Source organism: Mytilus galloprovincialis, chromosome 8 (assembly GCF_965363235.1).
Source record: "Mytilus galloprovincialis chromosome 8, xbMytGall1.hap1.1, whole genome shotgun sequence".
Lineage (NCBI taxonomy): Eukaryota > Metazoa > Mollusca > Bivalvia > Mytilida > Mytilidae > Mytilus > Mytilus galloprovincialis.
The window spans coordinates 18,218,118-18,277,680 of NC_134845.1; the positions used below are offsets into that span (position 1 = coordinate 18,218,118).

A 59,563-nucleotide genomic window follows, 5' to 3' on the forward strand; every position below is an offset into this window, starting at 1 on the left:
TATATGAAGGGGACAAATGTCAGGAAAATCATCCTTTATCTTTAATGCATCCAACCCCAAAATATATATTGATATATTTAAACTTATTTATGTTTGTAAGTTAATAGACGTATGGTTTTTTTTTTCTCGAATTGTTGATGATTTGATATGAGTAAAATGTTGTTAATTTTTTTTTTGGTTTTTTTTCCCATTAACCCGTGGTAGTTTTGTAAATTTGAATGTCTCTGGATTAAAGTAGAATGATAGAAATTAGATTTGCAAAATCAATTAACAGCACTAGATAACTGGTCTGTGAAATGGAGCTTGCAAGTGAACTGTGATAAAACGAAAGTTATGCACATCAGACAAAAGTCATATCCGTGCTCAGGCAGAGTATTTAAGATGGGGAACAAAACTGTCGAATACACACCAAGATATCGATACCTAGGACTTACAATATCTGAAACTCTTGAATACAACGAATGCGTGAACGAACTCATCACAGCTAATAGTAGATCACTTGGTGCCTTATCATTCAAATATTTTCTGGTGGATGGTTTTGATTACGAAACATACACAAAATTATTTACAAGCACCGTTATTCCAATCATGGACTATGCATCAGCTGTCTGGGGTTACAAGACTTACGACAATATTGAAATACTCCAAAACAGTGCAATCAGGACATTTATGGGAGTTGGGAAATGTAGTCCGATTCCGGCTTTTGTGTTGATATGGGTTGGACTCCCGCATATATCCGTCGCCAGTGTAACATGATTAGACTTTGACATTGAATAACAATTATGCACGTAGGTCGAATTCCAAATTGTATTTTCCAATTGGATTCAACTTTATTAGAAAAATATAAGAAAACATGGTACAACAAGCCAAAATCAGTCATGGAAAAATGTGAACTTTTGGAACTATTTAACAATAAATACACAAATGGACTAAGTGTAAAATTTATTACCAACTACTAAGAACTATTGCTTCGTCAAAATATCACCATAACGTAACGTCACGATAATAAGTCTGTAACAATGCATTAAAGGGACGTAACCCTTACAAAAGTAACGTCTTATCTGTTTAGGCTTGGTTTGTACTTTTGTATAAACATATTTTCTTTATTAATTCTCATTTCTTCGGTGAATTGGTCGTCACATTGGTAAAATGGGAAAACATAGTATTTGGGTGATTTGTTGCTAGCGCATAAATCCAGGTGTTTACTTACGTTAATCATCCTAATTTCTTTATGTCGGATTTGTTGACGGTGAACAGTAAATCTTTTCCGTAAAGTGTTTCCTGTTTGTCCAATATAATCTTTTTTACACCCATTACATTTGATGACATAAATTAAATTGCTCGATGCACACGTAAAAGAGTTTTTAATAGTGAAAGTCTCTCCTGATTTAAATTCATATGACTGTCCTTCCATAATGTTTTGACAAATACCGCAATTTGAACGTCCGCATTTTTTTACAGAAGGAATTGTATCATCTTTGCTTAATTTCGCGCTGGTGAGTAATTTCTTCAAGGATTTTGACTGTCTTTTACTCTTAAAAATTTTCTGTGTAGCAAGGGCTCTTTTCATTCTTTGATCTTTCATTAAAGTTGGTACATTTTGATATATTATGGTATACGCCTCTGTATTGCTTGGTATTTGTGCACCAAATTTGTTATGTTATTTCGAATAGACAGAAAAAATATTACAGTAACTCCTTAAGTAAATTTTTTTATTATATACTTAGTAGTAAATACAGATAAATTGTATGTGTAATACAATCATTGGCAAGCGTGCTGTGTCAGCCACCCGTGATGATATCGATATCAGCACGGTTGCAAAAGCTTTATCACACCTTTAATCTGTATGACGTCACGTCATCGATTGCAACCACTGTTGCAACGTCTTTATCAAATCCCTAATCTGTATGACGTCATGTCAAACCTATAATCTGTATGACGTCATTTCAAATCTCCTTATCTGTATGACGTCATGTCACATAAAAAAAACATCTACTTGAGGTATATAGAGAATAATACATGGCAAAATCCGTATCATATGTCGTATCATCCCGAGACATCAATATCAGCCCGAGGGCCTTTAGGCCCGAGGGATGATATTGGTCGAGGGTGATACGGCATGTGATACGGATTTTGCCATGTATTATACGCTTTATCATATATTTCAACAGAAGAGTATTATATTATATATGAACTGTTTTCTGATCCATAGCACTGGGTTACCTTCAGTTCTGCTTTTTTCTTGTTTCAAAGCCTTAAAAAAACTGCTCAATTATTTATACGAAGCACCTGGGTTACCTTACAATCTGTTGTTTTAAATATTTTGTTTATTATTCTATATATATTTATTTGAGTGTTTTGTATATTTTATAGTTGCATTTAGTGTGCCATAAATATGTTGTAAAAACGTAATATTCGTGACGTCACATAGAATATGAAAACTTAACGTTCGTGACGTTACATACCAAACAATGACGTCATTCAAAAAACTGACCTATTTTTTGGAAAAATTTTCTAAGCAAAAAAACCCCTAAAAAACTGACTTGATGTATAAAAAAAAAAAAAAAAAAAAAAAAGGTATGCGATACGGGTTTTACCATGCGATACGGGGTATGCGATACGAGTTTAGCCATGCGATACATGGTATGCGATACAGGGTAGGTGATACAGATTGGAAAAAAGAACCTTTATTAGATATACAAAATAGCTGTATTTTGTACTAAATATATGATAAATGTAGATAATAAAGTGTATATGATATGGCTTTTTCAATATCACATACCGTATCAACCCTCAACCAATATAATCCCTCGAGCAGAGCTCTTGGGATTATATATTGGTATCTCGGGTTGATACGGATGCGATATTGAAAAAGCCATATGATATTCTCTATATATTGGCACTTATTTACGTAGTCCACATTTGAAAATTTTATTATCCTTACCATGCTTATCATTAAGTTTCGGCATTTTCACCAACAAAAGTATAAAACATGTATTTGAAATTTTACCAATAATGAAAGTACAAAAAAGGGTAAAATTATAAGATAAATTAATAAACTATTTCAAGAGCACGAGTGTCAGTGCAATTCATTGAACCTGTATGACAATTGTTCTTGCTTTTGAATTCAATGAATTCTAGAGCGCATTTTTTTTAAAATTCTCTTCATTTGTTCGTGAAAAAATTAAAAGTGCGTCCTTTTCTCCTTAAATATGACATACCAGCTTTCTCGTCTTTTCAAGAAAAAAACTCAGCTGTAATGGTAGAAAAAGATTACTTAAATAAAACAAAATAATCATTTTTTTTAAAATACAAAAACTGAGAGAAATCAACAGGTATATAACCATCAACACTAACAAGTGTCTATAAAAGTTTTTCAAAGTCAGTATTTAAATTATTGCACGTTCTGTATATGTATAAGAACACATTCTTTTCTTATATTATCATATTATCAGATTTGTACATGGCATTTTTCATATCGCATGTCTTATCAGCCCTAGGTTCAATATCAGTCCAAGAGCCGCATGGCTCGAAGGCTGATAATACATGCGATATGAAAAATGTCGTGTTATGATCTTTTTATCATATGCTTCAACAATGGAGAAAAATCACAGATTCATATATTGATGCTTTTACGTGGTTCCCAAATAGAAGTTCATAGAGTGAAAAGTTCACGGACGTCGGATCCTAAATTTAGTACATTCGATATGAAATCTTTCTATCAGATGCCTCAACAGAATTTTTTTTTTAATATGGACGAAACGACAAAAGAAATGATTCAAAAATATACATAATGAACACTCTTTGAAAAATTAAACTTTTTAACGTAACTTTCTAAATTATGTTTGAAACTTTTAAAAAAACGCATTTATTTAATAATTTGATTTTTTTTTTTTTTTTTTTTTTTTATTATTTTACAAAATATACTTTCCAGTATCCAAATAATTGTTTCGTTAATAAAATTGAGATTGTAAACTACTTTGTAAGTTTTTTAGTGAAAATGTAGCATTGAGGTATATTTTCCGGAATTTGCCGAGTATCACCGGAATGCCATGCGATAACGTTACGGAAAGGCATGTGATAACACTCGAAGCATGTGATAAACTTTTCATATCAGCCCGCTAAGCACCAATTCGAAAAATATGTAATTTACGTTGATTTAATGATATTATCATACAGTAAAAATCATATGTTATTTAGTCTAAGTATATGATAAACTATTTTATTTTTAAAAAACTAAAATGCTTAGCGCATTCTTTCAAAATCATAGCTTATGTCGCTTTTACTTAGCCAATTATGTAATTGAAAAAAATATGGATAAGGAAAAATAGAATTGTATTTATTTTTCTAGTTTTCCTATAAATCATTAATGATACGCATATCATATTTCCCCCTAAATTTGTGAACGACTGTACATTACTTCATGTTGCTTTTAATGGAACACAATTATAGTCGCCGTCACGTAAAATTGGCACATTGTTTTTGGTTAAAAAACGTTAAACTAACAACTGCATTGATTCAAGATGACGTTTTTCATTTAGCGGAAAAAAATATCATTCCAAAAATCAACTACTGTCCTACCTTTTATTGTGTTTGCACTGTTTTATCCTGACCTTCACATAATCCAAGATAATTTTTTATGGTGGCAACCGTCATTGTTATTACCGGAAGTGTTGCCGTGGGGTTCCACGTGCTGTCTATTTTCTCGTGTCTCTCGGAGCTTTGCATTATCTTTATGCAAAAAAGCGCGGGAAATTGTATCATCAATGACAATGATATTACCGTAGAGTAACGAATATTATGTAAATCGGGGATCCTCATAGAAACCAAGATGGCGGTTTAACAATGTAAATCATCTTGAAAAATTTGAAGGTCAGGATTAAACAGTGCAAACACAATAAAAGGTAGGACAGTAGTGGATATTTGGACTGGATTTTTCTTCCGCTAATTGAAAAACATCATCGCGAGTGATGGCGGCTGATGTTTAACCAAATTTTGGCCAAAATCAATGTGCCAATTTTACGTGACTATACGCCAGAACACTGTCTACTCCTTCATGAAAATATAAATAACAGACGTTCAATGCACACATAAATGGGTAACATACGTTTATATTGCTACACTTACTGGCAAAAACACACAGTTATAAGGTTTCGAAATTATGTTAGAAAATAAATGAAAATTATATAACCAAATATCGTGTATGTTCTATTCATAATTTATAATGTAGTGTAATGCTTTTGGAGGTCGTATAACATCATTATAGAGAAATCTACCAATATTTAGCTGACAGATACGGGAGGTTTATGTCGCGTGTTCTTTAATTCGCTTGTAGATTGTTCTCAGATTGAGCCTTTTCAACCGGATCAAATTAATACTCAACCTTCAAGTTCTTGACCATATTGTACTATTAATAAAGAGATGACTGTATTGTATTTGAAGCTTTAAGGACGTCCATCGGTTGTTTTACTGTCGCAAATTTAGTTTACCTGGCGACGCGGAGCGGAGACAGGTAAACGGGTATTTGCGACAGTAAAACTACCGATGGACGTCCGCAAAGCTTCAAATACAATACAGTTATCTCTATTCTAATGCAAATCGAGTTCATAATTGAATTTCAATCATTATTTCAGTCTTAAACGTTCATTAAAGAAAATTATCTTCTTTGGTCCCTACACTAGGTGACGTCATAGGTATGCTTCCGGCGTCAAACATAAACACCGGGCGTTTTCTGGATTCTGTGCCGCTTCAGAATGTAATAAAATTTGATAAAAAGAAGATTTTTAGGTGCAACATGTGAGTTTTGTTTGGTTTATTATTGTAGAAACTACATGCCAATACATTCAGCAATTCAAAATGTCGGCTTCCTTAGTTACAGACAAGGAGATAGAGAATTTTACGCTTACTGTCATCCAATCAGAACCATGGATACAAAATAATTGCATTAGAATTACTTTTCCTTCCTAACCGCTTTTTATACTTTTATCATGAAACAATAAATTCGAAAGATAAATACTGTCCACACGTTATGCTATATATTTGACAACGAGAACCAAATGGCGAATATTATATGTGAGCCCAACTGTGCCGAGACCACTGTTGGTGCACTTTGTCTTTTAATTTTTCATTTATTAATGGATGATGCTCATACTCAAATATTACACAACAAGTCTTTTGTTTATAAGTCTGTTTAAGCTTTGTAATGCCGTATTTTTTATACCACTCAAACGTATGTTGTCTTTTCAATTGATTGGTCTCAAGTGTACCTGATCTCGGTTTCCAAAAAGAGAGAATACCTTATTAAATTCTATTTGCCACTATCAAAGTTTTCTTATCACATGTAGAATAGGATTTGCATAAAAAAATATATTTTAAAAGAGTACTATCCATGTTATTGGCAAGTATAACTTAATGAATACATCATTGTGTACGACACAAAAGTTGGAGACAATTGATATGAAAGAGATATAGCGTTGAAACTCATTTATATCTTGATTTCATATCTAGTCAAACGGGATCTCCTTACCCTTCTAGATCATCTAAGATCAACCACAATTTTTTGGGGGGTTGAAGGATGGGTTCGTTGAGCATAGTTTTCTATAGAGTGTTTCGTGATGATGTTTGTTTTGTCTTTGTCTTTCGTTTATGATCATGTTTAACCTAGTAAGTTTTGAACATGTTGAATGTCCCCGAGGTATCTACATCCCTCCTTTATCTATACATGAACAAACACGGAAGACGTCATAATAAAAGACTGTTTTTTGTTACAAACATGTCCATATAACAAAATTAATGTTAAAAGTACTGCAATAATAATTTTACAAGTAGCTGGTTTTTCAAATATTACAGAATGTTATTTCAAATAATCAGAGTATTGTCTTTTGCCAATTTTTTATTAGATAAATACATCATAGGGTAATACCAAGATCCTAGTAAAACTATAATATGAATATATTCCAACGAAAATGTACTATGAATTGTAATGTTTTCTTCAGTAATTACTGTTAATACAATGTAAGCAGTTAGCTCGTAAACAAAAAATCCACAAGCCCCAATTGCGCAAAATAGAAACATTGAAAGACATATGAGGCATATTTTAGAATTGCAACAGCATGAAAAAAGTTTTTTTAACCCTAAAACATGATTGTGTGATGTCTAAATATAAATCATCATGCTCTTGTCGTCTTCGGTTTTGCATCTCGCTGATACAAGAAAAAAGAGAATGATGTATATTATAAAGTTGATTGCCGTCTTTAACGTTAGTGACAAAAAGTTTTCTATCGTCACAATTTTCTAAAACTTTTTTTTTGAAATAGTCTGAAAGGCCATTAACATATTCTTCTTCACTAGAACCGTCAAGATCAAGTTTTTCCTTAAATGTGAAAACTACAATCAAATATTTCCACACTTCAATTCCAAAGATATGTATTAAATTTGAAAACGATTTATAATCTTCACGAAAGTCCCTTCCTACTTGGATAGTAAATATAATGGCATGGGGGCCAGGTGAAGTCATGTGCATTGCATTTATCAATTCTTTATAAATGTTAATATTCCATAACCGATTGTTATACATTCCAGGTGTATCAATAACCAGTAGTCTCCTCCCAGCAACTTCTGATCTGCCTTTCTCGCTTTTTGTAGTTTTTGAAGACATTGACATTGCACTTTCAAAAGCTGGCTTCCCTAAAATGTTGTTTGCAACACTACTAATTCCTGCTCCTGTTCGGCCAATAACTACCACTCGTAATTCATCAGCCAAGTTAATTGGTGCATCCTAAAATAAAGATGTTTTTTTTCAGAAAAAGCGTCATACACAGAATATTTGTTTTGGCTCTTTCGATATATATATCTATTGTACTATCTAAAGATATCAAGCTTATGAAACTTCTAAAATATTAGCACAACTGCGTAATTACCACCTGTTTTATACTGTAAGTCCCCGAGATTATTATCAGCGCAGTAGTTAGTGCACTTTGGTACTGACCAGATTTATAAAATATTTTTTTCGAAAATTCCATGTTGATACCTTTAGAAATAATACTTAAGAAAACAAGGTTTACACTCCCGTAGATGATCTCATTCGAATTGGGCAACTTTTTATGTGTTCCTTTTCTTTACGTTGTTCCTGACGTTTCTTTTAAATGTGTAGGATTGAGCATTTCTGGTGAAGCTAAATATAGGAAGGGGCTTCAGACGCACAAACATTATAAAGTGTTGTTTTTATTTACTAGGTCTTAGTCCTTATCACTATTGATGAAAAGTACTACTCCGAATGAATCGATAGCTCAGTAATCAGTGCTTCAGTACTGGCATAATGGATACCATATTTTTTCTAATATTTCTCAATACTGAATTACGATAGTATTAAGAAACCAAGAATCCAACTATTACCTATTAATACATCCCTGGCTGTCACATGGTTAAAGAGTAATTCATTAAAGCGCTGAGAACACAAGAAATTTGTTACCGTTGTTTTCGTTTATGAGTACCGTACTGTTGAGTCTTGCATAATGATAGTTGGATATATTTGGCTATTGCAATTTTAGTGTAGTAAAACATTCTAAAATTTTGAATATTGTTTAAATGTTACAGAAATATTGGAGTTGTTTCCACACGTTCGATATGTGTGAGCTTTTGATTTATACACTATTTGAGGGAACGTATATTCTCAGTCTGAATACTACGGTGGGAAGAAGAGGGACACCAAGTGCTTTTAATGCAACACAAAAGAAGACTTTGCCTACCAGTGTCCAAAGAAAGCCTCACAAACAAAGTAGTAAAAAGTAAAAAGTAATGTACTGACTTAATTTACAAGATTGGAATTATGAATCTATAATACTAAAATAACGAGGTTCAATTTGTCAACTACATATCAAAGAATTCAACATCATATATAGCTTATATAGGACAATGGTGTTGATTAAAAATTACACCACTCCGTACCCTTTTGTTTTCCCAATAATTAATATTGTCAATAATAAACAAGTTCCGGGTCGAATCCGATATCGATACCAATAGTATATTCACATGTTATCTATACCTTATCTGTACGTTTCGCATCTGACATGCGCACCCCCAAACGGTGTATTGAGGATTTGCTATATACACGGGTTATAATCACAGGTATGACATTACTAAATTCTATCATTGTCACAGTGTTTCCCAATCTAATTAAAAACCGATCTCTCATCGCTCCCGTTTTCTGATATGACGAAACCGGCTTTGAGGTCACATGTGAGTGAACTAAAAGTTATGAATTTATAAAGATATGCAAATGATTTGACGACCTATTAATAAGCCAATCAAAAAAGTTTATGAATTATTTTGACTGACGATTTCGTCGTAAATAAAATGAGTTACATCCCTTTGCCTTACGTTAAACTTACAAGATCGTGGAAGACTCAATTTCATTGGTCGAAAAAGACACACCAACGAGGTCACTCACATGTGACCTCAAAGCGGGTTTCGTTAGATCTCCCACGCAACATATCAGAAACAGGAGCGATGAGAGATCGGTTTTTAATTAGATTGAGTGTTTCCTATTGTAGTATTTGTATAAGTATGACTTTAAAAGATGACAATACGAATACTCAATATTTAGACTTAAACTAAGGCGTATAGGAACAGTTTCCAATTTGTTAGCCGGCATGACGCAAAACAGAGAAACAAAGAATTCAACTTTATTTATAACTTATATTGGACAATGCTATTGATTAAATATTACTCCATTCCAGGCCATATTGTTTTTTAAATAATTAATATTACCAATAATTGATAAGTTCAAAGTCGACGGTATCAAACAGAAAGATTTTGAAAGTAGAGAAAGCTGTGCGTCTTATAATCAGCATGACTTTATCAGATGAAAATATCAATACTAAATATCCAGGCTGAAATAAGGCATACACATCGTTACATACTTTAATTCAGTCACGGACCAGCGATTTCACGGGTTTGTTCTAGTATAAAAAAAAATTAACAGTTTACCAAGCACTGTTCGGGTCGAAAGTTGAAACTGTAACTTTGCAATTTGAAAAAAAAATCGTTTACAAGCAAATAACTTCGTTTTAAATGTTATTTCAGGTGGTTATTTATTTATTTTTTGAAAATCCATCTTCGGTTTATCCAAACTATATAGGATCAAGCATACTTGGTTTTTTTATTTGAAACAGCGATCAAGACATTACTGGACTATGAATCCGCATTTAAATGTAAGCATTGCATCCCTCACGCGGTTTATCGATTAACTGTGTCAATCAATGTAAAAGGAAAAGGAAGATTACCCTTCACGTACGTCGTCAATCAAAGAATAGAAAAACTCTTGAAGCTATTAATTGTGTTATTACAGACCGATTCATGAAAAAAATTTGATCTCACGATCTGGTATCATCATATTAAAATACATGGAAATTTACATTAACATTTCAAGATGGCATTTGATTTCTCATTTTTCCGCATAACCCTTTGACCTTTCTACAGCTGCTCCTTGTTTCAAAAGTTCTATAACGTCTTTGTTAAAGCATTGGATTTCACACGGCTTTAGAGTAGTACTGTCTTTGGACTACGAATGGGGGATAGTACATGATTTAGATTCTCGTAAATATTTTGCGAAAGAGATTGTAAAAGGTCTGAATTCTTTGTAAATGATGTCAGAGTATATGGAAACCAACCAAGAAGCTTATACAATAGGGCTTTGCATGTGAATTAAAAAATCCGTTTTAAAAGTCATAGCTTTTTGTTTCACCTAAAACTATTAAACACAAGTTTATTTTATTCTTGCAGGAAGCCCCCAAGAGTGACTGAAGAATCGAAATATGGTCAAATGGTCTTCTTCCGTCCGACAGTAAAACAGTCCCAAGAGAAGAAAACGAAATAGCAAAGCCTTTAAACTTTTTATTAACATGTTATATTAAATATACTCTAATTTCTCGATTTGAAAGCAACAAATTATTGTATACCCTAATGGTTTTTTGAAAACATTTATTTATTTTGATATTCTATTTGTTTATATTGAGTTTTGGCTTAATCTTTATGTTCAGTCATGTCATTCCTGTCTTTTTAATTTGGTCAAAACATGTTTAATATTTTCAGAGGTTGATATTGAAAGTGTACATTTACAAGCAATTCAAACCCCGGTATTACGTGACATTACTAATACACTTTCAAATATTGCAGAAGCAAGCAAAAGCAAACTAGAGGCTCTAAAGAGCCTGTGTCGCTCACCTTGGTCTTTATGCATATTAAACGAAGGACACAGATGGATTCATGACAAAATTGTGTTTTGGTAATGGTGATGTGTTTCAAGTTTTTACTTTAATGAACGTTCTTGCTACTAACAATTATCTCTATCTATAATGAACTTGGCCTATTAGCAACAGAGGAAGATATTTTGTAAAAATTTACAAAAATTTACAAAATTTACAAATATTTACAAAATTTACAAAAATTTACAAAATTTACAAAAATTTACAAAATTTATAAAAATTGTTAAAAATTGACTATAAACATGATAAAAGGCAATAACTCCTGAAGGGGTCAACTGACCATTTTGATCATGTTGACTAATTTGTAGATTTTACTTTGCTGAACATTATTGCTGTTTACAGTTTATCTCTATCTCAAATGCTTTGGTTTCAGAGTTATAAGCCAAAATCTATATTTTACCCCTATGTTCTATTTTTAGCCATGGCGGCCATCTTGGTTGGTTGGCCGGGTCACGCCACACATTTTTTAAACAAGATACCCCAATGATGATTGTGGCCAAGTTTCATTTGATTTTGCTCAGTAGTTTCAGAGGAGAAGATTTTTGTAAAAGTTAACGACGACGGACGACGGGCTAGGTGAGCTAAAAAACACAGTGAAAAATTTGTTTTATGCTTTTGAAAGATTAAGTGTTCGTATGACGACTAATGTCCACAACCAGCTGATGTTTGGGACTATAAATAATTTGTTATCAACGCTATGTTGCAATACTTTACATACTAACCAACGTTTATTTATCAAAACTGCTTTGGTGCTTAATCAATTCATACTTGTCGTCAGTTGTTCTATTTTCACTGGTGGTAAGCGGATGGTCGTAACTAAAAAAACAAAAATGTGCAGGATGGTCGTAACTCTTTATTAAATAGGACCTAATAAGACAAGTCAATAGTTTTAAACGTGTCTTTTGTTATATGAATATATTATATGATATATTTGTGAAGTTGATTTCACTAAATGATAAAAACTAAAAGAGGTGAAGAGAGGGATACCTGTAAAATGCGAAAGGAAAGAAAATTGGAACGAATCGAAAAAAAAAACCAATACAAAATGAAATGACCAGTCACTGTTACTTAAAATATAATGTATAAAATCAACCAGGAGTCAACTAATTATAAGCTGTGAAGTTTAATAACAATATAAATTCTCAAAAGTGGAGAATTCATTTTAACACACAGCTCTGGTTATGATCATTCTTAGTTACGAATTAAGAAAAGGCGATTTTAACAAATTTGACATCACATGAAATAACAGTATCCTAATTTATTTTCTTTATATTTTGCATGTATTGAAAAGATAAACTTTTTAAAAACTAGTATGTACCTACTAGGTGGAATTTAAAAGAAAAATCTACAATTTAAAATTGATACTTTAAGTCGAAAGAGCATATTAAGTAAGGAGTCAAAATAATGTTATGGGGATCGTTATCGAGACAAGACCATATCCTCGAATTCGCAGGTCCGTAATCGAATTAAACAACATACATGTACATCTTATTCTTAGCCTGGATTTTGAGAAGTCGTATTGTCATTTGGTATATAGTCAAGCTGATTATAAGGTGCAAATTCGAAGTTCAGGTATAATTATTACCCGTGGTTTTAGAAAATTTTGAATACGCCTATTGGTACCATACTATCCGTTAAACATCTTTGTCTTTCTTATGGAAAATACCATGAACCCTGGACCACACATTTTTTATTCCCAATTCATAAAGGGAATGATGCATCCGATCTTAATAACTATCGAGGAATTACAATTACTGATTCATTGGGGAAGCCTTTTTTAATAAGATACTTGATACACGTCTTTGTAAATCCTTAGATAAATATCATATCATTGATGAGAGCCAAATGTGATTTACAAAAAAAAAACAAAAAAAAAAAACACGACCATCTGACCATATGTTCATTCTTAAAACTATTATAAATAAGTATTGTAATACAAAAGAAGGTAGAATGTTTGCCTGCTTTGTTGATTTCCAGAAGGCTTTTGATACTGTCATGCCCCAGAGATAAAACTTAAGCTATAGAATATAGTTAGAGAGTATGGTAAGAGATCTCTTTGGAACTAAAGTAAAACAGGGAAACAATTTGAGTCCAAATTTGTTTAAAATTTTTATAAATGAACTTCCTGATTGTGTTAAAAGTTCCCCTGATCCAGCTGTTGTTTATTCACGACCAGCCTATTCTTTACTATACATATGCTGATGATCTTGCCATTTTTTCAACTTCAGCAAAAAAATGTAGATCAGGCTTATCCTAAGATTCTTTCAGAAAGACTACGCATTGAATTTTGTAAACATTTACTTGGTGTTACCAAAAGAGAAACACATTTTGCCAATCTTTCTTAACTCGGTAGATTCACTCTGTATTTTGTCATTGCAAAGTCTATGATCAGATACTGGAAAAGGCTTGACAATTTGGGATCATCTTTCCACTACTAGAGGAGGCATATTTAGAGTCAAAATTACTACACGAGTTAAAAAAATTCCTTCACAGTATGGATCCTTCAACTTCTTTTTAAAGAATATGGGGGTCAGCAATTCACATTGTTTACTATATGCTGATGATAATGTATTTTTTTTTAAATTTCAGCAAAAGGACATCAGCAAACAGTATTCATACATAGCTTGTAGCCAGGATAATATTTAAAAGATAGATCTTTATACTTCAACTCAGCGTGCTGGTCTTTTAAATCTGAGTACATTCATACAATATAAACATATAACATAAATATTATTTTCAACCTGCATAAAAATATTATGTATTTGATAGTTGCCGCAGTACATTAAGTTCTACCTTGTAATATTATCTTAGCTACAAGGCTGGCTATAAACTACTAATATTTGATCTTACTCTTAAATTCAAAGCGTGTATCATTGTAAAATATATACCTGCATATATGTATGTAATATTTGCCGCAGTTCATTTAGTTCTACCTTGTAATATTATCCTGGCTACACGCCTGTCTACAAACTACTAATATTTAATCTTACTCTTAAATTCAACGCGTGTAGCATTGTAAAATATCTCAACCTTATTCATACTTTCTAGGTTAACACAATGTTCATTGCGACACCATGGATTAAGTTTTTATTCTGAACCAATACTAAGAACAATTATCAATGATATACCGCAAGATCATCATGCAATCGATAACAAATAAAGACAACACGATAAGAACACCAGGCATTTGTGGATTTTCATTTTATCATGATTCACCAAAAGCCGAATATTTGAAAGCCAATGGTTTATAAAAACTGCAATAGCTGATTAAAAATTAAAGAAGATTGTTCAAAATTGTACGTTCAATAATTTCATCTGCCGACATGATTGTAGGAAATAAAAAGTCGTAAATAAAAAAAAATCTGAAAGCAAATATTCAACAATTTTATGCCTTAACGTACAGTAAAAATATATTAATACTCAACCCTAACATCTATTTGGATTAATGCGAGTTGATTAGTTTTCACTGTTTCTCCTAAATGATGGTCGTTTGGAACAACTGAGTTTATTAACATGGTTATACATGTGCACAGTACTTTTACAATAGCTTGATAAAAGTTCGTCTAAATACTTGAGTTACGGTCATCTTTCAAAGTTACGACCATCTTGTGTCGGTTACGACCATCATCCAAAATACTATAGTTGACATTACGACCATCACAAGTTAAAGTTACGACCATCATGCTCGAATTTTTGAATGACTATTTTACGAAAATTGGAATGATTTTATGTGTCAAATTTTGTTTCAATAAGAATGCACTCACGATATATGTATATGAGACAAGCGGTTTGACTCAAATGAACCTTTTACTGCACGAAAATCGGAAAAGAAAACTTATCCCTAGAGTTGTCTCCCATATTCAGATGGTCGTAACTTTTAGTTACGACCATCCGCTTACCACCAGTGTATTTTGAAGTAATCAGAAAAGTTGTAATGTTCGGATAAGAAATGGGAAGAAGAACATAATTATATTTCGTTCCGTTTGACTTGAGGGATTTCCCCTGAATTTTATATTATTAAAAATATTCAAAACTGGTAGGAAAAGTTATGAAAATGGATATTATTATTTTGGATTTACATATATAATTTTATTTTTTTCGCGGTTTAAATGCCGAAATAGTCGAGCAGATAGGGGAACAATTGTGCACTTTGTGTTTAAAGCAAAATTTAGTAGAAACATAAATTGAACCATTCTGAACAAAATTAGACCGAGGCAAACTTAATCTTAATCAACTTCTGGTTTCGTCATCAAGACAGGTATTTAATAACTGGATATGGCTATTTATTTCTCTCAATTGGTAGCCAACGTCTTCTCGGTATACCTCAATATTATTATGTTTTGACATAAAGTATCATGTCTTTGAAAAATGTACAAAATTCTACATTTTTATTAGAATTTTGTCATTTCCGGTCAGAAATAATACAAAAAAACATTATCTAGGAACAAAAAACATATGATAAAAATATGTTGTTCAATATTGTACACCTATCGACTGAGTGTGAGGGTAATTGCAAGTCTGTTGTCCCTGAGGTACCAACTATTGCTCGAGGCAAAGCCGAGAGCAATAGTTGGTATGCGAAGGGACTACACACTTGCTATTACCCGCGCAACCAGTCCTTAAGCGTTTTATTGTACCAAACAACACAATCATTAAGTGTTTTTATATACCAAATTAACTAATTTTCTAAAAGTCTACATATATCGTCTGAAAGAAAAGAAAAAACTGTCACATTACTTGACATGCACAAGATGAATTATACGGTTTTTTTTTTGTTCTTCTTGTATTTGTAAATATTTCATTAATTGCAATCAAGACTAGACATACTTGTGTTAATTTTTCCGTGCATATGATACATTTAAGCTAAAGTACACCAAACGCCAATTCACTTTTAGAATACGACGACCGAACCCATATTATGAATCAGGTACTATATTTTAGATCTTAAAAAAATGAGCACAAAGATTTTCTCTCTTTTATATTTGCTTCTTGTAAGTTAAATTACAATCGACACAAACAGATTATACCGTTTACAATATAAGAGTTTGATTTATGCAGAAAATGGTGATTTAAATCCGTTATTAAAGCTAGCTAAACCTCTCACTTGTATGACAGTCGAATAATTTTAGCTTTTCTTTTAGGTTTCTTTTGCCATATTGGTGCTTATATATACACGTATTTAAACATACTTTCATATTTTGCATTTTTGTGTGTCAGCAAGAGTAAATGTAGAAATTCGCTTAGGAAAAACGATATTAATAAAACTTGATTTTAACTTAAAAATTGTAATATCAAAGCTTGTCATGTTTCTTTTCTTTTCTTTATGTTTCATTAACTAAAAATGTATAATTGTGATTAATATCACTTTAATAAATTGTTTATTATTTTGATTGGTTAATTTCTATCTTAATGTATAATGTTCACTATTTCTTTTTATTCGTCAATATCAATATAGTGGAATGTCAACACAAAGGACAGTTGATATAACAAATTTATAGCTAGATAGTCCTCAGAAAATTCATACGAATATCATAAGATTCACACACGCCCTACATAATAGAGACTAATTATCTAAAGAGGAGGAACAGTAACCAGATTTATCATTGAACACCTGAAAACAAAAACAAATAAGGAAAAATACTTACTATTAATATTGTCTTCTTAGTGCCATCATCTACAAAATGCATTAGTTCTGCAACCTTGAAATCATTTTTTATTTTGAAACACAAACGAAATCTTTCAAAATTTAAAACATTTAGATTGTCACTACACATCCGTTTCAATACAGTTAACAAATATAGCTTGAAAGAGATTCTAGTATATTTTTGTAGAATTTAACAGGATTACTTACTATTAAAAGTTTTAAAAAGTGATCGGTCGTAAATGTTTTTATTATCAGTGATTATTCTCGTCGTACAGGTTCTTCAAAGTAGACTTTGTTTTCCAAAGTCTGAAATGATGCATAATACTTCTTAAAAGGAATAAAATCAAAACACACGAGACAAGTTTTCATAAAATTGTCTACCATTGAACAAAAAAACAAGGGTTACTTGAGGAATAGTAATTAAACACGGTCATCTTTTGGACTTCTCCCGTTCAGGCGTAAAAAACCAAATCAGCTACGTCCTATTGAATTGAATGCAGTACCTCGTATGAAGGCTACTCTATCTTTTGCACATTAAGAACCTTTTGAAAAGTATATGAGAAGATCATTAAATAGCCTAATACAATGGTAATGGCTATCCCTATCAATTATACAATAATTTTCCAGTGGAGTTGTTCAAAATTACCTTCTGTCATCCTGGTCGACATCTACCTTGTAGAACTTGCATTATTTATTGATAATCTGGTTCTCGTCCTAAACATGCATGAAGTATATTAATGAAAGGTAATGTAAACAAGAATCACGTATCTAAAAATAATAAGAAACAGATACCAGGCATAACTGTAATTAGATTTACATTTTAGATACAAATCCATCATAATTTCCTCTCCCTTAAAGTTAAATGATTGTCCCTAAGTTACTACAGGTCTGACTAAAGAATAAAAATAATATTTATGCCATTTGTATTGGCTTCGATAGCTTAAAATCGAGAATTTAAAGCACACATACTCTTTCTAGCTTTCTTTAATGCTAGAATCACGAAAGCCATTCCTATTAAAAACAGACATTTTGCAATGTTGTCAATAAATTGAGTGTTATATATCTAGTATAGGAGTTTCTACTTTGTTATTTATTTCCCCTGAAATATCATAGATTTTGTCTCATAATGTTAAGTGTCATTTATCGTTTTTATCAAAGAACTAGTAAAATTTATTCACTTTAGTCCATCTATAGTTTTTGAATGTAAGATCACGTCAAAGACAATACTATTTATATCTGAATCAACTAGTTAAAGTAGTCAACATTTTTCATCTAAACATATTTCACATTTATATCATCAATAAAAATATCAAATAATGTAGGACTGAGTGTTTCGCCTTGACGTACTACAAAACATAAGCTAAGACATTATTGAATTTAAATGAAGAGTCAATAACTGAAAACAGTTTTCTTTTTATTACTTGGTTTATACTTTTGCACACCAAATTTAACAATTTTGAAAAGATAAAAGTCTCACCAAACAGTCAAAAGCTCCTATAAAGTCCACAAAACATGCATGTATCTTTTTATTATTGTAATGCTAATATTTATTAATCAACGTTTTAACATAAATAAACTGTCAGATGTCCTCTGGTTTTCCCTGAGAATAAATTGAATCTTGTTTCAACTGTTAAAAAGGGGGTGAATCAGGAATTGATCTATAAATCTGTCTCAATGGCTTTAAAGATTTATCATCAATTGAAAAAAAGCGTTGTATTTGACAGTTTGGTCGTTGTTTCCTACAAGCTTAACATTCGTTCAGTACGTCAATCGACTAGGTTTTATTTACAATCAACATGAAACATAATTATGTTACTAATAACCGATTATAACGCCTATAAAGTTAGAAAAATAGGTAATATGATCAAGACAGGAGCCCAACTCTTGACTTATCACATCGGTTAAAGTCATTTTATTAATGGATTTTGTGGAGCAATAAACACAACAGCATCTACAGAATCATGTGAGCCCTTAGACAGTTTATGACCACTAAAACGTAATAATTGCAATGTGAAATAACCTGCAAACTATATTTAAAAGACTTATAAAAAATAATTGTCATTTAACTTTGCCATGTGATTAGGGACTTTCCGATTTGATTTTCCTCTGAGTTCAGTATTTTTGTGATTTTGCTTTTTAACTCATCAAATTTTTTTCTGGGTGGCTTCACGCGACTACTAGCGCTAATTTGTCTAGCGAAATATTGCGTGAATATATAAAATTCAACAACTATTTTTATTACACTCATGTTTGTGCTTTAGTAACAATCTTATGCATTTATATTTTCAATATAGCAACTACACAAATTTATTTTCAAATTGATCAACGCCTAGATAGATAGATTAATATTCTTTGCTGCTTTTTTAACCATATATATATATATATATATATATATGGCCCCGCTCGGTGGGAAGTTACAAATCAAAATTACTCTAACATCGTTAGGTTGATTTTCTAGGCACTTTATATATATAACCTATAACTCGTCTAAACATCAACCCAACAATGTTAGATCTGTAAATTTGCTTTAGCAAACTTTTTGTTCTTTCCTCGCCAGGATTCGAACTCATGCTACTGAGATATCGTGACACGTCGTAATAAAGTACATGATATATAAGGCATGAAGATGGAACAACAACAGATTTATCCATCGGATCACCAGTAGTGATGGTGATACAGGGCTGACAATACATTCTGTATATCCTGAGATACCATCTTTATTACTACTCATTGGTAGCAGAGAGGTTTTGTCGATGTGTTCGATATTAATTATATACATAATATACTTCAAGGAGGGAGTTCGATTCTGAGTGGAGACAAAACAAATATGCAAATTCAAACGTAATGAAAGCATGTTCACAAAGAAAATACTTGAATATAATTTGTTGAGTATACTTAAGCGAAAAATTTAGGCAACGTTCATTATCGAAAAAGAAACCACGGAAGATGAATCTGCGGCTGACGTCACTTCAATGTTTTTAATACTTTGCATTCCCTTCTTTTATGTTTTGTTGAACTGAATTCAACAATAGACGAATTATGCAGAAACATAAAGACTCTTAACATCGAACATTAAGTACAGGCGGTTTTTGGCAGAAATTTCAAATTTTGGACAGACGCACAGTGCAAAAAGTTCGATACAGGTACGTAAATATACCGAAATACTACTGATCATCTGTCCGGCAATATCCTATCGGAATTTAAACTCGTATGGGTTGATTTTCAATGAATAGGGTTTTTAAGAAAAGTAGTTCAATAATTAAAATTTAATTCCAATATAAAAATATTTCAAACAGTTTACTCTTAGACATAGATGACCTAAGTTAAATAAATCCAGAATATTTGGTATTAATCATCCCAAATGTTCTTTAGCGTAATGATTGTTCTGGCTTTTCAACTGTTTTGTTTAGCTGCACCGATGACTTATATACAATCAAATCTCGCGTTTTATATTTGATATTATAGTTGATGTTTGACCCATTTGTGTGGTCGTGATCGTGGGTTTAGTTTTCTGTGTAGTATTTTGTGGACATTTTTCTTGTCCGTTTTTTCTGCTTATGGTGTGTTATATGGGTATGCGAATGTGGTTGTCTCTAATGAATATAAATCGTTTGTATTAACAAAAGGTTACTTTCAAAATTCTTATGGTTATCCATACCCGTATTCGGATTATCTGTTACATTTTCTGCATTTGATGTTGCACCAGAGGGTCCAGCTAAAAAAAATAAAAAATAAAAAAATAAAAAAGTTAATATCATAACATCAAAATTATAATGACCAGTATTGAGATGCAATTATTTCAATAAGAAAAATGTTGCAACCGCATTGTACAGTTATTATAGAGAAACGACAATTGTTTATTGAAATGATATTTGTCTCACTTCTCCTTCTCTTATGAAAAGTCCTTCATAATTTGCATCAGAAAGGAAGACAGCAAGATATTTTTTGTTAAATCATTATCATATTTATGTTGTCTACACTCTCTAACAAAACAGTCATCACATAGAAAAAACAATCTTAGATGTCGTGTTTCAAAAAAGAGGCGAAAGATTTACGAAGGTGTTAAAATATTTAAATTTGAGAGTTCCTGATGAAGGTACTTTAGAAAAGTGCTTTAGGCTCATCAGAATTTATAAAGTTTGCTATCTGAACATGAAATATATTAAGAGATATGTCCTCCATTTATTAAATAAAATTCATGTGATTATTGTGTTTTCTTTTAGCGGTTTTGCAAAATCGTGTTTGGGAAGTTAAAACATTTTGTATCATAGAACAAAATTGGTCTATGAATCATCAGATCTATCGTCTTCTTGGATTAATGACATCGTATTTACCCGACTATCAATCAAAGAAGAGAGTATAATGCGTAAATGATAATACAAACGGAACCTATGGTGTGTGCCATTTGTTACAATATAGAGATATAAACAATAGAAATACCTACGACATGGGCACAACAGTATTAGACACTTTTGAAATTTTGGAAATATATGAAAAACTATATATTTCAAAAATCAGCTTTGAAAGACAAATAGTAACTTTATTCACAGTGTAGATACTATTCTGTACGCTACCCGGAAGTCGCGATTTTCGAAGCGATCATTTCCAACTGGCTAACAGGACGGTTTTGCCTACGGTGACTTTTCTCATCATTTGTTTACTCCTATATCTATAAAGCACTTTGAACATCTTCAAGGTATGTATAACATCATAAATATGAGTAACTGTAACAAAAACATGCATTAGAATATAAAATATACGTGTGCATCACACCAACTTGAAATCGATGGACAATTTTGCTCTCGTAGTGCAAAGCAAATAATCTTTTATTGCAAATATTTGCATCAGTTTACAGTTAAATAAATACTGTTTCAATATTCTTTTCATATTTAAGTAGAATATTCGTATTCCCCATAAAAAATATGTTTCTTTTGAGGATCCCAAAATAAATAACTGTACGATCAGTCTAGAACTGACTGTATTCTAGAAGTGATTTCAGATTTTTTGACTGTATGATCAGTCGTGATTTTGAAGAAAAAAGCAACGGCCATTTAAATGTATATACGTGTCTATGTGATATTATGAACTGTCCAGGGAGCTATAAAGTGTAATTTCTTTCATCAGACAATACACATATATTTCTGATGATTTTTGTAGACCGCAAAATAATTTTAGGATTTTTGTTCCGTTAGTCTTATCTAAAATCAAATGCCTAAAAAGCAATACATGATTCGCTTGTGGACTTTGTAATAGTGTATCGTTGCAGTTATCTGATTAGCTATTACATTTTTAAAGACTATTACACCGTCCGCCGTCGACCAATTGACGATAACATAAATCAAGCTTGTCTCTTTTAAAATTACAAAAAATAGATAAAGAAAGCTTTGCGTAGGGTGATAATTAATGTGATATAATTTGGGCAAGTTTACAGAAATCATTACCTGCATCAATAACGAATGAATTTAAAATGAAATGGTGCTTATCAGTTTACTTAAAGCGATTTCTGGGTTAATCCATATATGTCATTGTGCTGATTGCATTTGTTAATTGCGTGAATTGCGTGGCAACTTGTGAAAATGATCATAATTTGCTTATGTACGTTCACCTTTTTTAACAGGATTTTCCACAGAAAAATCGGTTGGAAGGTTAAAGGTTGGTGCGACCATTTAAAAGTGTATACCCACTGCACTAAAATTTTTAAATAAATTTGGACTTGGATTGAGAGTTGTCTCATGGGCACTCATACCACATCTTCTTATTTATATTATTGATGTTAGAATGCTGCCAAACATTGTCCATGCCCTTTACTCATGAACCGTTCAATTAAAGCTTTTAAAATTTTAATTTGTCGTAACTGATGCCAAAATGGAGGTCAAGCTTGATATTGACGATTTTTACTATTTCTGATCATGAGGTATGCTTCTTGAAAGATTTAACAATTGTGTTTCCAGTCGTGTCCCTGCGTTAACCCCATAACATTTTTTTTTACTAAAATTCGAAGTAGACGGTGCACAATACAGTCATTATCATTTATGATAAGGAATCCGAGAAAGATTAATTAATATTTATATCAGTGACAGATAAAAAAAAAGGGGGGGATCCGGCGGTCTGAAACCCTGTTTTAACTATCAATGCATTTGTATGGGAACATACATTCTGAATCCCCTTTTCTCCTGGATTTGACCCCCTCTCCATTTAAAAATGACTGGAAACCCCAATGTATATTAATTGGTTTGTGAGGAGATTCGCTTACAAAACCGGCGAAACATATTGTACCGGTACAACGGACGGACGGAAAAACGGACTTCATTATCACTATACACATCGAGTGTCAAAGAGACAGCTCTGCATCCAAAACAAAGTGAAGGAACTGTGATCAATTAGAAAAATATGTTTCTAGTAAAGCTACATTGGAAAAAATCTAATTTTTATTAATCTGTTCATATTCTTTCATTCAAAACCAGTCAGAGAGGTCTTCTTATCCTAAAAATAAAAATAAACATTTTTTACCATGTATGTGTATAAATATTGTTCTTTTTTTCAAATTGATTTGCATATGTATTTCAATATGAAACACATAAATAATTGTACTTATTTTTGTTAACAAACATTGAGTGTGCTAAATTTAAGAGGCACATGTCAATGTCTGTTTTTGAAGTCACATGGATGACCCAAACAATAGATATTATTTATCTATGAATGTATATGTAACTTGTTATTGTATGATAGGAGGAGATCATAATGAAATGTATCTCAAATTGATTCGAAAAGTAAAACTAAACAACAAAAAAATAGGAAAAAAGTTCACAACTCAAATAAACTTATAAAGTCCCTAAAACTCAATGATGTGTGGAGAACCAAAAATCCAACTAAAGTTCAATTAACATGGAGCAGAAAAGATAGGTCAGAGTCAACACGAATAGATTATTTTTTAATAGCTCCAGAAGTATTCAAAAATTGTGTTTCATGTGACATTATACCAATAGTATTACAATACACAGACAACAACTGTGTTTCTTTAAAAATAAATCTAAACAGAGGCAAAAAAAAGGGTACTGGAAATTGAACAGCAGTGTACTTCAAAATGAAGACTATGCTGAAATAATTAGGAAAATAATTTAAAAATTTAAAAACAAAGCTAAAACAAGAACAGATCTTGACATACTGTGGGACAATTTCAAAATATAAATTAGAGACCAGACAATAAGCTATTGCAAAACAAAAGCTAAGAATAAAAAAAACCTAATCACCAAATTGGAAAAAAATTTAACAACATTAAATAATATTATTGACACATGCAATAATAAAAACAATAATAACATATAAAAAGAAATTGATAATATTGAAAATGAAATAGGAAAACTCTATAACGATAAAATAAAAGGGAATCAAATAAGAGTAAGGGTAAAATGGGTTGAAGAAGGAAAGAAAAATGCCGCATATTTTCTAGGGATGGTAAAATCAAGACAGAGTAGAAAAACAATAACCAAATTATATGATGATGAAGGTCAAATTACAAGAGATCAAGACAAAAGATTAAAATTAGAAGCAAATTATTATAAAAATTTATATTCTACAAAAAAACCTGAAATAGAAGCAACTAAAAAGTATTTAGATTCTCTCAAGGAATATAAGAAATTAACTGACTATGAAAGTAATGCATGTGAAGGGGAAATAACTGTTGATGAATGTACTGATGCAATTTTTAAAATGAAACTTAATAAAGCGCCCGGGATTGACGGACTAAATGTGGAATTTTACAGAACATTCTGGGATGAACTTAAATCTTTCAGTCTCCACTTTTAATCACTGCTACAAAAAAAGAGAACTATCTAACACTCAGAAAATTGGCTTAAAATCTTTAATTTATAAAAAGAATGATCCCTTTTCTCTAGACAATTATAGACCTATTACTCTTTTAAACTATGATGCTAAATTACTTGCTTATGCCTTAGCACAAAGATTAAAACTCCTGCTACCAAAGATAATACATACTGATCAAAAAGGATATGTCAAAAATAGGTATATTGGTTTCAACATTAGACAAATACAAGATGTCATAGACTATTCTGAAACCTTCAAAATTGATGGGGCAAATTTATTTCTTGATTTTACAAAAGCATCTGATTCATTAGAATGGGACTTCATGTTTGAGACTTTAATAAAAATTGGATTTAAAGATAATTTTATAAGGTGGGTTCAGACAATGTACTCTGATATTAAAGGATGCATTATTAATAATGGATGGGTTTCCTCCCGTTTTAGGGCATCTCGTGGATCGACAAGGATGTCCGTTATCATCGTTACTATTTGTTCTAGTTGTAGAAGTTATGGCAATAAATATAAGGGAAAATAAAAACTTAAAAGGACTAGAAATAAAATTAGACGGTAAGAGTAATACCCTGAAAATCTGTCAATTAGCTGACGACACTACTCTATTTCTTCAATCAAAAAACGATGTATCTCTAGCAATTAATTTAATAGAAATACTTGGTACTCTCTCAGGTTTGAAATTGAATAAAACAAAAACTGAAGGAATATGGCTTGGTCGATTAAAACACAGTCGGGAAAAATTTGAAAATATAAATTGGTGTACTGCACCAATCAAAAGCCTCGGAATTTACTTTGGTTACAATAAACAAGAATGTCAAAGACTTAACTTTGAAAAACAACTGTTAAAAAGTAAAAAAAATAATATCTGATTTGAGTAAAAGAAATCTTACTATCATAGGAAAAATAGTTGTCATCAAATCTTTGGTTTTACCAAACCTAACATATGTTGCATCATACAGTATTATTCCTAAGTAAATGTTGCAAGACTTTATAAAACTTTAATATACAATTTTATTTGGAAAGGCAAAAGAGATATAATAAAAAGATCAACACTTTCAAATGATTTTTTGGAAGGTGGACTTAAGATGACAGACATTGATGCTTATTTAAAATCACTGCATATCAACTGGATTCCTAAATTAAGTGAAAATAAAAATGACAACTGGACAATTATTCCCAAATTTTACTTTAACAAATTAGGAAGAAATCTTCTTATATTTAAAATGAATTTAAAGAATATAAATGACATTGATAAAAGTAAGTTACAATATTTACCGGACTTCTACAAACAACTGATTAAAGATTTGATAAGTGTAAAGAGAGGTAATACAAAATATCCCAAAAATTTTCTTGAAATTAGAAGACAAGTTTTGTGGGGTAATGATAATATCCGGTTTAATGGACAATGTTTAAACTTTGAAGATTGGATAAAAAGTGACATTATCAACATAAATGATGTAATTGATGAACAGGGCAATATCTCTGAAACTATCATTTTAACTAAATTAAAATATAAACAAAATTGGATACGGCAAATATATATGTTAAAAAAAGCAATACCAATTGATTGGAAAACAATTCTTTGCACTGATGATTCATTCAAAACTAAAGAGAAAGTTATAAATGACTTAAAAATTATGCACAGGACAATTACTCCCTTAATGAGTACAAATGAATTCTATAAAATATTCACACTGAAAGATAGTTGTGATAAACCAAATGGTTTTCTTATGTGGGAAAAAATATTTGAGAAACACTTAAATTCTAAATTGAAAAATATTTTATTTTTTATTTTTCAATATCTCCCTGATAATAGATTGAAAATATTTAGATGGAAACTTATTCACTACATACTGCCAAGTAATGAACTTTTAAAAAAGTGGAAGATTACTGACGACAACTTATGTAAGCATTGTAAAAAAAAAGGAAGACTATGAACATTTTTTTGTCAATTGCTGTTATAATAATGACTTTCTAAAAATAGTAATGAAATTAATGAAATCCCTAGGTATTGAAAAAGATATTATAAGCCTTGAAAATTTAGTAACAGGGTACAAAATTAAGATTTAGCATACTTTGAAATTAACTACATATTAACTATAATATCCTTCTCAATATACAAATCCCATTTTGTCTCAAAAAAGAAAACAAAAAAAATAAACATTTTAAAAACATTTCAGAAAGAAATTTCAGAAATTATTGTAATCAACAATTTTAATAACAAAAAAACTAATCAGATAAGTCTAAAGACAAATAGATTCATTGCAAAGATTCAATTGAATCAGGACTAATCTTTGTACGAAGCACACCACATTGTGTACAAAATTGTTTATTGTACACAAGCCAAATATGGTAATATTTATGATCAAGTTCAACCATGCACGTTCAATGTTTGTAAGCATGTTCAGCCATGCATGAGTCACCGTATGTAAATTATACTGCATTTTTTTTAAATGTGTATTTGGATGGAGAGTTGTCTCATTGGCACTCACACCACATCTGCCTTTATCTATTTACAAAAGATAAAAATAATTGTTATGGTATAAATGTATCTGTACGTTTATTAATTAATGTGGAAAAATAATGTATCCAACTTGTTAAACTTTAATTATTTGTGCATTACACATATACATTTCGACGAAAAAAGATCAGTAGATAACTAAAGAAAACTTGAATAGTAAACTCACCATATATAATCGTTAAATCCAGTGGATAATATTTATATTTAGACGACACACATCAAAACTATACCCGATAACGCACATGCGAAAAACAACACTGTGCCCAATATTAATGGAAACGCGGATCATACCGATAACGGAGTTGATTCCAGAAAAAATAAATACTATGAAAAAGAGAAAAAGAAACAAAATGTAATGTATGTGTATAATCACAATAATTTATCAAATACATTTTGTGAAATGTCTTATGTTATGAATACTAATATTATGAATAAATAATATCTTGCCAAATAGTGCTTCCCTTAACTATTAGGTAAGCTAACATGAGGGATACAAAGTTAAAGCTGTAAACTAAGTAAATTGTTACAGCAAATATGCAATAAAGATATTGTTACGTTGGGGGAAAAAAATATTTAGAAAAATGCCACCTGCTAATGCATCGTAAATAACTTTGAAATCACCACTAGAATACAGTGAAATAAGACTGATCATACAGTTTCAAAATATACAAGCGAGACTGATCGTACAGTGAGAAATTCAAACAAGTGTAATTTTCTTATTTCTGGCTTCACATATCTGATTGAAACTTTTACCAGCACTTGAAATATACTTCATTTAGTTAATTAAGTCTGGTTTTTACGTTAATTTGTACACTAAGGGGGTAAAAAGATTGTTTTGAGGTTCACCGACTGATTTACCTTATTGATGCACTTGAAAATGTCTTGATTAAGGCAAAGATACGAATAATGAATATGCGGAATATAATTCTAAACCATTTGAGAATATCGAGGTCAGCTGAATTAAGCATTAAGCAATGTACAGATAATCAACTTACCGTTTAATTCAGTATATCCATCAAATTCAAAATGTCATCCAAAAAGTTCTCGCTTCGAAGATTGCGACTCCCGGACAGTGTACAGATTATTATCTACACTGTGTTATTGGGAGATTAAAGGATAAAAAAACTTGATTTAAAAAAGAAAAATACAAAGCTTTAGGGGTGCACCCTGGATATAACATTAATAAAAAGTAGAAATAGGATACCATAATTAACAAGATAAAACACTGTGTTTACGTTTGAAAAAATCCAATTGAATTCCGGAGGTAAACTATGTAAATAAACTTAAAGTTATTATCAACTATTTAGTACCTGATAAATCATCTGCATTTGATCCTAGATCAGAATGTCCAGCTGAAATACCATAAAAAAAGAAATAATTACGATTAACTCATGTCGAAAATAAAATGAAAACGTCATGACTAAGAAATAAAACGACAATAAGTCAAACAGCAGTACATGAAACATAGCATAGCATAGAAACTAAAAACGGAGCAACATGAATCCCTCCAAACATCGGGTGTTATATCAGGTTCTTTGGAAGGGCGAATAGATCCTGCTTCACGTGTTTCACCTGTCGTGTTGCTCATGTAATTACCTAAAACACTCATCCTAGATATTAGGATTAAAATTGTGTACGCCATACTCGCAGGTTGTCTACAAAAGACTCGGCAGTAAGGCTCAACCCCAAAAAGTGAATAAGGCAAATGCAGAACGTAGTTGAAGAGGATTGAGGACCTAATATTCCTGAACGATCGGCTAAAATAGCAAAGGTATTCTTGGAAAAATATCCTTAGACTTTTGACAAATGAAAATTCATAATTATGACTATATCAATGATAATTAATATAAACACGGGAATGGTAAGTGCATGACAGTGATGACCTTGGGAAAAGCACTCCACAATTAGTGCCATTGCCTCAGAGGTGTTGAAAAAAACCTTATCAAAGTTTCCAGAATTAAAATTTCGTTTACAAAAGATTTACTGGTGGCGCTTAAATTGAAAAACATCGAAGGGCAAAACAAAACACGAAGTTAAAGAACATTAAGGAATAAAAAAAAACTTCAAAATTTTGCCAAAAGCAGCTACGGTACAGCTTGTGTAGAAATTCAGCAGGTCATATTCGGGGGAAAAGAGATTGGAATGTAGGTTCGATTAATAGAACATATACATGATATATACGTCATCTGTGGATCAAATAGTCATTACTATTCAACCATATGATGGCGTCAGTCAAATTCACGAAGGGATCATTTCAACAGGGCGATGAAAAGTTCAAAACTATAATGCTGAAATCATTCTGGTGTCAAAATTTTTGTATTCAACCGACCCTCATGGTTAATTCCTAGATGAAGATCAAGAATACGAGGCAGATTTTACTGTGTCCCTTCAATGAGATAGATGTGTGCAATATGATCACAAAATCACAAAATTTGCAAAGTGAATAGACCACACTCGAATTTGCCCTTCACCGGAAATAGCTCTTAAATTATGCACGCCTTTATTAAGTTATTGACCAGATGGAGCAGATCGCTTGTATTCCGAACCATAAACGTTCATCTAGTGTCTTATTGATCGTCATTGTGTAGGATAAACTAGAAATTATGTCTGTTGTGTAGGTCCTTAATCACAATCCCCTTATTACAACAGTGCTGATTATCAATCATGAGAATTCAATTTGCCAAAAAAATTGTCGGACATGCATCGAACTCTTCAAGTTGTCTATTGAGAGAGCGTCGTTTATAAAGCAAAACGTGAAGTAAATGATACTACTAACTTCTTTTCTTTCTTCTTTAGATGTTTATGTATAAAGTCAGCTTCATAGAAATAAAAGAACAAGTCGATGAGTATAAGGGCACAGCAGGTTCCAATGAGAATGCACATTGATTGTTGAACAAACACATCTTCCAAACGTAATTAATATTCTGTCAATTAAGAAATCAAGCATTTCGATAATGTCAAATCAGAGGATGTTTTGTCTAAACTTGCGATTAAAGGAAACTGAAAACGTATTATTAACCTAGATTAGCAAAAATATGTATTTGAATGATCTTATCAAATTCTAATCGCCAACATATGGAGAACGCCACAACTGTCTTATGTGGAACTCTGATATTACTGATGTTGTTTTATAATTACTTGCTGATAGTTTGTCTTTAATATTTACTAGTAAAATGATTTTGACATTACGAAATTGTGTTTGGATATAACTCATATGGAATAGTCATTACATAATGGTTTTGACATTACACGATATGGTTTCGTATTGACTTGATATAGTTTTGTCATTACTCAGTATGGTTTTGTCATTATGCAATGTGGTTGTGTCATAAGTCAGTGTGGTTTTAACATTATTTGATTTGAATGTGACTTAAGGATGTACTTAGGTGAGGTAAGGTAAAAATTAAGAAATTAAGAAATAAAAATTGATACTTTCAGCTGGTAGAGCATACATTAAGGATAAAGATTAGCTAAAAGTATTGATAGGTCATGGACCTCCTTTTCAAGATATTTTAGATTTAAAATATGGCGGGAAAAGGACTCGGACTCGGACTTTTACCTTATATTGCATTGGCATCATTTGGGTCTCAAAACAAAAGAAAGAAAACCAAGAATCTTCTAACATTTTGGTAAATGTCATTTCATGAGCTATTAAGTCTTATTTGAAAAAATAAATAGGTGTTATGGGGCAAAATATTTTACATTGCAGTCATGCAGTTACCGAACATTTAACACAAATTCCAAAACCTCAACTAAGTACATCCTTAACGTTATGAAATTGTTTCATAACGTGGCTTTGTTATTTTGTAATGATTATTTGCCTATTCTTTATATGGTTTTAACATTACATAATGATGTTTAAAAATTTGACGATTTTACACTACATGACGTATTTGTCTCATTCATTTGATGTGGCCCTGTCATTCGTTGATATGGTTATCCCATTATAATAAGCTTTCAAAATAAGTTCGGGTTACTGTTCAATTAAAACTTTCAGTTAGTCTTCAATTTCGAATTCAAGCCATTATTAGAATCAAAGTTCTAGTTAGCATTACGTTTCGAGTTGAAAGTTGGAGTCACATTTAAAGGTAAAATTCTAGTTACAACTTTCAATTTGAGTCTGAGTAAAGCCTCGGTCACACCTTACCGGGTAGCTCGAACGGACGACTAACGGATAACTTTTTTTTCAATCCGTTCATGTCCGTTAGACGTCCGGCCTTATCCGTTAGACGTCTGTCCATATCCGTTGCATGTCCGTTAAGCGTACGTTTTATCCGTCGACGTCCGTTCTGTCCGGTGGTAACTTTTGAGCTAATAAATTGTCCGTTGAAAATTTCGCGTCAGAAAAGCCAATTATTGTTATGCCAGATTTCTTAAGGTTCATGAATTCTTATATTATTCATAACCGATCTTAGACTAAAGCCACGTCTTCACAATCATGCAGCTCTTATTCAGGCCAGACACTGCCCTTTGGCATCATTTTGAAAAACAAACCCAAACCAGTTACACAGTAACATTTTGAATATTTATGCGATTTACATGTATTATAATGTCGCCTTTAATTTTTCTGTAGAACTTGTTCATCCGTTTTATCCAGTACGCTTCCGTTAAGTGTCCGTTCTATGCGTTATTCGTCCGTTGGATGTACGTTCGACATCTGTTCTGTCCGGTACGTTTCCGTTTCTCGTACGCTGCATATCCGGTGTGTGTCCGTTATGTATTCGTTACACGTCCGTTTTATTCGGTCAGTACATCAACGGACTCTCAACAGATAATTTTTTAACGGACAACTTTTATTTTCATCCGTTAGCCGTCCATTTGTGCTATCTGGTAAGGTGTGACCGAGGCTTAACTTTCAAATTGAAGTCTCATTAAGATTAAGATTTCGAGTTGAAATTCTCTATAGCGGACCAAGGGCTGCTTTTGCTCGGGCTTCCGAAAAGAGGGCTCCGGAGAATGTGTACAAAAGATAAACAATGTACAACTTTGTCCTTGTTTGGCTTTATAAAAAATTTCATATGAGAGTCACTGATGAGTCTTATGTAGACGAAACGCGCGTCTGGCGTGCTAAATTATAATCCTTGTACTTTTGATAACTATTTACACCACTGGGTCGATGCCACTGCTGGTGGACGTTTCGTCCCCGAGGTTATCACCAGCCCAGTAGTCAACACTTCGGTGTTGACATGAATATCAATAATGTGGTCATTTTTTTTAAATTTCCTGTTTACAAAATGTTGAATTTTTCGAAACACTAAGGATTTTCTTATCCCAGGCATAGATCACATAAGCCGTATTTGACACAACTTTGTCCTTGTTTGGCTATATAAATATTTTGATATGAGCGTCAATGATGAGTCTTATGTAGATGAAACGCGCGCATCGCGTACTAGATTATAATCCTGGTACTTTGAATAACTATTTACAATAGTGGGTCGATGCCACTGCTGGTGGACGTTTCGTCCACGAGGGTATCAACAGCCTAGTAGTCAACATGTTAACATGTCGGTGTTAACATGAGTATCAACGTCAACGTGGGCCTTTCTTTGAGATATGTAAGTAGTTATGCGGAATAACTGTCTGCCTATAATGCGACGGACAGACGTACAGTGGTGAAACAATATGCCCCCTTTCAGTTGTGGGGGCATAAAAAACAGTTTCAATTAGCTGACTCGATTGATCGGTACGCTTGGGTAATATAAATCCATCTGGGTGATCTCATGTGCCCCAGAAAGGTAAAGAGATTCTGCTCAACGTTCGGCACCCGTCGTTTTATTCGGGAAAGTACAAACCCAGTGATTTGGTTTTATTTGGCAGTTAACTTAGAGGAAAAGATGAGGGTATTATGGTTACGACAACTTGAACATATCCGTCGTCACATGTGAAAAAGATATTCAAAAAGAAATCTCAATTAGTACGAGGTAGATGAGATAATTCAATTGATAAAAATAAAAGATTGATATTCGAATTTGCTGAAATGAACATGGGCTTTGCTCATTGTTGAAGGCCGTACGGTGACCTATAGTTGTTAATGTCTGTGTCATTTTGGTCTTTTGTGGATAGTTGTCTCATTGGCAATCATACCACATCTTCTTTTTTTATATTCACGCTAAAAATATTGGATAATTCTTATTTTATAGTATTGATGTTTTGTCGGTTTGTCCGAGCTTTCAACTCCCCGCACCCAATTCCGTGTAACGTGAGTGTGAGTTGATATAAAGTGTCTCATTTGTTAACAATTAAGTACAAGTCTATTGATTTGTGTGGAGCCTACGACATCACTGTAGCGGCAGTGAGACACAACAAACCTTTATTCCGTCATCGATAGTGGCGTCGACGTCTCCATCGTTTAGATTGTTAGGTTTCTAGTTTTTTTTACATTTTTCATTTCGGGACCTTTTATAGCTTACTATAGGGTATGGGTTTTGCTCATTGTTGAAAACCATACAGCCTTTTTTAAGCTAAATATTACCGATTGAAACTGTTTTGACATGATACATTTGTAAACCATCATGAAGTGTTTTAAAACTTGTAAAAAGGTCATTTCTCACTATCAAGAAAAAAGCATCTACAGAAAAACATTTTTATTTTTTTTACCGATAAATGTATCTACAAATGTACAGCCGGTCAACATAACGTTCTACACTGACAGCAGTACTAGCAGGCGAAACACAGGGTTCCGCGGAATATTTTACAAAATTATATAATACTGCTTCTCTTTGAGAACTAAGGAGAAAAACGGCTTAGTTTGTGGATATTCCAATAAATGTCCGAAATACTGTAAACTGTGAGTACTTTTGTATTATTATTGTCTGTCGTTTCCCTTTTTCATACCAAATAACTCTGAACAATCACTCGAACTTTAATTTAAATTTAAATCATTGGATAGCGATACCCTTCCAAAGCACATTAAAAAAAAATTATTAAAATCTTTTTAAAAATAAAACGTATTTTTTTCCGAAATGGTCACGTGATTTTACCTCATCAAGAAAGGGGAGAACAACATCAAAGAATGACAGGACCACATTAAATAATGAAACAAACACATCATGTAATGTAAAATCGTCAAATTTATAAACACCATTACGTAATGTTAAAAACATATAAAGAATAGAAATTATCTTTAACAAAGTTACCAAAACTACATCATCTAATGAACATAAGGTAACATAGTGTAAAGTCACATTCGCATCAAGTAATGTTAAAACCACATTGACTAATGATAAAACCACATTAAATAATGGTGAAACCACATCGAGTAATGACAAAACCATATTGACTAATGACAAAACTATATCAAGTCAATACGAAACATTATCGTGTAATATCGAAATATCATTAAAAAATTGAAAACAACACGTTTAATATTTTTTTGCGTCCAATACGCTTTTCTGGATTTACCTTCATTAGAAACGCTCAAAGCCGAACATTAAAAATCCAAAGATATATTAGTACCGAAACCGTTGAAGAGCTGTATGTAAAAAAAAAACTAAAATAAATAGCCAAATTCATCTTAAAACTTCTTTGCTTAACGGAATTGAAACCTTAGTTTCTTAATAATTTTTAAATTTATAAACGGACATTTTTAGTTAAGTTTGTTAAATCAGAGCTGAAGTACTGACTACTGAGCTGATGATACCCTCGGGGACTAATAGTCCAACAGCAGAGATATCGACCCAGTGATGTAAAAAATTGAATACAACACGTTTAACAATTTCTTGCGTCGGAAGCGCTTTTCTGAATTAACCTTCATCAGGAACGCTCAAAGCCAAACATTTGAAATCCGAAATGTATTAGTACCGAAACCGTTGAAGAGCTATATTAAAAAAAACTAAAATAAATAGCCAAATTCATCTAAAGCCAACTTTGCCTAGGGAATTGAAACCTTAGTTTCTTAATAATTTTTAAATTTTTAATCGGACAATTTTAGTTAAGTTTGTTAAATCATTGCAGTGCCAAAGTACTGACTACTGAGCTGATGATACCCTCGGGGACTAATAGTCCACCAGCAGAGGTATCGACCAAGTGATGTAAAAAATTGAAAACAACACGTTTTATAATTTCTGGCGTCCAAAGCGCTTTTCTGGATTTGCTTTTATCAGGAACGCTCAAAGCCAAACAATTTAAATCCGAAGATGTATTAGTACCAAAACCGTTGAGGAGCTATATGTAAAAAAAAAACCTAAAATAAATAGCCAAATTCATCTAAAGCCATCATCTAAAGCCAACTGTGCCTGAGGGAGTTGAAACCTTAGTTTCTAAATCATTTTAAAATTTATAAACGGACAATTTTAGTTAAGTTTGTTAAATCATGTCAGTGCTGAAGTACTGACTACTGAACTAATGATAACCTCGGGGACTAATAGTCCACTAGCAGAGTTATCGACCTAGTGATGTAAAACAATTGAAAACAACACGTTTTATAATTCTTGCGTCCGAAGCGCTTTTCTTTAATAGTTATTCCACAAGGACGCGGTGTGTAAGTGTAAGATCACCCCGATGGCCGGAGGCCAGAGGGTGATCTAACACTGACACACCAAGTCCGACTGGGATAACTATTTTACATCCCAGCTGTTTTAGATTAGACGAAAAACCTTTTACAATTCATCAAATCTGGTTTAGAACGCCACACAACCATAACAATGTACTTTATATATTACTATATGATGTATACCCTTTTTGACCCCCAAACACGATGAGTTGATATCAAACAATGTCAACTCGCTCCACTTGCCAATCGGCCCACACCATATCGCCACTTTATAAAAATATCCTCCCACTCTTGTTTACCGACTTGCCCCACTTTGAAAAAGTGTAAAATCAAATTGAACAATCAATGAATCAGTCTGAAAACTCACTAATTAACGAAAAAGGTTAAAACCCAACTGAATGCAGGTCTGACAACTCGCCCCACTTATAAAAAGATTTTGCTTCCTTTTAGTATGTCAAATTACTATTTTTTCGTATCCAGTCGTCCTGGTGTAGTGTTATGTATCGTGGCTTGATTAATAAAGATAAAAAAAAATGTATCGTGGCTTGATATGCTAAAGGTCTTGAGTTCGAATCCCAGCATATACACTGGATTTTTTTTACGTGAATTTTGATAGATAGTCTTTTCCGTATAATTAAGTCTCCCATCAATCTTTAGTTTATGCATTGGGGTCTATTAAGGGGTATTTTGGGGGGGTAGCAAGGAGGGAGGGGTTTACTAAAGAACCCTATGGGATTTTATTTTCTAAAATTTTCAAATGAATATAACTTGAAAACTGTAAGTGATAGATACATGCAGTCTTCAGAAATGATTAAAGGACAATAAAACAAATCACATGCAATATCATCTCGACCCCCTTCAGTTTGAGAATATGCTTTTATCTTGTAAACGGTCCAGATTCCAACCCCTAAACCATATATATTCTTGAATGGGACGATAAAACAAATCAAATTAAAGTAAAGGGAAGTCCCCGGGGGTCATCCCCACCCCGTTCAATTTGAGAATGTGCTATTATCTTGTAAACGGTCCAGATCCCCATCCCTAAACCTATATATTCTTGTAGGGGACAATAAAACAAATGAAATGAAATAAAAGGGAAGTTCCGAGGGGGTCACCCCACCCCCTCTGGTTTGAAAACTTGTAAACAGTCAACATCCCCACCCCTAAACCATATATATTCTTTTAGGGGACAATAAAACAAATGAAATGAAATAAAAGAGAAGTCCCTATTGGGTCACCCTACCCCCTCTTGTTGAAAAACTTTAAAACGGTCAACATCCCCACCCCTAAACCATATATATTCTTGTATGGGACATTAAACTAATCACATAAAATTAAAGGGAAGTCCCTGGGGGTCACCCCCACCCCGTTCAATCTGAGAATGTTCTATTATCTTGTAAAAGGTCCAGATCCCCACCCCTAAACCATATATATTCTTGTAGGGGACAATAAAACAAATGAAATGTAATGCCTGGGAAGTCCCGAGGGGGTCACCCAATCCCCTTTTGTTTGAAAACTTGTAAACGGTCAACATCACCACCCCTAAACCAGATATATTCTTGTATGGGACAATAAAACAAATCAAATGAAATGCAGGTAAAGTACCTGGGGGTCACCACCAACCCCTCCTGTTTTAATACTTGTAAATGGTGGAGATCCCCACCCCTAAGCCATATATATTCTTGTATGGGATAAAAAAAATCAAATCAAATGAATATGGGACCATATGAATGGCGAGTTATTGGAGATTTGTTTGGGAGACTTCGTAACAGCATCCTGTTACAATTACTTCTTGTTAATTATAAGTTTTATAGTGGATTTGACATTCCCGCCAAAATGTTACAGAACAAAGGAAAGTATGCATAAAAAAAGCTCAAACTGGGGTGATCTGTTAGAACAAAGGAGCTGTGATGTAAGGATTAACCTTCATCAGGAACGCTCAAATCCAAAGATGTATTAATGACTATTCCATATTGAGTTATATTGAAAAATCATTACGTAATGTCAAAACCCTATTAATTTAAGACAAAATATCAAGAAGTTATAGTATAACAACATAACGTAATAGCAGAGATCCACATTAGACAGTTGTGGAGTTCCATAGACATAGCTTTTTTCACCTCCCATGTTTTGTAAATATCTCGAAATCGATATTATCATGTTCACCAATTTGTTTTTAAACGAACGTCCACAGTTTGTCAAGCGCTTATATTGTTGGGGGTCTCCTTTGAGTAAGAAAATACTTAGCTCACCTTTTTTTTGTTTCCTCGCTTTTTTTTCCTTTTTCTTCATTTCGAGTTTTTTCTCTTCTTCTAATTCCTTCCTTCTAGATTTCAACTGATCTTCAATAACACTTTCTTCATCGGATGATGTATCTAAACTGATACTCTGATCATGATTTGTCACACCTATATGTGGTTTCACGCCAGATTCTTCTGTTATCACTTCCGTTTTCTTAGGAGATTCCAGACTCGAATCTTTCAAAAAAATGAAATCATAGTACAATTCATGACTACCCTACGTATAACAGTACCAATGTTTAAACAATGCCGGTATATGAATTAAACGATAATTACTAAAAAAGTAAAACTGAATCGCTGGAAAGTACTACGATTAAATCTGAAATTTCAAAGTCGGTTCCGGGTCGTGAAACATCTTAACATAAAACATGGTCGCAATAATCTTGCTTTAGTGTCCAATGATACACTTCTTCATGGTATTCTAGTGTACCAAACAATACTTTAATATAGCACTGTAGTATATACAAGATTTCTACCAAACAAAACTACATTAAAGAAGCATAGTTTCTTTGAATATAAAGATAATAACTTCATTCCATGTAAAATGAAAATTGTTAGTCGGGCGATAAGGAAAAACAAAACCTCATTTTAGTTTATAAAGATCAACAAGGAGCGGAATAAAGTCTGAGTCAATACCTCGGGCTCAATAACGTTCATAAAAAAAAGAACAGTAAAAACAGGAACAGTGAATTAATTTGTAACGAGATGTTCATAACAGGATATAAGTTGATTCTGGATTTGTAACTCATCATGGTTATCTCACATACCAAATACCAAAAATAAGCCCAATATCCAAAGGCGTTAAGATAAAAAGTCCGTATAACTGTGATTTTCAACAATTTATCAAAGTTCAATGCCCGTAATTTCGGCTAAAATTAGCGGAGCAGAATGAAACTTTAACTTGATCTGTAACTCATCATGGTTAACTAACATACCAAAAGTCAGAGCAATGTCTCAAGCCGCAGATAAAAAGTCCGCATAATTGTGATTTTCAACAATTTTAAAGTCTAAAGCCCGGCCCGTACATTTGTAATTTCGGCAAAAATTAGTGGAGCGGAACGAAACATAAGGTGGTATGGGTGTCTTTCTCCATCTTTGATTGTAAAAAACAGAGAATCTAAGGTCCACATTTTCAATTTTCAAATGCAGATAATTAATGTGAATTTGCATTTAAAAGAACAAATTTATAAGACTATATATAACTTATAAATATTAATATTTGAAAAAGTGTTGATTAGTTCTGTTTGAATTTTAATATTTTTAAATTGGCATTTTTAGGGGAGGTAACTCTTAAAAAGTGCATTTTCTGAAGGAATCTACATGGAATTTTGCTATTTCGTATTTTAGCTGGAAAAGCTTCACGGTGACCCTATCTTTTCTTTTGATATTCTCAAAGCATTTTAGAAAAGCTATCTTCTCGTATTTTATTTTACAATTCTATCATTTAGTTTAGCTTCTAATCACATAATGGTGATTTTCCTGTATAATCCATACAAAATGTGTTATTTTGTCACGACCTGTAGCTTGAGAACATGCACGGTGACCTATCAATTTTATGATATGTTTGAACATATATCAATAGATTCTTCGTTTTGGCAAAGTATGAACAAATTCTATCATTTTTAATTTAGGCTCCCATACCACCTTAAACGCGACCTGTAACTCATCATGGTTAACTGTCATACCAAAAATTAGACCGATATCTGGAAGCGCTTAGAAACAAAGTCCGTATAATGGTTTGTTGCGGCATGACGGAATGACGGAATGACAGAATGACCAAATTATTGAATGACGGAATGACAGAATGACGTAATGACAGAATGATAGAATGACGGAATGACAGAATGACAGAATGACAGAATGACAGAATGACGGAATGACAGTATGACGGTATGACAGAATGACGGAATGACGGACAAGGGTTACACTTTATGGCACCGACAACTTCGTTGCGGGGCCATACAAATCTTTTTACAGAAAGGTAGAATTATCTAGTGATTGTTTTAGCATTGAAAATACTTAACTACGGAAATATATATACCATGTATTTGATTTGATGTAAATCTAATAAATATTCAATTGAATTACCTTGATGGTGTCCTGGTGGTTCATCATATTTCATCTCTACAATATTTGTGAATATTCATTAAATTAACGAAACTTTTCTGGGAAAATAAATTTCTTTTTTACTCTTTTTGTGTTCACGTGAATTCACAGGTATTAACATATATTTATCTTATTGTACAATAATCAAGCAAGTATAATGAATAAGCGTAATACGGTATAACAGTATTAAATCTGTGGAATTAAGTATGATAATATGTTTTCATTAGTATTATGATAGTAGTGGTAATAGTGCAAAAACATATATGTACGTACATAAGATATAACGGTATACATATACACATAAAGAATACAAACATATGTATGTTGATTTACACTATTAAACTTTAGTCAGTGCAGGGATGGAGAATAATTTGTATACTTTCACATTGATTTTTCTGTAGAAATATTATTTTCTAAAATCGAGCTTTATTTCATGTAATTTTGAAGACCAATTGTGAAAGGTTTTATATCTTGCCTCTTAGTTATTTCGATGAAATCAAGGATTTTACATTAAGTTTTAGACAAATCCTTGAAATTCTCTGTTTTATTTCTTGAAATTTTTTTTTTATTTTTTTTAATAAAATAAATCTTTTATTGCACATTTATCTGCTGTTTACAACTTACTCAACTCACAGCATTCAGTCGGGTATCCCTGTAAATTAGTTACTGTTTAACCAGGGAGATTATACAGTAAAATTATTATATTTTAAATATGATTAGTTTTACAATAATAATGTATAAATACATTGATTTTGACAATTTGTTTGTTACAGTTTCCTCACATTACGTTATTTACGGAATTTGTACTATCTATTGTCCGATATTGTTTATAAGTTAATCGTTGACCTTAGGTAGCAATACACAGTTAGGAGTTAAGATTCGCATTTTGGCCCCTCTGGATTTTTCAAATAGGAAAGTTATTGTGTAATAAAATTCATTTTTAGACAGCTGAGTGCTAATTTAGCCTTCAAAGATGGTTTATAAGAGCATCAAGATTATTTTTTACATGTTTTATGGGCTGTTTTCTGTTTGACAATCCGTATTTTCATAGCTAGACCGGTCATCGGTCCAGAAATTAATGTAATGTTTACAAACACTTTTTTTTCTACACGAAGTTTTTGACGCAATTTTACAAAAAAATGAGATGAAAGACATATAATTTTCATTGGATTTGCTGAATGATATATGTACACAGTTTCAGAAAAGGTATTACTTCAAGCGATTGAAATTCTACTTTTAGCCAAATTTTGGGGAAATATGTGACATCTTTTACCCCCTTTTTGCAATATTTTATAACAAATAAATGCAGGTTGTTGCCATGGATACACCCAAAATAAATTATATTTTACCATTTTATATACTGGATATAAAATCTATGGAAGATTCTGATTACATACATATACCCATACATGACACAGACAGTAAGCTTGATATTGCAAGAAAGCAATGAAAAGGGGATGGTAAAATTTATAAGGGCAAATTTTAACATTTTTTCCTAACTGTTTATTGCTACCTTAACCTTGATCAAAACAAGTTCAAGTTGAGATGATCGGATCAATTTATAATTTTCATAGAGGCCAAATGCGAGAGGAATTTTGATATGTACTTTGTCAAAAATCCAGAATTGAGATTGTGCCAAATGTCGGTTTCATTAAGACAACCCCAAAGAAAAGATTCCATAGATTATGGCGCTACTTATACAAAATATACACAATTGATAGGTTATCAGTTCAATTTCAACGAATAGAGTGTTTGTACTAAAACGTCAAATGAATAATTCTATATTGAAACCAACATAGCTTAGTGTTTGAGAAAGCAAATTTACAGATCTTACATTGTTGTGTTGATGTTTAGACGAGTTATAGATATATATATATATAAACAACTCGTCTCAATAAACTAGACGTACTTATATATATATATATATATATATATATATATATATATATATAAAAGAGTCTAAATTGAAAACTACGTTCAAACCTATATATATAAGTAAGTCTGAGTCAGTGACAACTCTACATCAGATTTATCCATCGGATCACCAGCAATGATGGTGATACATGGCTGTGTACATTATGTATATACAACTCGTCTAAACATCTACCCAACAATGTTAGATCTGTAAATTTGCTTTCGCAATTTTTTTGTTCTTCCCTCGCCGGGATTCGAACCCATGTTACTGAGATATCGTGACACCAAATCGCCTGCACTGTATCCGGTGCGCTAGATTACACGACCACCTTGGCTTCGCAATAATAAAGCTTTCTATTGCCGGGTGTTGCCTTTCCTCGTCAGTTTTAATCTAGCGTCGGAATACAGTTCATGATATATCATATCAGTAACATCCGGCCACCGAAAGCTTTATTATTGTGAAGCCAAGGTGGTCGTGTGGTCTCGCGCACCGGATACAGTGCAGGCGATTTGGTGTCACGATATCTCAGTAGCATGGGTTCGAATCCCGGCGAGGGATACTCAAAACTGTTTTACATATATATATATATCATATGGCTTGGAAGAGACACTTAGCTTGCATAGTAGAATAATGAATAAATGTTGAAGTGGAGGGGAAAAAACAAAATACTAAATAAAACAAAAATTAAGAAAATTTCAAACAAAACGTATAGTGTCATTGATATATTTCTGAACAGATTTAAAAAAAAAAAAAGCAATATTCATATCATATAAAAATAGTCTGTTTCCAAAAAGAAATAATCTAACATTTTGTCAACATTATCAGCAATGGAGTAAAAGGAATCAAGTTGGATCTTGTCTGTCATCATTGTATTTGATAATTGGTGGTTATCCTCAATGAAGTGATAACTGATTTCACCAAAATTGTTCTTTGATAAGAACTGATTAAACAAATGCGATTTTAGGTTGCTATCAATATTTCTGAGTTGACAATGACTTATGTTAAGTTTCCTTTTTCTATAGTTGACAGGTTTAAATATATCATCAGTCCTATGAAACTTGTCCAATCCACTTCTAAATATACCCAAAACTTGGGGATTTTTGTAAACTCAAAGGAAGACTGTCCAAGTCTTATAGTGAAAGGAATGAAACTATCAAAATAGTAGCTAGAGGCGGTTGAAAAGTGTTATTTTCATACTTCAAGTAAACGGGGTTTGTCTGGGTAGAATGTGCATGTTATATTTAATATAAAAAAGAAGATATGGTATGATTGCCAATGAGACAACTGTCCACAAGTGACCAACATGACACAAACATTAACCGTACGGCCTTCAACAATGAGAAAAGCCCATACCGCCTAGTCAGCTATAAAAGGCCCCGATAAGACAATGTAAAACAATTCAAACTAGAAAACTGACGTCCTTATTTAAATAAAAAACAAGGAACGAAAAACAAATATGTAACACATAAACAAACGACAACCACTGAATTACAGGCTCCTGACTTAGAATATGGCCATTGTTATATTATAGTTCGTTTCTGTGTGTGTTACATTTTAACGTTGCGTCGTTTGTTTTCTCTTATTTTTGAGTGTACATTCACATTGCGATAAGACGTGTCACGGTACTTGTCTATCCCAACTTCATGTATTTGGGTTTGATGTTATATTTTTTATTATCGTGGGATTTTGTCTGAATCTTGGTCCGTTTCTGTGTGTGTTACATTGTAGTGTTGTGTCGTTGTTCTCCTCTTAGATTTAATGCGTTTCCCTCAGTTTTAGTTTGTTACCCCGATTTTGTTTTTTGTCCATGGATTTATGAGTTTGAACAGCGGTATACTACTGTTGCCTTTATTTGGGACAGGAACATACTTAAATGATGTGGCGGAGCTAAACATGTTAGCGGGACCCTTACCCTCCCCCTAACCAGGGACGGTGGTATAACAGTACAACATAAGAATAAACTATAAAAATCAGTTTAAAAGGGCTTTAATCATCAGCTGGACAAACATACAAATGGACGTGGCCGGGTACTTATACATCCCGACAAAAAAATACACTAGAAACAGATCTGAGAGTACTCGCAGTTATCTCACTGCTAGTTCAAAGCCACTAACAGCTAATAAAGAAATCATGCATCTAAGACTAAACTATTTATCCGTACACATCCAACATCCAATGGATTTAGTGTAGAGACGTCACAAACAGCCAGAGAAAAACATGACCTTGTGCAAGGCCAAATTTCAGGTATCGACAGATTGTAGATCCATGAATGTGTATATGTTCTCAATTTTATATGTATGTTCCAGACCATATGAGTATTTGGACCGTACGCGTACGGTCCGGACCGTATACGTATACTCGTACGGTCGGACCGTATGAGTATACGCGTACGGTCCAGCTGACCAGACATGTTTTGAGATCAAATGGGTTAAAAACAAATATTTATCAAAATCTTTATTTTTAGTTAAACAAATTGTTATTATTACAAATAGATGGATGAAGTGAATAAGCGAACAATTGACATTAAATATTTGTTTAATTGTATATCTGAATCCTATTTTGTTACTCTGGCCCAAGGTTACACTAGTCTTGCTACCACAAGGAACGTCATATTTTTTTTACATTAACATGTTTTGTTCATGCATGTTCCTTTGCATATGCATTTTATTTTTGTAAAGTTCCTAAATATTCTATGACAATTTTCCTCCCACATTATGTTTACTTCCGATAACTTCAATTTCAATGAGCATACTGGGCTGCAATTAATGAATTACTGACATGCTAAATACAGGAGATTAACACATTAAATAAGCGTGTTATTTTTAAATAGTTAAAATGTTAAGTTTTTATTTCAATTACTATTGAACTTTTTATATTAATTTGAGATATAAGTTATGTTGATCTGTTATATACATTTGTATCTAATAAACTTAACCAACTTCTTAATATTAGTCAGACCGTACGCGTACGGTCCGACCGTATACGTATTTTGAAAAAGTATGCATACGGTCCAGATCGTACGCGTACGGTCCAAATACTCATACGGTCTGGAACATGTATATAACATACTAGTAATATTTAGTTTGCTTTAAATTTACTGATAACAAAATCAATATTTCTACCAATGAATCAACATTTTTATTTTCAACACATGTCTTAAAGTCAGATAGCATAAGAGGCTCTTCAATTAATTAGGTAAGGGCTAAAACATATTGCATATCCCCTAATGGATTAGGTTAAAGCATGCATTTTGTTGGTAAATAGAAAAAGCAGAAAGAAATAGATAAAGCTGCAAAATAAAATGCAAGTCAAATAAAAAATCAACAATTCTTCGAACTTTTTCTATACTTACTACAATTCTCATAACCTGTAAAGACAAATCTAATAATACAAAATCCTTGTCTCAATCTTAATACATTATGTTTTGTGAAAACGTTAATTTAATTGATATATCTTTTTTATATGTTAATAGTAAATTTATAAACTCAGACAAACGAAATCTATAATTTATAGCATAGTATGTTAAATTGTCTAGGGAGCTGTACACAGTGCATGCAGTGTTATCACGTTGTCTTAGATACATGAATTGAACATGTTGAGATTAGACCAACAAATTGCTGATTCAATTTGCAGATTAAACATTGTAGGGGCAAATTTTGAGAAGAAGTGTATACATCAGTGATTATCTAAGAAAAATGCAGAGCTTTAATCCTCTTTCTGCCGACACCACATTTGTATGTAGGGAATGTTATATCCCTCAACACGAATATTCCACGCACGGGCAAATGGCATTGGTGCATATAACATGTATAAAGACCTTTGGGGTTCCCGAGAAGTACAGTCTCCACCTTCTGAATGCCTGACAAAATGCTCAAATTGATACTGAAAAACAACAACCCCACCTTTAATGGAAATCATTATCTGCATGTTGATGGAACAGCTTTACATCATATGTAAACATGTTTATAGGCATATTAGAAAATCAAATCATTGAATCTTCAATCCTGGTTTAGATTCATATATAATGTGGATATAAATGGAGGACAAGTGACGAGGATTAAGATACATTTATCCCTCATACGACAGCATACATCAAAGTAACAAATTTACTCATGAGAGATATATATTCAAAATTACCTTATTCGATACCTCCATAAACTAGAGGCTCTAAAGAGCCTGTGTCGCTCACCTTGGTCTACGTGCATATTAAACAAAAGACACAGATGGATTCATGACAAATTTGTGTTTTGGTGATGGTGATGTGTTTGCGGATATTACTTTACTGAACACTCTTGCTGTTAACAATAAATCTATCTATTATGCACGGTGCCTACTAGTTAGAGAAAAAAACAATTTGTAAAACTTTCCCAAAATTTACAAAATTTTTGAAAATTGTTAAATTTGAATATAAAGGGCAATAACTCCTTTAGGGGTCAATTGACCATTTTGCTCATGATGAGTCATTTGTAGATCTTACTTAGCTGAACATTATTGCTGTTTTAAGTTTATCTCTATCTATAATAATATTCAAGATAATGACAAAAAACGGCAAAATTTCCTTAAAAATTACCAATTAAGGGGCGGCAACCGGTTGTCCTTTTCTTCTGAAAATTTCAGGGCAGATAGATCTTGTCTTGGTAAACAATTTTACTTCATGTCAGATTTGCACTAAATGCTTTGATTGCAGAGTTGTAATCCAAAATCTACATTTTACCCCTATGCTCTATTTTTAGCCATGGCAGCCATCTTGGCCGAGTCAACAGACACATTCTATAAACTAGATACGCCAATGATGATTATGGCCAAGTTTAGTTAAATTTGGCCTTGTAGTTTCGGAGGAGAAGATTTTTGTAAAGGATTACAAAAATTTAAGAAACAATGGTAAAATTGACCATTTTTGGTTATGGAACTTTTTTTGTAGATCTTCCTTTGCTGAACAGTATTGCTGCATGCAGTTTATCTCTATCTATAATAATATTCAAGATAATAACCAAAAACGGCAAAAATTCTTGAAAATTACCAATTCAGGGACAGCAACCCATCAACCGGTTGTCAGATTCATCTGAAAATTTCAGGGCAGATAGATATATTATTCCGTCAGATTTGCTCTAAAATTCGTTTCAGAGTTATAAGCCAAACTTTAAATTTTACCCCTATGTTCTATTTTTAGGTTTATTGGCCATCTTGGTTGGCTAGCCGGGTCATTGGACACATTTTTTAAGCTAGCAACTCCAATGTTGATTATAGCCAAGTTTGGTTAAATTTGGCCCAGTAGTTTCAGACGAGAAGATTTTTGTAAAAGTTAACAGACGACGCCGGACGACAACGACGGAAGACGGACGATGGACGAAAAGTGATGAGAAAAGCTCACTTGGCCCTATGGGCCAGGTGAGCTAAAAATGACATGATATCCAAAGACCTATATCATAAGCTTACTGATACCCACCAATACCTGACACTTAAAAGGTTCCAAGCTTTCATAGGCAATCAGAGTCAAGCGAATTTGTTTCAACAAAGAAAAAACTAAAAATCGAGTCAACTGAAACTTACTTGACGAGAAGGTGCAATAAACAAAACAAAAATATTGAAACAAATTTTCAGATCAAATTGCTAGGATACAAAGATAAAAATTTAAATAAAATGACTCCATGTGTTGTTTCTTATCACCAATCTCTAAAACAAATGAACGCTTCGTGAGCATTTAAAAACATTTAAAAAAAAATTAAAAGGATTCTTACGTTCCAAGATTTTTCCGTACCTCACCACATTCTACCTTTTAGGCAACCAAATAGTCTGCATCTCCAATTAAGCACAACAGTGATAGATCTTCAATATTGCGTTTGCCAAAGTTTGTTCTTCTTTAGGTGGATTCGATCCCTTGCATCTGTAACATCGTGACAACACCGCATGCAACGTGTTCAGCGCCCTAGACCACCTAAGGCTACATACACATTTAGCTTTCATTGGTCGATTTACCTTTCTTCATCTACTTTATCTAAAGCTAGGGTTGTAAATAGTTATCAAAGGTACCAGAATTATAATGTATATGCCAGACCCGCGTTTCGTCTACATAAAACTCATCAGTGACGCTCAGGTCAAAAAAGTTATATAGCCAAATAAGAACAAAGTTGAAGAGCATTGAGGACCCAATATTTCAAAAGGTTGTGCCAAATACGGTTAAGGTAATCTATTCCTGGGATAAAAAAAATAAAGTGTTGTAACAGAAAATTTATAAAAATGACCTAAATTGATATTCATGTTACACAGTACATGATTTAGATGTTTTACCTTTCATATCAGCTATTTTGTCCGTCGAAAAGGAAAATAATTTTAATAACCATGCTGACACTTAAAATTTCAATTTTATAATATACTTCATATCATATGCTCTTAAATAACGACATAATTTATTGGACAAAACTAACACAATAAAACATATAGATTTCTAATTCGTCTCTAGTTATATGACGATGATGCACATGGTAGCTTAACGTCAAGAGGCAAATTAAAATGCATATTCAGGGCTAGAACACATTACTTGTGTAGACGAAACGAGCGTCTGGTGTATAAAATTGTAATCCTGGTACCTTTGATAATTGTTTACGCCACTAAGTTGATGCCACTGCTGTGGGGGAGGGGATGGCGTTTCATAGTTGTAACTTTATGATATGGTACAAAAATCAACCAAAAAAATCGATTTGTTTTAGAACCAGATGACTTTTAAAACTTTTATTATGTCAATGAAAAAGCGCCACATTATCTCCCTTGGTGCTAAAATGCCATATTTTGCATTAACATTTAAATATCTTTTTTGACTCATCGGTGACCTGATTTGTTTTAAGGATTTTTTTCAAATAAACTGTACTTAAACTAAAAAATTGTAAAATTAAGGCGACTTCTGTAAGTTAGTTTTTTATTTTATTTCGATATTACTTCTATTTTTCCTATTAGTTCAACAGAAAACAGTGCCTTAACAAAGTACATGCTTCTTTCGAAGGCAGATTGTGAGCTTCAATGAACGATGACCCATTTTTTTTCTTTCTATTAGGTACATGATAAAGTTTATTTAAAGAAAAAAATAGCGAAATCCTATATTTAAAAAAAAATGATTTACACCCGTAAGCATTACACCTCTATAAAAATATTCATAGCATTAAATGTTCAAATCCTGGTAAACATTTGTGAGATTTAAAAAAAAACTTACCGTGGTATTTTTCACCGTCGCCTTCATTACTTGCCATTTCTGAAAAAAATGTGTAGTTTATCAGTTTCTTGAATTATATTAATAACTGAATCATATGACATATATTAATGTTAAGGAATAAAACCTTTTGAGTGCCTTAAAATCAAAGCAGTGCTATAGTTTTCCTTTCGTCAGTACTATCTCATACTTATTGACTTTAATGAATACCGTTGATAGATATTTATAACTCTATGTGATTTTTCATACCTGTAAAAAGTAAAATCACCGAGGAAAATTCAAAACGGTAGTCCCTAATCAAATGACAAACTCAAATGATAATAATAATAAAATAATAAAACATAACAAACGAATGGACAAGAACTGTTATATTCCTGACTTGGTGCAGGCATTTTTAAATGTAGAAAGATTGTCAGCAACTACTAAGATTTAAAACAAGATGCTTTCTTAAAAAAAGCACTCCGTGACCTGAGACTGTGGATCAATAATTAATTGTTGTAGAATATTTTTACTATTGCTGGATTTAATTTAATTTTAATAATTTAAAATGATTTAATGTGAATAAAATAAGTTAATTATGATGTTACTATGCCTATATTGATAACATGTCGATTCTCGCACAATACAAATAAAACAGTGCAACAGTTTATATTAGTATGTTGATGCTCAGATAAACTGAATTTCTAAAGACCATTAACAGTATATAAATTCCAGCACGCAATGTGCTTTACCATATGATCGCATTAGTTTTATTCTTCATAGATTCATATCATGTTTCATTGACGCCTTCATTTATTCTTATACTCATTATTAAAGCTGATTTTACTTATGATAGAAGTGGTATATAGAAATTTGAAGGATTAATCGCCATAGGAAGTGAACTCTGTATCATGCAAGTTATAAGAAGGTTTCTTATATTTTGATCTTCTTAGTACAAAGCTTCATTGCGACCTCTTTATAACTAAGTTAACAATATATACGGTCTAACAAAAAATCTCAGATGTTAAGGACTCGGGTGCAGTTTACTTAAAGTTATCAAAATACTCTACAGGAAAAGTGTTTTGAAAATATCATGTCATCCCAAATAAAGGCAACAGTAGTATACCGCTGTTCGAAATTCATAAATCGATAGAGAAAAAACAAATCCGAGTTATAAACTAAAACTGAGGGAAACGTTTTGTGAAACCAGTGCATACTCTAAAACAAAAGAATATGTTAGGAAATAACTGATTTCGCATCGGATACATTCGACACTGAGCATGACGCTTCGTGAGGTGAGAAGAAGATCAGTTCTGTGTACACTGGATGTCGCTCGTTTCAAGAAATAAATTATCAAATTCTTCTTCTGGTAAATATATATGTAAATAAGTGTAGATCGAATGCTTCTCTTTTAATTAACGTGAATTTAACAACGCCTGCATCAGCTGGTACTTACAGAGTATACTACACGCATTGTACATATTGTAAAGTCCAAGTGGGGAAATGTTTGCTAGACCTGTTTAAGAGTCAAGAAAACATACATTCACTTTCATCACATTATCAGTTATATGTGTTTATTCAACATACCTGTCGGAAAATAGATATAACAAAAACGTAGTATTGTACGATTCACGTTAATAACAATAGACATATCAGAAATTCTTAAAATCTATATTTGCCTTTACCATAAAAGTTTATAAAATTAAAAAGTTGCCCGTTGTTCGTTTTATTATTTTTATTAATAAGTTTGTTAAAAGCTATGCAAAACGGCCATGAATGCGCTTGAAATTGGTCTTTTTAATGACATAAATTTCCCGAGGCATGCCACAGTTTAAAGGTCCAAAATATACTTTTAATTATAATAAATGAAATAGATAGTTTCTAATTTTCTTCTATTTAAGTGTTTACATCTAGATACAACTTGAGGATTTTAATGTTATTACGAACATAATAAGATTATTTATCAAAATCGCTAATATTCCGTTTAATTTCCTAGTTAACATGATAAGATGTAATTTAAAGCAGCAATATTGAATTTAGTCTACTGAAAATGCTTTGGAACTTATGTTTGTGTAACACGAAACTCCAATAATTTGTTTTGGTGGTAAAAATTAAGAAGATTTGGAAGGGTTACTGTTTCTCTAAATAATATCTTGTGCTGATGCACTTTTTCTAAATTCCGTTTTATTTTCTGTCTGTAATCGTGTCCTTCTGATTTACTGATTTTTAATACTCTTACATCTATTCTTTGACAAAGATGAACAAAATTATCTTCGGAGGAATCCAAAGACTTAAAACCATATAGAACAAACAATGTGCAAACAAGTCTAAGTACCGGTTGTATGAAGAAAACAATAAACCGTTGAGCATTTAAACAGTCACAAGCAGAATACTAAACACTAAAACACATACTAGGTCTCCTACAAAAGCAAAGAGTAAACCCAGGTGCTCTGGAAGGGAAGCTATTTCTGTTTTTTTTGTGTAAGGTTTCCTATAGATAAAAATTCGAATCCCTGGACGAACATCCAACACCCCTCCCCCAAACAAAACCGCAGCATGATATGTTATTTTTAACTATTAATAAATGTATTCAGATTAATTCTAGTTATACTTTAATTTATTAGGGTCAAATAAATACAGTTAAATATCGATCAAGGACAAAACACATTCAGATTATACATTTATGTTTACTGTACTATCATTGGGGTGGCAATCACATTGCTAATGTGTTTAATCTAATTTACATATGATAAAGGTAGTCTACGTAAAACTCATTCCGATTGCATTTCAGACCATTCCCTCATATTTTGTTTTCTTAATTTGAATTTAAAGAAGAGTAAACCACTATAGAAAACCATTGCATGTTTGTAAAAGAGTTCTGAAGAAAAACCTTATTTTACCACTTTTAAAAGGAGTTAGAAACTCTAACATTATTCCAAAGTTTGCTTAAATATTATTACGAAAGAGGATTGTATGACCATGGTCACATGCTTTCATACATTCGAATGTGAAAGTATTCAATAGGTACTGATTAACAACTAATTATTTTCATCAAATAATTATGTTGATCATAAGTAGTAAATTTATTAATTTTGTCTTCTTACGGGTTGCATTTCTGTTAATATAGACATCACAATTTTTACTATGAAGTTTCGTCGACAGAACGGCATGTTTATAATATGTATATGCTTCGAACTTCTATGAGTTTACACTAATACCAGAATTCTGAACTATCCATCCCTTCACTTTCGATCTGACTCGGAATTGAACTTGGCCACTATCCATGTGTATTTGTACTGGTAAAATTCCCTAAATGTGACTCTTTGAGATGACACATAGAGATCATATCTTGGAAGCAGTAGGTACTCCAATCAAAAACTCTATGAATATTCTATGTATCCCCAAAAGATATAAACATGTTTCCTTTATTATCAAACTTCATGAATTTATAGCAACAAAATGACAAACATTTTCAGGTGTCTTGTCAACAGTTTTACTTAAAAGATTTTTTGACACTTTTTCCTCTGACACTTGTTTTCGCGTTAGATTTATATATTCCTATTCTCTAAAACACAATTCACAACAGTACAAAATATAAAACATAATGCATTTAACCTACAGTGGGTAAAGTGATACATATATTAATATTGATAAAAAGTATGTTGCTCGTGGATAGTTATATAAACATGAACATGTGTACATTGTTTGTTTCAATTTTCTATCAGAAATTTCAGTAACTTACGTGGCAGAACAATATTTGTTGCTTTGAATGGTCAGAATAAATTGTCTTAATCATACATTCATATAAAATTATGTTTACAATATTGAAAGAATAAAATATTTTTTCAATATCAGAGGCAATATTAAAGCTCTGACCATGCATCCTCCATATACGATATTTTTCGTTTATCTAAAGCATTAACAACTAAAAAACAAATTGTTATTGATATGTGCACTGGTCGTAAAAGCTTCATAATGCAAACGTTTTCCACCAATGTTTGATTTGCTTGATTTTATAGTCGGGAAAATAAATAATTTCAATAGGATTGTATCTACATTTGTACTGTTAGTCTTTCAGTTATTGCTTTAGTAATCCTTCAAAGACATCAGATTTAACAGTAAATTAATATTAAAAAAAATGTATAAAAAAAGTATCATCTAATAACAAGAACACCGTATTTAATACTTATTTAACATACCGTTATTCCTCCGCTTTTGAAAGAATTATGTGTGCCACCTTGTGCTATCACCGAACATATCTATATAGTACATGTACAAAGTTTAATAAGTTATCACAAATTCAATACTTGACGCGAGCATGATTTTTATATTGATGGATCGTTAATTGTTAATTTCAAAAGAATCTCTCATGCCAATTTGTTTTTTGTTTTGGTTCGAATGACAGGTGTTGCCATCATAGTTAAGGGCGCTTATACTATCGATGCACATGTTCTAATTCCCTATGTTTGCATTTCATGCGATTCTATCGGGTTTTTTTCATTTTGAATTTCGAATTTTAAAAGAATTTGTGAGGTTTGAACATTGGTTTTTTTCTCTGATGTTTCTTATTAACAACAACAAAAATGTTTTCAAACATGATATCAAGTGACGCTTTATCATTGTTTATGTAATACTTTTTGACAATAGGTTGAATCAAGATACAATAGCAGATTCTAAATAAAATGAATCCAAAACGAATGACAATAAATTTGCAACTGCAATAGGAACATATGTACCTCAGCTTCGGCGGTCAATGAGTTCGTTCGTTGTAAATGAAACGTACTGAGTGGTTTCTGTGTTAGGGGTTTCATTTGAAAGTATTTTCTATACCCCCTTACTAAGGACAATTATATATTATCCTAACTGCTTACCCTTCCGGAGCACCTGAGATCACCCCTAGTTTTTGGTGGGGTTCATGTTGTTTATTCTTTAGTTTTCTATGTTGTGTCATGTATACTATTGTTTATCTGTTTGTCTTTTTCATTTTAAGCCATGTCGTTGTCAGTTTATTTTCGATTTATGAGTTTGACTGTCCCTTTGGTATCGTTCGTCCCACTTTTAGACTGATTTGGCATCTGATATATTCGACACGAAGCCAGACGCCTCATGCGGAAGGAGTAGAGGTGGTTTTAGTTCTCATCAGAATGGAAAATATTCAAATGTATACACTGGAATTCGCTTGTTTATACAGAAAATATGTATTCTTCTTCTGGTAAATTTTTCAATTAAAAACAATTAAATAATTGTCAATTTTATAGATATAAATGAATCGGGTGGCATTAATTTCATTACTAAAAATATCAGAGAGTCGTGGTGTAGTGGTTTGCGCATCGTACTACTAACACAAAGATTCCTGGTTCGGTCCCAGTTCTGGGGAGAAAATTTCACGGACTGACTTTTTCGGCTCTCCCTTGACACCATTTGCGAGTATGGTCTTGAGAAACAATCATAGTGACTGATCCGTGTTAATAGTGGATAGGATAATGCCGCTACAAGGCACCACTCGCACCCGCAAAGTGGAAAGAGGTTATAGTTGATGTGTTGGTGTTTCTCTCAGTTTTAGTTTGTAAATCAGATTTGTTTTCTCTCAATTTATTCATTACTTTTGAACAGCGGTATACTACTGTTGCCTTAATTTAATATAAGGTACAATTTTAAATTTGATGTATAAACTTAAAGTATTAGCATACTATGATGTTATTATCGACCATTTTTAAGATGTGATCAGAAAATAAAATTGAGAATGGAAATGGGTAATGTGTCAAAGAGACAACAACCCGACCATAGAGCAGACAACAGCATAAGGTCACCAACAGGTCTTCAATGCAGCGAGAAATTCCCGCACCCGGAGGCGTCCTTCAGCTGGCCCCTAAACAAATATATATACTAGTTCAGTAATAATGAACGCCATACTTAACTCCAAATTGTACACAAGAAACTAAAAATTAAAAATAATACAAGACTAACAAAGGCCAGAGGCTCCTGACTTGGGACAGGCGCAAAATTGCGGCGGGGTTAAACATGTTTATGAGATCTCAATCCTCCCCTATATTTCTAGCCAATGCAGAAAAGTAAATGCATAACAATACGCACATTAAAAATCAGTTCAAGAGAATTCCGAGTCTGATGTCAGAAGATTACTTTATAAAATTGCACTGGATTAGGGTCAAACAAATACAGTTAAAATATCTATTTAGGACAAAATATATTCAGATTATGCATTTGTGTTTACTTTATGAACATAATGTCGTTTACTATCATCGGCGGTGACAATCACATTGCTAACATGTTAAATCTAAAAGAAGATTGACGAAATTTACAAAATTGATATAGTTAATCTACGTTAAACTCATTCCGATTGTATCGCAGTTCATTCCCATACCTTAATTTGTATCCTTAGTTCGAATTTTAAAAAAAAGTAGGGAGTATTGAACCACCATCTACAACCGTTTCATCTTAAGGAAAGAGTTCAAAATCAAAATATTATCTTATCATTAATAGAAACGCGTGAAATTGTAAAATTGATTTAAAGGTTGCTTATAGATAAATACTACTAAAGTGTAGGGTGTTATAAGGGTCTTGTACATACGAATGTGACAGAATTCAAATGACGGTAATAATTTTTCTGCACCAGATGAGCATTTCAATCAATGTCTCTTCAGTCTTGCTCGAGGACAAAATACCTGAAAATTCATTGCTTATTAAAAGGATGAAGAGCTATAAACGAAAAAGGAAAAAGAGTATATCAAAAGCCGGGCAAGAAATCAGAGCTTTGCATAAGGAAATAAGTTCCATAATTCAAAATAGCCAACAGCAAATTTTAATAACACAAAATCCGGATTTTCATACCAATACCGACGTAATGGCTTACGGTATGGTGATACCCTCGGAGATTATCAGTTCAGCAGCAGAAGCACCGACCCAGTTGGTTCAATAACATAAACGGTTCCAATTTGTTTGCACCAGATGTGCATTTCGACAATCAATGTCTTTTCAGTGTTGATTGACAACTTAAGTATTTTCACAAGAAAATTGTTTTGAGTATCATTAAGTACTTCGTACTCTAATATGACGTGCTCCTTTCGCTTTGTAAACAACACCGTGATAAATTCTCGATATATCTATACTTAGAAATATACAAAATGATGGCTGTTACTATATGCTTCACACGTAAATCCACATGTATTGGAACCTATTTGCAAACCCTTTGCCGATTTTATTGTTTTAAAAAATTTCAATTAAAAAAAAACTGTTATTCCTATTTGGATGCATAATAAAAAGAAGTAATGCACAAGAGCTTGGAGAAATCAACAAAATAAAAATAAAATTCCACGAAAGTATTTTATGTTTTTGGCGCATTAAAGTCATTTCAAAACATGACGTCATACATATGACAACGCCAGAGTTGAAAGTTTTCTGTAACGTGAACCATCGGAATTGGCATAGTATTGTATCTTAATTGATTTTTGTAGGTTTTGTTTTTTCTCCATTCTAATCTATTGCATTATTCGAATATTTACTGATTTCTGCAAGTCAACATGGCGGCTCCTAAGTTACGAAATGTCAGCTTCGGATTAGATGGTTGCTTTCGAAAAAAGTTGAAAATGGCAAATGATGGGTTTGAGAATTACAAGAATTAAACAGATTTTTTTTTCTAGCGGTTATTCACGAAATAATCACTGCAAGCTACAGATTATTAGAATGTTTGAGCTTTATCGAACAAGGAGTAAAAAAGAACAACCACACACACAGCATTATAACCTTCACTTCAGTTTTTAATGAGCTATTGTCCTATTAGAATCGAAATAATTCATGGAAGCCATAAATTGTTGGAAATTAACACATGGCCTGGGCTAACGCTAAGGATAAAATTCGAATATCACGGCCCAGGCCCTGTGTAAATTTCCAACAATCTATGGCTTCCATGAATTATTTCTTAATAAGTAAATCATTTTTTCTTATATTGACTTTCTTTATTAAATTTCGTGCATTCAACACAAAAATTTGGAAAATATTTATAGCTGTCTTGTTCAACAACGTAACCGTCAAAAAGATTATTATTTTTCATACATCCTCGTTTTTTATATACGGAGATTTTCATCTATTGAAATGAAAAGCACTTAAGAAAGAATAAATATTAAAAAAATATCATATCAATTGTGTAAATTCCACACAAGTCATATGTTTTACAACAGGAAAGAAAAGTCAGGAAAGTAAAGTATTTTGATATGTTAAAATATACTTGTATACTGCTTGTACTACAGTTATTGTTTTACACAGCAAAAAGTGCAACGCATGTTTTACGTACGTTTTAAAAAACGTCTGTAAAACGTACGTTTTACCTATGGAAAACGCATGTTTTAGCCAACATGCGTTAAACGCCTGTACCAAAACGGGTGTTTTACGACCGTTTTGAAACGGGCGTAATACATCACGTACGTAAAACGTATGTTTTAAAAACGCACGTAAAACATATGTTTTACGTGTGCTTTACGTGCGTTTTCATTATATATTTTTGTGTTACGCAGCCTTTTTTTTCTCATATTAAAAAACTCATTTTATAACTTCAAGAGAATTTTACATCAAATTGAACATGTTTTTCACAATTTATTTTCCATCGCTTTTTATTTTCTAGAGAGTATATTTATAAATAGTGTATAAGCTGCCAAAAAAATTAGAACTGTTACAGCATATAAATATGAAAACATGAATATTTGCATAATGGTTAAAATTATCTGTTCATGCTAAGCCTCTTTAAGCTGATAAAATGATAAAGCACATTTTCCTCCTTTAATAAGCTATATTGTATGTATATATGTCTCTGGTATTATTAAACTTAAAATTTACACATTAAATGTAGTCATGCATGTGAATATAGAATTTTAAAAATGCATGTGCAAATTTTCTGTTGAACTCAGAAGTAATCTTATTGGCAATCATACCACATCTCCTTATTTTTAAATGAATAAAAAAAAATCCATGTGAAAAGGTGAAACATTCATGTATTTCAGGGCCGTAACTAGAGTTCGAATACAGGGGAGGCAGGGGTTTGGGCCGCCGATTGAGGCCCCCAAGAGAGGGGGGTTGGGAGCACAGCCCCCGCCGATTTTTTTCTCGCACTAAAATGGCTAAAAATGACCCGTTTTCCTTCGATTTACTTAGATTAAGAAACATCAGTATTGCTGGATCCTGGAAGCAATTTTTATGCAAACAATTATTATCTGTATTTTAAGATATTTTTGTTAGAAATCAAACTGGTAAGTAAAAAAAAAATATAAGGCAATATCATAGAAAGCAAGATATTTTTTTTTGTCGAGGACCTTGAATTTCAATATGGTTGAAAGCTGAACAGACATGTATATAACTACAACCAGGGACTTTCTAAACTAGTATATACTTAGTTTAGAAAGTCTCTGCTTCAACAAATGGGAGTGTTTAACAACTAAGGCATTGACCATGATGTTCTCGTACGATGGGCCGAGAGACGTTAAAAAAATGACCCAACAGCTGATTCAGCCGGTAACGAATTTCCGATATCATAAAAGATTCACAATACAAAGGGAACTTCCTCTGCTTAATGGAGCCTCTAAATAAATGTGAATAGTTTTTATTCAAAAATGTCGAAAGCAAAGTTTCATATGTGTTCTCGTACGAATACTGAATAACAGACGGACGGCCACACGAAAAAAAATATATACTGAAACGGTTCACTTTCGATCAAAAATCCGGAAAATGACAGATATATCACGTATCATGATAACACTGTTAAAACTGTAAACTTGTGTTGTTTATAATATAAATTGAAGTTCTTCATGTACATATTGTCAATATTTCATTTTCTTACTTCAAAAATAAAAATTTTGGTGTAGAAAATTCAGGGGAGGCAGTTGCCTCCCCTGCCTCATAGGTAGTTACGGCCCTGTATTTACAATGTATGTCCTTGATACAAGTATGAAAATATCATCTTATCATATCTTTTTGTTTGAAAGGAATCATTTCCACTTAAGGTTAGATGTAACTGCTGAGGCAATGGTAGTTAATTTAAAATAATAGTTTCTATAACTGATTACAAAGTATATTCATATTTAGATAAATTTGATTTATTTCCCTTGTCCACCCCCCCCCCCCCCCCCCCCCCCCCCCTCCATTTTAAAGTATTGAGCAATTAGAATATTGCAATGAAGAAAGAATGGCCAAAACACTAAAAATATATGTACTATCATGACTTCAACAGACTGTAACACACAACACATAGCTGTATAATACAATATATGTATCTTTTAAAAAATATATATGTCTCTGATAAGTC

At 32.3% G+C, this 59,563-nt stretch overlaps 1 protein-coding gene across 1 annotated transcript; it reads right to left on the reverse strand.

Moving 5' to 3' along the window:
• Positions 1-6,874: 6,874 nt before the first annotated feature.
• Positions 6,875-40,175, reverse strand: LOC143042976 (GTPase IMAP family member 5-like). The gene is made up of 6 exons (XM_076215476.1): positions 40,142-40,175; positions 38,006-38,230; positions 28,573-28,614; positions 20,567-20,623; positions 16,910-16,938; positions 6,875-7,777 (listed from the first exon to the last, which is right to left on the reverse strand). The coding sequence occupies exons 1-6, from the start codon at positions 40,173-40,175 to the stop codon at positions 7,097-7,099; spliced, it is 1,068 nt and encodes a 355-aa protein (XP_076071591.1). The 3' UTR covers positions 6,875-7,096.
• Between the last annotated feature and the right edge of the window lie 19,388 nt (positions 40,176-59,563).

Excerpts from the sequence above, each read along its gene's own strand:
- LOC143042976 (XM_076215476.1), bottom strand. The coding sequence starts at position 40,175 with ATGAAATATGATGAACCACCAGGACACCATCAAG. Across the intron at positions 38,231-40,141 it reads ACCACCAGGACACCATCAAG|ATTCGAGTCTGGAATCTCCT; the intron begins GTAATTCAATTG and ends TTTTTTTGAAAG. Across the intron at positions 28,615-38,005 it reads AGCGAGGAAACAAAAAAAAG|CTGGACATTCTGATCTAGGA; the intron begins GTGAGCTAAGTA and ends ATGGTATTTCAG.